Here is a 71,936-nt window from a genome sequence, read left to right on the forward strand (position 1 = left end):
TAAGCAAAGATTAATTTAATGATATGGTGGAGCATTAACGTAGTGGACATTTATATATAAGAGATGCTAGCAGATTTTACATCTTTTCTTATAAAAAAACTTTAGTAAGCGTTATAAATAAACACTATGGTTGTAGCGTGAAAATGAATCCTCTCTGAGCCCACCGGGAGGTTTCCACACAGAAGAGTTAGCTCTAAGTATCCTCCGATCACCCACAACAAGGGAAATAAAACACTGAGTACTTGATTGTACTTAGCAAGACTTACCCGATAGGAGGAAAATAAAAGACTCCAAGGATATGGAAGGCTTATTTGGCTTGTGGGTTATTGCATCTGCGGAAGCATTACTAAACATGCATCCTTATATTCAATTTTATAGCAGCCATCATTAGTTCATTAACTAACCATTCTATGTAGGCACCTATTCTACTTTCAAGCAGGTAGTAAGCAATCAGAACCATTTTATCACCTTTCAAGTTTTAGTTCTTACTACGGTGCTAGACCATAGCCAAGTCATACCGTCTCACAGAAATGGTGATTCACGAACTAATGTATCCTAGCTGGGTACTCTGAAATACATGCCCTGTTTGTACCCTAGGCACAAACAAGACCAACCTATTCCACTCCTGTCACGGGGTCCAGGTCTCCGTCCAAACTTGGACTCCAAGCCCCCACACTTGAGATCCGGTCTTAATATGGTGCTTAGACCTCCACCTTTCCCTACCTCCAATCAGTCGGTCTAGAAAGAGTCGGAACCCACGACAAGAGCATAACGAGCCTTCCTGCTCCCATAAGAAAGTATGTGTTCAGGATAATAAGTTTGTGACCTGACTACCATCCACAGCAACGGACGGTCCTCAATCAACACAGGCGGAACAAGTGCAATCCGAGCCTCGCTCGAATGCCTAACCAAGTCCAGATCTAAAGTACCGTTCCGCCTGGTCTCCAATTATCATTCATATATATTCCATGTGATAGTAATATAATAACAACAATAATATATTTTTTATCTCTCGCGAGTGACAGGTAATCACTCGACTTCTACCAGATCCTATAGTATAGCAATCTACACGATCCTGATATACTAGTATGACTCATAGGATAAGGATATATATATATATATATATATATATATATATATAGTGATGGACCTAGGTTTTTACCTCTGGGTATGCGTAGCAAAAAAAATTCTTATGCAATTCGATGAAAATTTCCTTTTTTTATTTTTTTATATTAAAAATTTCTACCTATCTCTATGACTGGCGGACCCCAGGGTATGCGATGGCCCACCCTGCATACCCTATGGGTCTATCCCTGTATATATATATATGCAATTGGATTTCATTCAACTCCTCAAAACTTAATGCACAAGCATAAAATAAAGTACAGAATATTAGAGGTTATGCATTGTGGCTTGCCTAGGCAAGATATAACCAAAGATTAGCATTCCACTAGTGACATGATCATCAAGACACCAACTTTTCTGCTATTCGACTATATAATCCATCGTTATTCCTAATATGATATACGTGGATGCAACGCAGAGACGCAATTAATCAATGGTAACCGCAACTCTTAAATATACGATTACGCTCTACAAGCTAACGAGTTAGATTTAATGACTAATATACTAGTCTACGTATCCACATCGTCAAGTATGGCGACGTCTCTGGAAAAATGTTTTAGTTCTAAAATCCCAAGGTGTTTCGGCATTTTATCGATTAAACATATATTTTTGAACTAGGGCTCATTTAGCTACCCTAGCAAACTAATTATTATGGGGCTACAAAAATTACAATGAGCACCTAATAATGTTAGCAATTTACTTTGAAAGTTTTAGAGCCAACACTATCACCAATTTATCACAATAATTCCTACAAGTTTATATCTTACAATATTAAGCATCTCAAATTAATTAGATAACCCTAGAAAATATTACAAAACTATGTGAACAAAATATACTACCAGATAGATTATGATTTTAGGAACCTAACAAAATTGGTTTCACAATTTTTGATTAACTACACAATTTTATATTGAATTTACAAATCTACCTTAGAAACTAAATTAAAAAATGCTTTAGAAAACAAAAAGGGCCGGTGGCAAGCATTCGGTCCAGCAGACCCGGCAGCCCAGCGTGGGCGTGGTTACGTGCGCGTCATAGCGGCCCAGTACGGCCCAAGGCTGGGGGCGCTCGCTCGTGATGACGGCTTTGCAGAAAAGCCCCCGAGCTTTTAGAGATTAATACTACTACTATGCACACTATTCCTACCGTCAGTAATCTTGCATCCACACCCTCGGATGTTTTCACCTTTACCATGGGGAGATCCCCAGAAACCCCATGCGCGCCAGCATGGCGGCCGATGGCATAAGGCGGTTACATCGGGCAACCTAGGCATGCTATGATGGAAGTAAGGGGCCGACCACCATCTACAGCTAAACGTGCCAGGATGGGTGGCGATTAGGGACTCGGAGGCGCACTGTCGCGGGCTGCAGCGGTGAGCGGCTATCCATGACGACGGTGCGACTGTTCCGATGACCTAAGGCTCTATCAAGGTGGTAGGGATAGCGGGTAAGCACCAGTAGCTCACTGGAATTCATGCTACGGTGATGGTTGAGGTGGGAGAGTGCCGAGGTGGCATGGCCACGTGCGAGCCATTGGGGCGGCAGTGCTCTAGGATGGACACCCATGCATCACCATGTCTTCGGTAAGCACCCTGACCAAATGGTAGGAGCATCAGATAGAGGAGGTCAAGGCGAGCTCATGGATACAAACAATTAAACTAATTCAGACCTTACCCCAATTTCACTGGCACAGCGACACACCTAGTCGACGGTGAGAAAAACCAGAAATTGGCGTCCAGTAGTGCTCGGTTGTGCCAAGGTGAGGGTCAGGCTACTAGCTGGCTTTCCTGTCTAAGTACTAGAACACCGAATTGAGGTGTGGTGTCCCAAACCACACATATTTGTCGTGCGAAGTGAGCGATTCTATCGGTGACAAGGGCAGGCGAGAACGACAGCTCTTCAAGGCTATGCCTGCTTTAGTCGAGGCTGTGTTAATGAAGCGAGGCGTCCGTACAAGGAAGACTTAGGGAGAGAGCATCGTGAAGCGCCATGATGGGACTCTCGGCCATGGTAGGACACGAGCAGAGGCAGTGAAGTAGCGATCGTGTGTGGGGCCGTCTCATAGGGCTAGTGTAGCCAGATGATGCGAAGGATGGTAGTGACACTACAACATGAGCATTAGTGCAATGTGACTACAAAGGTAAACAGTGGCTCGACGAGTAGGTAATTCGAGCCACAGAAAGAGTGACACGTCGGCAAGACGAAGGCCTCCACAACATTTGCGTGGCCCCACGCATGGCCTGGCCAGCAGCGCACATGCGGTAGAGATAGTGCCATCAGATAGGGCCAGGCAGTGGTGCAGGATTGTAGAGAGCGCAGACGCGATGTTGACGCAATGGCACCGGTAGCAGGGACAATCCTACGCATGCGATGGCGATAAGGGCAACAGTCACACCGTAGCGCGAGGCGGGAAGGGCGGCAGTGGGGCAGGAGCTCGATGGCCAGCAGCTATAGGGCGATGATAGCGGGCTGCTGGAGCCGGCCACAACCAACCCACGGCCAGACAGACCGATCGGGGTCGGCACCGAGGCATGCAGAATGCGGCTAGCCGCCCAACGCTGAGTGGCCACATGAGGTGACCGTGCGCCTGAGCCAAGCATATGGCGTGCATGAATCTTAAAGTGCGTCTAAAAACTATCCTAACACAGTTGAAGCTAACCTACCTCGACCATGCTAATGAGGGCACATCAATCTACTATAAGGAGCAAAAACACGGGATTCACCTTTAGCTAGATTTTTTAAAATTAATTCACCAACATGGCATTGTTACACTGTTTTCAAACTTAAAATTTCTTCCAAGTCTTGAGCTGAATTTGACTTCAAGTTCTATTTCCAAGCCATTAGAAATACTAGCTAGTCATATTATTTTTCTACAGCAAGAGTTGCATTGTCATCTACAAAGTTTATACTTCAAACCTTATTTAGGTGTCACACACATGTTCTATAATACTTTTGCTCAATAAAAATTGGTTTTCCACCCTACTTTACATAACATGAGTTATCGAATAAATTTCCATTTAACATTCTTATTGGTTATTTTAGGCTACAAGAAATTTATAAACACCTTCTATCACATGCATTACAACATAAACATGATGCTCATGACATGATTTAGTAGTTTGTTTAGGGCGTAACACCGAGGGTGTTACAGTATCGGACTTGTCGGCTTCCTTCTCTACACTTGTACCTCTAAGTTCATCTTGCTACTTGGAGTAAGACATTCGTGTTCATCTTTTGATTTTGAGTTCTTAAGGAAGTTATCTTTGTTCTTACAAGCTTGCGGGTTCGTTGTTCGTCCCTTGGGAGAATACTCTAGTAGAGGACTCTTGATAAAGATGGAAGTTCCTGGCCAATGCTAGAGTAGTGATCGATAGCGTAGACATGGTGTTTAAGCTAGAAGTCACCTTTGTTTGCCTCGTATGCTCCGGTTGAGGGGTAGGCGACAGGTGGTGATAGCCCTGTTCGTCCTTTGTAATCCCCTACATTTGGATATGGCGTAGAGCCATAGGCTGGTATCACTTGGTAGACCAAGTGTAAGCCGGTGCCCGAAGTAAGCTTGTAGTAGCAAAGTTACCTTCTCTTAGGTTCTCTAATCTTTAGTAGAACCTCACTACCCGAGTTATCCTTCCTCTTGTTCTTTTGGGCAAACTAGCTAAAAGACTACTTACACCTCCGTTCCTCGTGGAAATATGATACCCTGAATATCACTAGGTGAAGTGCTACAATGGTACTTCCATACGCTTATAGACTTTTTTGCTTACGCTAAGAAGCACCAACAGTGATCGGATTATGTATATGTACCTATACACTGTCAATGAATGAACTTGAGCATTCTCCTCTCTTACATGGTATCTTCAGTCTAGTCTTGATCCAATTCTCCACCTTTCGCTGCTCCTAGCCATGGCGAGTCCTCCTGGCTCCAACTCTTTCGTTGGCACCAATCCCTTTGTCGTGGCCAATGATCCTACTCCTCCCTCAGCCTCCACCCTTGTGTTGCTCAACATCCTTAGCCACGTTCCAGTCACCCTCTCCTCCGATGATGGCAACTTCTGGCAATGGCATTCATTCTTCGAGCTCATGTTCAAGAAATTTGGCCTCGTCAACCACAATGACGGCATGGTTGATGCCGCCACCATGAATGATGATCCGGAGTGGCTCTAGGTTGACGCCCGCATTGTCTCCTGGCTCTACTCCACTATGTCCAAGGAGATCTAGAATGACGTCAACAGGCTGTGTGCCACCGCCTACTCTACGTGGACAATAATCACGAGATAATTCCTCCGCAATAGTCTCCAGTGTGCCATCTATGCTCAGCAGGAGTTCCACAGCCTGTTCTAGGGTGACATGAACATCAGTGAGTATTGTGGCCATCTCAAGTGCCTCGCCGACACTCTTTTCGACTACGGCACCGCCATCGCTGACCCGACGCTCGCCATCAACACCTTGCGTGGCTTGAATAACAAGTTTAGATAGGACATTGCTGTTTCTATCCACCATGTCCTCGCCGCCCACCTTCCTCTACACCAAATCCTATTTGCTACAAGAGGAACATCGCATTCGACACTCTCTCTAGATGGAGGCGCAAATGGTGCTCCTTGCGGTCGCCACCACATCCACTATGACCAGGCCCTTGGTGCCATCCCTACCTCCACCTCAGGTGCACAACATTGGTGCCAATGATCGTCATAAGAAGCGCAAGGCTTCAAACGGTCGCAATCGCTAGAACAACTCCGGCGGCCAGAGTGCACCAGCCGGCGGCCACCCTACACCACACGTCGACGTGCTGCCACCACCATGGGCCACGGCCTACAACCCTTGGCAGGGTGTCATTTAGGCGTGGCCCATGAATGCCTGGCGGCCCAGTTGAAAGCTATAATTTGGTTTTGGTAAATTGATGAAACCCTAGGTACTAATCCTTTGCTCTAAGTGATCATGAGTTAGGTTAGCACTATTCCAAGTGCTGGAGCAAACAATGAAGATCATGGTGATGGTGGAGAGACCATGGTGATCAAGTGCTCGGGCTTGAAAAAGAAGAAAGAGAAAAACAAAAAGCTCAAGGCAAAGGTGATATCTATAGGAGCTATTGTTTTTGGTGATCGAGTCACCTAGTGGGTGTGATCACATTTAGTATAGATAGCCATACTATTAAGAGGGGTGAAACTCATCAAGAAATGTGGTTATCAAAGTGCCACTAGATGCTCTCACTCATTGCATATGCATTTAGATCTAGTGGAGTGCTAACACCCTTGAAAATGTTTGTGAAAATATACTAACACCCGTGCACAAGGTGAAATACTTGGTGGTTAGCACATTTGTTCAAGGGTGGCCAAGTTGGAGAAGAGTTGGTGTTGTTTTGCACTGACCAAACGCTAGTCATGAAGTGACCGGACTCGGTGGTGGTGCGTCCGGTCAGTGGCACTGAGGGGCACAACTCGGTCTTCACGATCGGACTTTGCATAGTGTTTATGACTAGACACGCAGGGGCTACGTTCGGTCAATGCTGATGTACGCTGACATTGGGCTAACTCGCGGGGCAGACAGGAATGGACGCTGAGGCACGTTCGATCACACACAATCAGACGCATCCGGTCAGTAAAATCCCTCTCTAGACCCTAACTAGAATCGATCTAACACGAGGTGATGCGGCATCTGGTGAAGTGAGCAGCGTGTCTCATCAGCGTTTGGTGGCTTGGGCATGCGTGTGAGCATTTTGTGCACTGGCGTGTCCAGTCTGGTTGATCGCCACGTCCGGTCACCACTTAAGCGCTCGCGTGGCTAAAATCAACCGTTGGAGATCGATGGGTGCAATTCAAATCATGGGACATGTGGCTATCATCCGATGACCGAACACTGGTGAGCACGTGTCTGGTCAGTTCAACCAGCGCATCCGGTCGCCCTGATTTTAGTGCTAACAGAGAGCTAACAACTTTATTCGTTTGGGGGCTCTATAAAAGGTGTGTGGTCGGCTCTAGCTCTCTTGACATTTTCATTGACATAGCAACCTAGTGAGCTAAGCTAAAGCCCTTCCACTCTTCTCCATCATTGATTCATCATCTTTGTGAGGTTAATCCAAGTGCGTTGCTTGAGTGATTACATCTAGAGGCACTTGGTGATTGTGTTTCGCTGTGGAATTCGCTTGTTTCTCTTGGTGGTTGCCGCCACCTAGACGGCTTGGTGCAGTGAGGATCGTCATGCAGAGGAAGGTGATTGTCTCCGCCTCTGGTCGTGGTGATTGTGAGGGGTTCTTGACCTTTCTCTAGTGGAGAGCCAAAAGGTACTCTAGTGGATTGCTCATGGCTTGTGTGATCCTCATCTTGTGTTAGTTGTGCGGCACCCGACTGTGGGTTAGGCGTGTGATGCCTATTAGCGCATGAATCTCCAAGTGAGTGAATCGCCACAACAGGGACTAGCTTGCCGACAAGCAAGTGAACCTCAGTGAAAAATCTTGTGTCATCTTGTCCTGAGGATTTCTTGGTATTCATTGTGATTGATTATCTCTTGCCACGGCGGTATAACTTCACTACCTCACTCTTGCACTTACTTTCCTAGTGCAGCTAAGCTCTTTAGTGTAATTAGTTTTGAGAACTAGCTTGTGTCGTGTCTAGTGGTTAGTGAGGCTCTTTAGTTAGTCTTTGAGAGCTTACTAACTTAGTGGTAGTGACATAGCCTCTTGTGTGTGAAATAGAGATTATAGCAACTAGAATTGTGGATAGGAGGCTTACATTTTGAGTAGGCTAGCGCAACACTCACTTTGCTTCATAATTATCTAACCAACTTGCTTAAGTGTTGTTGTAGAAATTTTTATAGGCTATTCACCCCTCCTCTAGTTATTAGGACCTTTTAAGTGGTATCAGAGCCGTGGTCACCATGATTTGAGTCTTAACAATCTTCAGTGTCAAAATGGCTCAAATCAACAATATCAAGAAGCCACCCTAATTTAATGGCTCTAATTATCCTTATTGGAAGGCTAAGATGACAACATACATCAAGTTAATTAATAGAAAGTTATGGAAGGTGGTGGAGACCAAGATTGAGGTTGCCAATGCTGAAGCTCCCACCACCACCAAAGAGGTGCTACTCCAAAACAATGACATTTCTCTTAGTGCCATTCTGTCGACACGAAATTTCGTCCCGTGCCGAGGACACATGAGCAAGCTAGAAGGGTCCGCTCAATGGAGCTGGAGATCCACCTAGCTTCAGCGTAGGGGTGGTCAATCATGCGTGCTCCTACTGAGATGTGCCAGTTAATTTGACCCTACAATTGATAAGGAGAGAAAGTTTATCAGTAATTTAGGGCGAAATATGTCGGTGTTGCCAGATAGTCCTGAATGTGCGGCTCTAAGAGCTGATATGAAAGGAGATCGACTAAATAGTTGATTCCAGCATATTCATAAGAATAAATCGGTTAAAGCTCATGGGGTTGTGTAAGAAGAATCGGTTATCATTTAGGATGAATATCATTATTTAGACAAATATTGGTCAATGGCAATAAGATATTAACAATAATTAGCTTATACTGAGCCAATGACTGCAAATAACCGAACCTCTTTATAAAAGAAACAATTCATCATCATTCAACCATTTAATAGAGATAAATCTAATGAACATATTAGATCTCATCTATCGCTATGACCAGTGGGGCATGAGGCAGAATCATGCAGGCCATAGAAACAACAATAAACTCGATGACACTAACTTATTACCAATATCAGTGGGGCATGAGGCGGAATCATGCAGGCCGTAATACAATAATAAGATCATGGGGCTAACACATCTTTCAACCCATTGCTACTTCAACGGTCTCGTGACGTGAACTATTCATGAAAGCACTCGATATCGGCTAAAACAACCGATTCAGGCATAGCGCACAGTTAAGGTCATGCCCTCTCAGAAACAGATCTACCAAATAACGATCCCCACTCCATAGTACTAACAGTGGGATGTGAGGCAGAATCACACAGGTCGTGATAACGAGCCATGAAACGGTTTTCGCTAGCCAATAGATCTACTTAAGATCAGACACGTCTTAACCGCACGCTATGCGCGATCAAGATTGATATAAAACATCTGATAAAACATAACTAATCGTTTAAAGTGCAGATTAGATTAGTTTAGATTAACAAACGATGGGTTAAAAAGGATATAAGGCCGATCTAGATCAATCCCAATCGGGCGAAGTGATATTGCTGTAATTAAATAAACAATGAAAGCAATAAGCAATATCGATAACTTAATGAATCTATCCGAAGAAACGCCGCTCTTAGATAGAGCCGATAACTTGACCTTAATCTAGTTCGAGCAGTGGAGGTCGACCGGATCGATGCAACCATACTTGAACTAGACAAGAGTCAATAACTAACTTATACTAGAGTCACAGTGGAGGTCAACCGGATCGATGCAGTCGTACGAACAGAGGTATAAGCTATGACGGTACTTACAGACAAGCAGTGGAGGTCGACTGAATCGATGCAGCCGTACTTGCTAAAGAACTCACCAGTATCTACTCTACTCCTACTCCTAAGGGGTGGCCAGAGCCAAAAAAAAGTAAATAACTTGTATTGGATTGATTGTGTGTCCTTTACAATAGTCGGGCTTTGATATTTATACCCGAGGCCTACGCATGACTCCTATCTAAGCACGACTCATCACGATCTTTGACCGTAGAGAAAACATTCCTAATTTAAGATAACTTAGACTCTAATCTTTCCCTTTTTATAGAGTCCAACATGTCTCGTCCTGGCGCTGATCGTAGCCTTTGTCGTTATCTACTAGCGCTATCTGAAGAAAGCCGATCCTAGTTTTTTGCATTCGAATCAGCTAATACCATCCTATACGCGATTGATTCCTTGATGACATGATCTTGGGAGCTTTTAAGTCCCTGAGACTCTTCTTCCAAAATTTTGGTGTAAACACATTCATGATGCATTGGATGGGAGGACATTTGAGCAAATCAAGAACATTGAGATGGCTCATGAGGTATGGAAGAAGTTGGAGGAATCCTTTGAGGGCACTCAAGCGATGAAGGGTGCAAAGGCATACATTCTCAAGGAGAAGTTTGCAAGTTTCAAGATGAAGGAGGATGAGAGTGTACCGGAGATGTTCCATAGGCTTTAAGTACTTGTCAATGATCTCAAAGCACTTAGAGAAGAGGTGAAGGACAAGGACTTCTTCCACAAGTTCTTGAGATACTTACCATCAAGATTTGGCACATTGGTCATTATTCTAGTGAGGAGTGGTTTGGATACCATGACACCAAACCAAGTGTTGGGAGATATGATGACCGATGATACATATAGAGATGATGATGAGAAGGAAAAAAAGAAGGAGAAGAAATATGAGAAGAAGGATGAGAAGAAGAGTGTGGCATTCAAAGCCACATCATCCAAGGGCAAGGCTAAGCAAGACTCATTAAGTGAAGATGAAGATTTATTCTCTTGGGATGATGATGATGATGATGAAAAGATGACTCTCTTTATGAAGAGATTTTGGCAAGTTCATGGTGAAGAAGGGCTATCGTGCTAGAAGGAAGAATTCTTCATCCAAGAATAAGGAAGAATAAAGAAGGTGCTTCAAGTGTGGAAGCAAGGATCATCTTGTTGCTTAATGCCCATACAATAGCAACAATGATGATGATGACAAGAAGAATAAAAAGAAGGACAAGAAAGATATGAAGAGAAGAAGGACAAGATGACCTTCAAGAAGAAGAAGAAGGGTGGTTTATATGTGGTCACTTGGGATAGTGATGCTTTCTCAAGTGACGATGATGATAGTGATGATGATAAGATCACCAAGAAAAAGGTTCTTGCAAGCATTGCCATACATGAGAAGCCTTCTCTCTTCGACACTCCATCGACATGCTTCATGGCTAAGTCCACTAAGGTACAATCCGATGATGAGTGCAATTATGAGGAACATGATAAAAATAAAAATGATAGTGATGATGATGATGAACCAACTAAGGATGAACTACTTGACATGTTAGATGATACTAAAGAATATTTTGACATTAAGAGAAGGGAATGCAAAAGCTTGCTTAAGGAACTAAAAGCCCTTAAGCAAGCCTTTGATGAACTCAATGCATCTTATGAGAGTCTAAAGGAAGACCATGAGGATCTTTGCAAGGCTCACAAGAAGCTTTAAAAGCCTCATTCCTCTCTACTTAATGAGCAAAATGAGTAGGAGCATGTTGTAACATGTGAAGTAGGCTTAACTTGTGATATAATTGATGAATCTTTCTATAAGCCTATCATTGTTGCTCTGACTAACCCCTCTTGTAGCACTTCCACTTCTAGCTCATCTAGTAGTGATGGTTTCACTTATGATGCCTCACTAATGGTTGAGAATGAGACCCTCAAGATGGAGGTAAATGAGCTCACTCGCGCCTTAGGCAATGCCTATGGTGGTGAGGCCTGCTTGCTAAAGTGCTTGGGTAGCCAAAGGTTTTCTCTCAATAAAGAGATATTAGGCTATACCCCCAAGAAAAGTAAGGCAGCCTTTGCTCCTCACCAAGACTAGTTTTGTGAAGAACAATGGCCGGTTTTATAATAGATGCAAGCAAGTTGGGCATGTAGAGCAATATTGCAAGAACAAGAACAAGAACACTAATGTATCCTCAATTAAGTTAGATTCTTGTTATTTGCTTACTAAGGGTGTGAATGAAGTGAATGCTAAATTTGTTGGTACACCAATTATGGGCTCAAAGAAGAAAGCCATTTGGGTGCCAACGAGCTTAGTAACTAACCTTCAAGGACCCAAGCAAGTTTGGGTACCTAAAAAGAATTGATCTTCTTTTGTAGGTCAATTACAAAGCCAGAGAAAGACATTGGGTCCTTGATAGTGGGTGCACTCAACACATGACAGGTGATGCAAGAATGTTTAACTCAATCAATACCAATGTCAATTATGGTTATAATAGTATCACATTTGGTGACAATGGCAAAGGCAAGGTCAAAGGGCTTGGTAAGATTGCAATATCCAATGACTTAGCATATTCAATGTGCTGCTAGTTGAAAGCTTGAACTTCAATTTGCTATATGTGGCTCAATTGTGTGATCTTGGATTCAAATGCATATTTGGGGTAGATGATGTCGAGATCATAAGTGTAAATGGCTCTAATTTGATCTTCAAAGGATTTAGATATGAGAATCTACACTTTGTTAATTTTAATGCCAGTGAAGCTCAATTGTCAACATGCTTGTTCATTAAGTCTAGTATGGGTTGGTTATGGTATAGAAGGCTTGGTCATGTTGGAATGAAACAATTAAATAGATTGGTTAAGCATGATTAAGTTAGAGGCTTGAAAGATGTGGTATTTGAGAAGGACAAACTTTATAGCTCTTGTTAAGCTGGCAAACAAGTTGGTAATACCCATCCTAAGAAAAGCATAATGAGCACTAGCAAAGCATTTGGGTTATTGCACATGGACTTGTTTGGGCCAACACAATACACTAGCATCGGTGGAAACAAATATGGCTTTGTGATAGTAGATGACTACACTAGATATACTTGGACATTCTTTCTAGTGGACAAGAGTGATGTGTTTGTAACATTTAAATCATTTGTTAAGGGCATTCACAATGAGTTTGAAACAACTATCAAGAGGGTTAAAAGTGACAATAGTAGTGAGTTCAAGAACACAAGAATTGATGAATTATATGATGAATTTAGAATTAGACATCAATTCTTGGCCAAGTACTCTCCACAATCAAATGGCCTTGTTGAGTGGAAGAATAAAACACTTATTGACATGGCAATGTCTATGCTTAGTGAGTACAATGTGAGTCAATCCTTTTGGGCCAAAGTAATCAACACGGCATGCTATTGTAGCAACCGTCTCTATTGTCACCGGATGTTAGAGAAGACACCTTATGAGCTCTTGAATGGTAGAAAGCCTAATATTACATATTTTTGGGTCTTTGGTTGCAAATGCTACATATTGAAGAAAGGTACTAGATTGAGTAAGTTTGACAAGAAATGTGATGAATGATTCTTGCTTGGATACTCAACCACTAGCAAAGCATATAGAGTTTGGAATTTAGCAAGTGGTACTCTTAAAGAAGTTCATGATATTGAATTTGATGAAACCAAGGGTTCTCAAGATGAGAATGAGAATCTTGTTGATGTTAGAGACATTCAACTTTCAAATACCATGAAGAACATGGATATTGGTGAATTGAGGCCTAGGCAAATGATCGATGATGAAGATGATCAAGTGCAAGTGCTCTCTAACTCAAATGTGCAAGATACAAATCAAACAAGTACAAGTGACTCTCATGACAATAAAGAAGATCAAGTGGATAGTACATCATCTCAATCCAAAAATCAAGCAAGTGCAAGCAATCAACTTTCAATACTCCAACCAACCAATATTGCAAGAGATCATCCATTGGATACTATAATTGGTGATATCTCAAGAGGTGTACAAATAAGATCAATATTAGCATCATTTTGTGAGTACTTCTTATTTGTGTCATCCATTGAACCAAAGAAGATAGATGAAGCATTGTTGGATGTTGATTGGGTGAATACTATGCATGAAGAATTGAACAATTTCACAAGAAATCAAGTATGGGAATTAGTTGAAAGACCAAAGAACCATAATGTGATTGGAACCAAACGGGTCTATAGAAACAAGTAAGATCAAGATGGGATAGTAGTAAGGAACAAAGCAAGATTGGTAGCACAAGATTGCACACAAGTTTAAGGTCTTGACTTTAGAGAAACATATGCCCCGGTTGTTAGATTGGAAGCAATTAGAATCTTACTAGCCCATGCTTGTGTCCACAACATTAAGCTATATCAAATGAATGTCAAGAGTGCATTTCTCAATGGCTATATCAATGAAGAAGTTTATGTTGAACAACCTCTTGGTTTTGAAGATGATAAGAAGCCCAACCATGTGTACAAGTTGAAGAAGGCATTACATGGATTGAAACAAGCACCTAGAGCATGGTATAAGAGGTTGAGGGACTTCCTACTCTTTAAAGGGTTCATAATGGGCAAGGTTGACACCACTCTTTTTACCAAAAAGATTGGCAAGGACTTGTTTGTGTTGCAAATCTATGTTGATGACATCATATTTGGATCAACCAATCAAGACTTTTGTGAAGAGTTTAAAGAGATGATGGCTAATGAGTTTGAGATGTCAATGATTGGAGAGTTGAGTTACTTCCTTAGTCTTCAAATTAAGCAATTGAAGAATGATACATTTGTGAGTCAAGGCAAGTATATCAAAGACATGCTCAAGAAGTTTGGCATGAATGAAGCAAAGGTCATAAGTACACCAATGGGAACAAATAGCAATTTGGATAGTGATGCAAGTGGCAACATGGTGGATCAAAAATTGTATCGCTCTATAATTGGAAGCCTACTCTATGTGACCGCATCAAGGCCGGTTGTCATGTTTAGTGTATGCATGTGTGCAAGATTCCAAGCCTCATCAAGAGAAAGTCATTTGAAAGCTATAAAGAGAATATTAAGGTATTTAAAGCATACATAAAATGTTGGTTTGTGGTATCCTAAAGGAGCAAATTTTGAGCTAGTTGGATATTCTGACTTGGATTATGCGGGATGTAAGGTTGAAAGAAAGAGCACCTCGGACACTTGTCAACTATTGAAAAGATCACTTGTTTCGTGGTCATCAAAGAAGTAAAATAGTATTGTGTTATCAACCGCCAAAGCCGAATACATATCCATCGGTAGTTGTTGTACACAAATTTTTTGGATGAAGACCACCTTGAATGACTTTGGAATCAAGTTAAAAAAAAGTGCCTTTGCTATGTGATAATGAGAGCGCAATCAAGCTAACCAACAATCTAGTTCAACATGCAAGAACAAAGCACATTGATGTCCGCCACCATTTTATAAGAGATCATCAGCAAAAAGGAGACATTTTAATTAAGAGTGTAGGCACCGAAGATCAACTTGTCAAAATATTCACCGAGCCACTAGATGAGAAAAGGTTTTGCAAGCTAAGGAATGAGTTGAACATATTGATTTCTCAAATATATGTTGATGCACCCCCACTTATATAACATGCCTCTCCTTTGAGCAAATCAAGGTAAAAATGTTTGGCATAGCATACATCCCTAGCTATGGACTTGTTTAGTGCATCTAGTCATTCCCCACATTTTATAGGCTCATTCATGAAAATCAAATGAATTTGATGCTTGTATGGTACCACTATTACTTGTATGCTTGACTTGATCTAGTGGTAGCATATAACATGTTTATGGGCTTGTGAACCTAGTGTTTGATCTAGAAAATAAGTTATAAGTGTTTAACTCAACATGGTCAAGATAACCCTTGAAATGAGGTGTGAAAAAGCTTGTCCTTGGATCAAACCGAGTTAAATATCTTTTGTAAGTGATCTAGATTGAACCAAATTTGAGAAAATGATCCTCACCCCATTGATTGATATTGATAATCCTAACCTATCTAAAATTAAAGCTTTATGGTCATCGATGACAAAGGAGGAGAAGTAATTCACAAAGATAGGGGGAGAGAAACAAAGATAAGAAAAATATGACAAAGGGGGAGAAAATAAGGGGGTCAATTAAAATTTGAGCACATAAGTAGAGGGAGCAAGCTCATGAACTTATTTGATGCATTTGAATGTGCATTTCATATGTATGCTTGCATTGCACAGGTTTTTAAATTAAAATTCCATGCTTGTGTGGTGTATGCTAGTTGTAGGATTGAATGATGAAATGAAGAACTATCATGCATAGGTGGTAGTTAGATGTGCCTTGCTTACTTGCTTTGCTTTCACAAGTGATGCTAGAGCCTTGCTTCTAATATTGATCTCACGAGGTATCTAGTGTTTGTGTTTTGCAAGTAATTTCAAGTGGCATCTAACTAACCACGGTGCTAAGGATGGTATATTTGGTGCACTTCGATTGGTATCACGCTTCAAAAGTCCATCTCTTATACCTTAGCATCATTTGGAGATCTTGCCGAACGTGTTTATTGTCATCAACCTGCAGTTTCGTTGACCCAGGCTGTCCCGATCACGTCTGCTTGCTCATCAAGTCCCTCTATGGACTCAAGCAGGGGTTGCGGGCGTGTTTCCAGCGGCTTGGGAACCACCTTCGTAGCATGGGCTCCACCGCATCCAGCTCCGACTGCTCCTTGTTCATCTACAAGCGTGGCGACCAAGCGGTGTATCTCCTTGTGTACGTTGACGACATTATTCTCACCGCCTCAACGAACACCGTCCTACGCCATGTCATCGACCAACTGTGACAAGCTTTTGCGATCAAGGATCTCGGTGAGCTCCATTTCTTCCTCGGTGTCCAGGTGCGTCGCGATGCGACTGGGTTCTTCTTGAACCAGGCCCAGTACACCGAGGACATCTTAGAACGCGTAGGAATGGCGAACTGCAAACCTACATCGACTCCTGTGGAGGCCAAGCCAAAGTTGTCCGCCAACGACGGCGAGCCTGCGTCTGACAGCACGTTCTATTCTACCGTAGCATCACCGGCGCGCTCCAGTACCTCACCCTCACACGTCTGGACATTGCCTATGGTGTGAACCAAGCGTGCCTCCACATGCACGCCCGCGCGATGTGCACTGGAACCTTGTCAAGCGCATCCTTAGATACCTCCGTGCGGCTCCATCAACCACGACATCAAGATCTCAGCTGCTCCATCGACTGCCCTCAAGGTCTACTCCGACGCCGATTGGGCCGGTTGCCCGGACACTCGGCGATCGACGTCCGGCTACTATGTCTTCCTTGGTGACTCCCTCATGTCATGGTCGTCCAAGCGACAGACTACGGTGTCATGGTCGAGCGCCGAGGCTGAGTACCGAGCGGTAGCCAACGCTGGCGCGGAGTGCTGCTAGCTCCGAAATCTTCTTCGAGAGCTTCATGTCGTCGGCGACAAAGCAACGGTGATTTACTGTGACAACGTATCTGCGGTATACCTATCTAAAAATCGGGTGCATCATCGATGGACAAAGCATGTGGAGCTTGACATACATTTTGTGCGGGAGAAGGTCGCCCTAGGCCAATTCAAGGCGCTGCAAATACCTACAAAGCATCATTTTGCAGACATAATGACCAAGGGGCTACCGACACCATTGTTCAATGAATTCAGAGATAGTTTATGCATTCGATCAACCGAAGCTGCAACTGCGGGAGGGGGGTCAGCGGCCGATTCTACATGCGTCAGTTAGATAGCATTAGGATCAGCTCCTTCAGTTAGTTAGTTGTAAGCCAAACTACTAGTGTTTGCGCCCTATTCTCTAGCTGATCCTGGCTTGTAGGTTGGCTTGCAGGAAGCAGTTAGCATCACTTGGCTAGCGGTGATCGGATCATGTATATGTACCTGTACATTGTCAATGAATGAACTCGAGCATTCTCCTCTCTTACATTTATGCTTATGCTGATTTATTATAAGAGAAAAATACTCTTTATTCGTTAAAAAGTACTGCTGAAATAATACAGCAGAACAATTATCTCGTCGGCAGTGCGCATGCGGATGTAGGGCTCCGGCGTGTCCATCGACAGGTCGTTTTGCCAGTGTGCCGAGAGCACGATGTTCGGACGTTCCACGACACGTTGGAGCCGAGCATGCAACGCGAGCTGCGAAGGTATCGAGCCGTGGTTGACCCGAGCATTGTGAACACAGGTGTGGGAGCGGAACGACCGGCCGGCGAGCGTCGGATGGCAGCGGCATCCACATGGCAGCAATCTGAAGCTGGTTCGCACAGCTACACCTCTGCGAATCGGATGCACAGAAGCCCCCAAGAAAAACAAAAGAGGAACCGAATCACATCATTTTTTCCCCGATTTAACCTAGCACGATGAAGGCCACAAAGAAAATGGAATGTGGCATATAGATATGGCCGAATCCAGCAGTGGAACGGAGGTGCCAATAATTCAATTTATGCTTGTTCCAGAACCATCTCGAATAACTCGGCTGTTACAAGACAAGAATAGATTAGTATTAGGAGAGTGTCCGGTTGGTATTATTTTTACTGTAGCAGCTGGAAACCACTGTTCATACTAGAATTTTGTGAGAGAAAAATACTGTTCCGGCTAAGAAAAAAAACCCAGCTAGCCAGCCGAACACGCTCTAGGCCTCGGGTTCTGACTACAAAGCGAAGGTATACGTAAACTCAGCTTTGCTGCTATAAATAGAGCCCCTCCATTTCTCTCATCCTCCACCCTAGAGTAAAGAGCTGAAGACCTAAGAACAACCCCGGTGCAAATTGAGGTGCATATACATGGCTCGCTCTCTCCATCTCCCCCTTCTCTCTTTGATCTACGAGTCCCTTCTCTTGTTCTGTGCTTTTTCGCTTTCCTCGTCTAATAAAAATTGCTGCCTAAAAGTAAAGTCTAATAAAAATTACAGCATTTTTTTTTGCTATCCTTTCAAAAAAAAAAAACCCGAACCACTCAAGGTTAACTTGTTGCTCAGTTAAGAGTTTGGTTCCTTAAGGCCACATTTCTTGGCTTGACTTTCTTCCTCGCAGATTTGAATTTTCTTCCTTCATCGTAATCTTATTTGATTCTTGTAACAAGTTTGACCACATATATTTTACCATTTTAAAACTTAGTCTGTCACCAGGAAACTTACTTATATAAAAGCAAGGTCAACATTTAATTTAACTGTGACGCAATTGTTTTGCAGCCGTACATATCTAGCAACAACAGAGGTGCGAAATGCCAAGGCAGTTATGGGTCAGAAAAGTTCCATACCGACTAGGGGGCATGTTCAAGGAAGCTATAAAAGCAGGTGTTAGTTTATCTCCAACAACAACATATAAAATACAAGACATATTCGTCCTTTGGGGAACGCTACAGGTAAAATGTTTAATACTTATTCGACATCTTCTCCAATAACAAGACCCAAAAGAGAATCATTTCTGCAAATGGATTTCTGGAGAGAGAATGCCCATATTTGGGTTGTGCCTCTCAGGGAACCTAAAATAGGTCTCCTGTATAGGTACTCTGTTGGAGGCTGATTTTGGGTCTCTTGCTATCAATTTTGGGTTTAGGTGCCCATATAGGTTCCTTGTCGGAGACAGTCTTATATCTATTGTAGCTCAGCATGTTGAAGATGTTCTTGTGAATGTCTACACTCATTACTTAGAACATCCCTTGAAAGAATTATTCTGACAATCTTCCAAACATGGCAGAACAAGGTTATCACAGCGCAGTGAGCTTAGCTGAAGAAGCTTTTAATGAAGTTCAAAATTTTGTGGTTCACACAGTTGGTGATCCTGTTGTTCATGGACTTGAAGAGTTCGGAAACACAGTTACGAAGCTGGAAACTTGTGTGGCATGACGTTGGAGACACTGCTGAGCATCTGTGGCATGATGTTGGAGACACTGTTGAGCATGTGTGGCAAGATGTTGGAGGGTATTTCTCCAAAATATTTTAGGTTCATATCCCTGAAAGTAAGGCTTAAAAGTCAAAAGGAGGGGATAAATAATAGTGTAAGAATTAATTACTTCCTCAATCCCATTAATCAGCCCCTTATAGTGACCTATTGTGAGGGAAAATGTCACTCTCAAGGTAATTCATGGGAACAGAGGAGTAGTTTAAAGAACCAAGGGAGTAACTTGGAAGCAGTGTATGGGATAAGTAGGTTTTAGTCACTTTTTCCTGCCGAGGCCAAAAAAGTGACCTAGAATAAGGCAAACTTAGCTTGCAACTTCAAATAGTAAGGCTTTATACGTTATGAAACCAAAAAGAAGAGGAACTAGGAAGACTCTGGAAAGCCTAGTCCTAGTCCTACGCCGTGTGGGCTACTTTATTAATACAAAGAATCTTACCATGAATAGGATCGATCCTACCACCCCTGTATACACGGAGTGCCCCGTGTTGAACACAAGTTAATTATATTGAGTATAAAGAGAAGTGATCCACATACATTTATGTCTCTTATTTACTTTATCTTCTGTGATTGTTCTTCCTCATCGGCTCTACTCAGAATCTCTAGTTTCACAACACGTCGTTACACGATCATTTATCATTTTGCTTATTCTTCTATGATTGTTCTTCCTCAATGATTCTAGGTCACGCTTTGACATTAGCTAGCAAGATTGTATAATACTCCGACATACATGTATATGGTCCTGTGCACGGCCAAGCACTGCGCTCAGTAGTCGTAGCTGCTGCTGTGCTGCAGCTGATCTCTCGTCACATGACTAGACGCCATGTTCGCATGGCTTATAAGTCGTACTTTTTCAACCAACGAATAGTATTTTTCTCTCACAGCAAATCAGCCAAAAGTACTTTCAGCCATGGCTTATCAGCCAAACGAATATGACAAGAATCAGCGAAAAAAGTCCTTCCAGTGTCATCCTCACAAAAGTTGAATAAAATATTTCTAACAAAACCGACTCCAAACCATCTCCTAAGAACATATCCAAAAGACTATTTATATCTTTCTTAATTTATATAGGAATAGAGATTTTAGTAAAGAAAAATACACCCTTTAACAACCTCTTCAACTGGATATCCACAAATAGATATCCTCTATTCTAGATTTTTCGCTAGCCAAAGATGAAGAGCAAAAATTGTTCTCTAGACTACGCACAAAATATAGCAAAACTGTTGGAGAGTATAAAGATATATAAAAAAGATTTTTACTCAATGAATAATTTAAAGAGTAGATTTAGAAAGACTCTCAGAGCTAGTCTAACAGTGCCATTGTGTGCCTTCGTTTTCACAAATTTCACCTCTTACTCATTGCTGAGGAGGTACACGAGATCACCCAAGTGTTGCACTTCCAGGCCTGCCTTCTCACACCCGTTGAAGAAAAGTGATTGATCCTTGCCGATTCTTTTGCGCTAGCTCATCAGAAACACTAGGTTGTTTACATAGTATACACATGATGTTCTATCATATATTCTCCACGGTTCTCGTACTATCCATGATATGTTCTACAATATATTTTAAGTTGTTCGTATATTATCTTCTGAAATTCCTTGATATATTTTCAGTTATTCACACGTATATCGGTACCCTTAAGATGTTTCATGATATGTTTTATTTTTCCTTTACTTTTGATTATTATTTTTTATTGCATTATTTTTTTATATTTTTTATTTTATTTTATGTACTACGGTTTTTTTTTTCATTATTGCATGAGATATATTATGATATATTTTGATCTAGAATATTATTCTCTTGAAGGTGGAATACTTTTTTATTTAAATGGTCCGATACGGTTTATAACAGTAATAATAGTATAAATATTTCATAATCAATGCAAATCATCTAGATGTTGTAGTGGTGGAAAATTATTTTCTTAGCCATCAGATCTCCTCTCTAGGACACTAGTTTTGCTGCTCCTATCGATCTATCATTTCACGAGTCACGAGCGGAGCGGAGTTCGTGCCACGAGATATGCGGAGCGGCATCTCGCGAGCGAGTTGCAGAGCGGGCCGGAGCGAGGCGAGCGAGTGCGCGAGCTGCGGAACGGGCCGGCCCATACGCAGGAGAGGAGCGAAGGAATTCGTCGGCCCATGCGCGGGAGCAAAGCCCCGGGCCAGGATAATTTGGTGGTCGGCGAGGTGCACAGTGCCACCCGGTCGAACCTAAGCGCCGCCCCGCTCTCCCGCACCAGCCTCCGCAACTCTCCGTCTCGCGCCGCCGTCGCCTCGCCCCACGTCGTCGCGCCTCCTCTCTCTCTCTCTCCGCCGGCTTCCTTGACTGCCCCGCGCCGGACTCTCCTATCTCGGCCTCTCTGCTGCTCATGGCGCCGCCGCCACAACCAAAGCAGCTGGTGCTCGCCGCGTCATCTGCGGACGCGGGCGTGGCCGCCTGGGACCTCCGCACCGGCGCGGAGGACATCCGCCTCCGCCCCTGCGCCTCCCGCCCTTGGTCGCTCGCCTCGGTCGCCGACCGCTTCCTCGCCGCCGCTCAGGCTCTTCCCGCTGGCGGCAACTCCGGGACCATCCACTTCTACTACTGGGACAAGGTAAGCACGCTCTACATAAAACCCCGAACGGCGCTCTTGAACTCCGAACCCATGACCCCGAGTCGTTTCTTGGTTTCGGTTGCAGCCGCAAGTGGCCGTCAAGAGCTTTCCTGCTGAGCCGATCCGCGCACTTATCGCCGATCAGGAGGGGAGCTACCTCATCGGCGGTGGCAGCAATGGCAATATGTTCCTTTGGGAGGTGAGGGCATTGTGCTTTCTTTGAGATGGGTTGAAACTGTTAGTATGTGCTGTTGGATGCTTGGTGTGCTGTCGTTTGAGGTTGATGTGGAATGTTTCCAGTGTTTTTGCTTGTTATTACTTATTAGCGTGCTCAAGGTGGTGTGAAGTGGATGCCCCTGGCGGTGACTAATCAAAATTGGACCAGGGCCTTCATTTCTTTCCAGTTGGTTTGGAAAAGAATAGTTGGGGTTATTTAGTTCTGAAATGAAATTTGTGTACAATAAACTTTGTTAGACTTCTTGCAGTAGAACATTTTTTTTTTCTGTAGCTTGTGCGCTGCACTGTATGGGGTGGTGAACGAATGTGTGTTTTAGGTGCTAAAACTTTTAAGGCGGTGCTTATTTTGCGTTAGTGTTCTCTTTAGCGCTTAATAACCTGGCAGTTTTAGAAGCTAATTACTATGCCATAGGTTAACAATTTGTGCGTTTCGCGCAAGAAGCTCACTGTGACCATTAGAAAACTATGCTGTCGGCATTCGTGTATACACCAGTCTAAAGTTCCATGATCAAATGCCACCGGGTGTCTTTTACTTTTTACTCATATGTCCATTTAGCACCTGAAGACATTTTCCGTAACGTCATGATGTGTTTTTTTCCCCCCTTCCGTTTTTCTACTTGAGCATTGGTGTTTTACTGTTACTTAAGCAGAAACACATTGTAATCCTCAGTTTTCTCTCAAAGTTGTGTCAATATTTGACATGTTTACTCGGTGTATTTTCACAGGTACAGTATTAGGTAACTAATTATGTCTTTCCTCTGTTTGCTGGTGTCTTATGTGCCTATGAGTTTGGTTTCTGTCTGCAGTTTATGCTATATATCTGGATCTGATCCATCCAGCACTTTTCTGGTTAAATTTGAACACTGTCTAAGCTATTTGAACACTTTTCTAGCCTACCCCAACTTGTTTGGGACTTAAAGGCTTTGTTGTTGTTGTTGTTGACTGTCTAAGCTATTTATCTGACCCATCGGATTTTATGATGGTTTATAGGTGTCTAGTGGAGAGCTTCTCCACACATGGCATGCGCACTATCGTGCTGTTAGGTGCCTCGCGCTGTATGACTATTTGCTTGTCTCAGGGTCAGAGGATGGGAGTATCAAAGTTTGGGAACTCATCACGTATGTTTGTTTTGTGTAGTAAAATCGGTCAAACTATTTTTGTATAGTACTATAGTGTTCATTGGGTTTGGTTGTATTGGTTGCAGGGTGCTTGATGAGCAGTCAAGGCTGGAGGCCCAGACACCATACATGTATAGTTTCAGTTAGCATGCACTGCCTGTAACTGATATTGCTTGTTTTCTTGGAGCAATTGCTATATCTTCTTCAGAGGATCGAACCTGCAAAGTGTGTGTGCAACTCAACTCTTGTTCTTTTTTTAATTGAATGTTTTATATGCAGTTATTTATTTGTTCTAGTTCTTGTTAGCCACTCTTATTTATAACTTAACTAGTACTACCACCGATTCCAAATGTAGGTCTTAGGATCGTATCTAGTCAAACTTTATTAACTTGGATCATAAGCATGAAAAGTTACATAGATTGACAATATATTGATGTTACTATATTTATCATGGAAAAATACTTCCATAATATATATTTCGCTATATAAATGGTATATTTTAACGAACATTACAAGGCAAAGTGTCATATTGGAGATTGTCAGTGTCCTAAACGACCTACATTTGGAATCGAAGGGAGTAGCATCTTGGGCTACATATTGTAATGGCATTTGTTCTTATCTGCAGATTTGGAGTTTATCTGAGGGTAGGATGCTAAGAAGCATTTCATTTCCTACTAGCATTGGTTCTGTAGCACTAGACCCAAGAAGTCATATTTTCTATGCTGGTGGTAGAGATGGAAAGATATATGTTACTGCTATGGGTGTTGATCTCAGTTTTCATGGTAGTGATGAATCATCTATTCTGGGCGCATTGGATGACCACAGGTTTGCCTGACCTAGCTTTTTGTCTTGTTCTTGAAAATTACTGCTGTGAATTACTAGTATCTCGTAACATGAAATTCCATGAGATAATTGTTCATCACTTAAAAGAGCATGACCCGCTATATTTACCCATAGGAAGTGCATACAATATGGGCATGGTTTTCAGCTTTGACAAAGCTCCATATCTTCAACCTTTACTTTAGACTTGAATGAATAAAAATTGAATTGCTAGGACATCCATGTTGCATCTACTCCGATTGATGGGCAGAGGGATAGAGTAAGTTGCAAAAAGGAATAACGGAAATCATAGATCTTATCTAGTGGCATTACCTTAAAATAATAATGATAATCCACTTTGGAATTTAGTTGGCAACATGGAAATTCTTTTCTTCCTCAACACATTAGGAATGTAGCCGGGGATTGAACAGGCAACATGTACATTCTGCACAGCCTTAGGGTAACTGCATTTGCAAGGATATTATTTGCAGTGGTTCATGAAAGGAAAGGGGTGGTTCGAATTAGAGTTTTCAGACATTTTTTTTACTGGAAATTGAATACGATTTAAAGAATTATTATATCCTGACAATATAACTAATGATGAAATTAAATAATTAATAAATATTAATACATTTCCTAACACTTAAGTGTTCCATAATAAATGTACAAGTATATAACACTTTAAGGTCCTATATGTTTGGCAGAGCTCCACTCCTTGATTCTCCAGCCCCACTTCCTGATTCTTTGGAACTTGGAATTTATTCTGTCTGATAGAATCGTTTGGCAAGCTGTGACTGTGAAGTGATTCTTGAAAGAGCGGATTAAGCTGTAATTTTCCATAGTACCCCTGACTGTCTGAACAAAAGTCTGTAATACATATCTTGAATAGGCATGCATTGTTTGATACATGCTGGTTAAATTTGTGTAACGACAAATTGACTAGAAATTCTTCACCCAACACGCCAATAATTAATTGCATTGTACAATCATCATATTCTAAAGTCCAAACCGATGGGGTCCAATAGATTACAAAGTCCCCAAAAGAGAACAAAATAATCAGACATTTTCTTACAGGGTCCAGGCGTCTAGCTTGCCCCTGTCAATCTTCCCAATTGTTTAATAAACTACGAAAGCTATTGTTGTTCATCCTATGGCAAAAGTAGTATATAACCACCAACAAATAAATGAATACCTGATTTACATGCCGATTGAACAAATCAAAATTAACTAGGGCTCATCCTATGCTTTGATAAACAGAACATTAAACAAAGTTGTGTTGCCAGGACCTTCGGTCTGGATGAGGGACGACCAGAGGCAGCCTGGACATCGGTGGTTCTGACCTAGAGGAAGACAACGAAAGCTATGGTAGGGTTGCCCCCTGTGGAAGGTGGACATCTATGGAGACCGCAGCCTGTGGAAGGTGGACACCGGAGCTCGATCTGCTGGGAGTGGGTGCGCCTGTACAGGGGTATGGTAGGGTTGCCCCCTGGGGTCGACTGATACCAACTGTACCGAATCTTAATTTCTAGCTAGGAGAGAGGGGGGGGGGGGGGGGGGTGCGTATGTGGGTGTCCTGGGGATGGACCTGGGTGCAGAGCTCCCCTGTTTGGACGGCTGGCGTCGGGCCAGTCATGTTGGCAGCGCTGCAGTTGCCCACACATGGAGAGAAAAGCTCGGACCCCTCCGAGCGGTGCTTGGGACAAACGGGTGCAGGATGGGGAACTGCGGACCTTTTATACCCGTGGCAATTGTGAATCAATAACCTTTTAACTTGTTGAGGGTGTCTATAATCAGAAGGGTGGGGAGCAGGCGTGAATCTGTGGGAGCAGTTTTTTTGACTTCGTGGTTGGTATAGAAAAATGAGGGAGCGATTCACTAGATTCCCCTAAGAAGCTGTGCCAAATTTTGGCGTTTGGCAGAGCTGGAGTGATTCTCATGAAGAAGCTGCTCCAAGTTGTGCTGCCAAATGCACCCTAATTAACTTCAATCTAAAGGAATTCTCATCCTCTTTTTTATTTGTTTTTCTGTTATTCGCTGCTTAGAAACTATAGATAGGCTGGATGATAGGCTTTTTTTTTTGTAATGATTGGCCTGGTGCAAGCGGTAGAGTCTTACCGCCTGTGACCGGAAGGTTCCGGGTTCGAGTCGCGGTCTCCTCGCATTGCATAGGCGAGGGTAAGGCTTGCCACTAACACCCTTACCCAGACCCCGCACAGAGCGGGAGCTCTCTGCACTGGGTACGCCCTTTAATGATTATTCATTGATCTGCATTGTTGTTAGCAGTGCAGGTTATTCAATGCCATTATCTAAATAAATTTATTTGCATCTACTATCTCTTGGTGGTGGAACGAGGAAGTCCAAAGGGCTATTAAGGAGAAGAAAGAGTGTTATAGACGCTTGTACCATGACAGGAGTGTGGACAACATAGAGAAGTATAAGGTGGCAAAGAAGACTGCAAAGCGAGCTGTAAGTGTGGCAAATGGTAGAGCGTACGAGGATCTTTACCAACGTTTGAGTACGAAGGAAGGAGAGAAGAACATTTATAGGATGGCTAGAGTTCGTGAGAGAAAGACAAGGGACTTCAACCAAGTTAAGTGCATTAAGGATGAAAGGGAGCATCTCTTAGTGAAGGAGGATGAGATACGACATCGATGGCAAGAGTATTTTGACAAATTGTTCAATGGTGAGAATACGGACACAACCTTTCAGTTGGATGACCCTTTTGATGACACCAATAGACACTTTGTGCGGAGAATCCAAGAATCTGAGGTCAGAGAGGCGTTGAAAAGGATAAAAGGAGGTAAGACGATGGGACCGGATGGTATCCCAATCGAGGTGTGGAGATATCTCGGGGACATAGCTATAGTATGGCTAACCAAGCTGTTCAACCATATTTTTCGATCGAACAAGATGCCTGATGAGTGCAGGAGAAATATATTGGTACCGATCTACAAAAATAAAGGGGATATTCAAAGTTGTACTAATTACCGGGGAATTAAGTTGATGAGTCATACTATAAGCTATGGGAGAGAGTTATCGAGCATCGCTTGGGAGCAATAACACGGGTCTCTATGAACCAATTTGGTTTCATGCCCGGAAGGTCAACCATGGAAGCCATTTTCTTAATAAGACAAGTTATGTAGCGGTATAGGGAGAAGAAGAAGGACATACACATGGTTTTTATTGACTTGGAGAAGGCTTATGATAAAATACCAAGGAATGCTATGTGGTGGGCTTTGGACAAACATAAAGTCCCAACGAAGTACGTCGGGCTCATTAAGGACATGTACAACAATGTTGTGACTAGAGTTCGAACAAGTGATGAAGACACGGATGTCTTCCCGATTAGGATAGGACTACATCAAGGGTCAGCTTTGAGCCCTTATTTGTTTGTCTTAGTAATGGATGAGGTCACAAGGGACATACAAGGAGACATCCCTTGGTGTATGCTTTTCACGGACGATGTAGTGCTAGTTGATGAAAGCCGAACAGGAGTGAATCAGAAACTGGAGTTATGGTGGGAGACTTTGGAGTTCAAAGGTTTTAGACTCAGCAGAACTAAAACTGAGTATATGAGATGTGACTTCGGCACTACTATCCGGGAGGAGGAAGATATTAGTTTGGAAGGTCAAGTAGTGCCTAGGAAGGATACCTTTCGATATTTAGGATCAATGCTACAGAGAGACAGGGATATTGATGAAGATGTTAGCCATAGAATCAAAGCAGGATGGATGAAGTGGCGGCAAGCATCTGGTGTCCTATGTGACAAAAGGGTACCACAGAAGCTAAAAGGCAAGTTTTATAGGACGGCGATTAGACCTGTTATGTTGTATGGTGCAGAATGTTGACCTACCAAAAGACGACATGTTCAACAGATAAGTGTCGCGGAAATACGTATGTTGCGTTGGATTTGCGGTCATACAAGAAGGGATCGAGTTCGGAACGATGATATACGTGATAGATTAGGGGTAGCACCAATTGAAGAGAAGCTTGTCCAACACCGGTTGAGATGGTTTGGATATGTCCAACGGAGACCTCCAGAGGCACCGGTGCGTAGTGGAATCCTAGGCCAGGATAGTAACGTGAAGAGGGACAGAGGAAGACCGAAGTTGACTTGGGTAGAGGCAATAAAAGGAGACTTGAAAGGATGGAATATACCCAAAGACTTAGTCTTAGATAGGAGTGCTTGGAAGACAACTATTCACGTGCCTGAACCTTGATTGCTTCTGCCGGATTTCAACTCTAGCCTACCACAACTTGTTTGGGATTTAAAGGCTTTGTTGTTGTTGTTGCTGCTGCAGCATCTACTATCTCTGTTTAATATAGGCTGCTTCAGTGTCAAATTCCTAACATTTATGTGGTGAGATCTATTAAGTTGATTCTGGTTTTTTTTTTGACTGATCCAGCAAGGCAGTAACAAGCTTAGCATCAAGCACAGATGGACTTCTACTTGTCTCTGGATCTGAGGATGGTAATGTTCGTGTGTGGGATACTAGATGTCAGCAGGTGACCCGAAAATTCAAACACTCCCAAGGTTATACTCTTATTTTATATTAAAAAGGCTATATTCGTACTGAAAACCTACCTTGACTTTACAAACTTAGTGCAATATTTGAAAACTTAATTCTTACGTTGGACACTCTTATGCGTTGAATATGTGGTTGGGTTGCGAGCCTGCTCCATTGACTAGTAGAACTTTCTTCCTAGAGAAACCTAAGGATCACATATTTTCCTGAGACACTTAATAGGCAAAAGATGTTTCTTTTTGTTTTTTACTGTCATTAAAGGTATTATTAAATACATTTCCTTATGTTAGGTGAATGGTGATAATTTACCTAGGCTGAGTTCCGTCAATCAATCCTAAATCACTCTTTTACTTCTATGGGAATTCTTTTTTTGAGGGAAGTTCTATGGGATGTCTTGATTATAACTGAAACATGAACTCTGGACTGTTAAGGTCTCCGCAAGTTTACACAGTCAACTTTCATGACTCATGGTACGTATTATTCTTCGCTAGAAGCTTACGTATCTCTAAAGCTGAGGCTAAGGCCTTTGGTTGGGCTTTTGGCTTTGGCTTTTGGCCCCAAAAGCCAAAAGCCTAACCAAAGGGGTTGTTTTTGGAGGCTGCTTTTTCAGAAGCAGCTGTTTTTTCGTAGTACATTTTTGAAAGCTGGTTTGACCCTGCTTTTGGCTTTTGGCTTTCTGCTTTTCAAAATTGGTGGAATAAAAAGCTCTTCCATAGTTGTTTCAGGAGAGATAAAGATAGAAGGTATATTTTATACTTGTTTAACCAAACAGCTTTCAGCTTTTCTACAGCTCACAGCCCACAGCAGCTTTTCCACAGCTCACAGCCCACAGCAGCTTTTTCCCACAGTCACAGCTCAACCAAACAGGGCCTAAGACTATTCTATGGCCATGCTTTTTTTTTAATATACAATGCACCTTTTGTATATAGTTTATGAATCATGTTCTTGTTTCCTTTTTTTCCCGAATCTGTAGTACCACTGAGCTTTGATAATGTAATTGTTTGTCAGGTCCAGTAACCAATGTTCTGATAGTAACGCCACAATGAGTAAATCTGCCACCACTACAACCATTACGCAAAGTTTGCTCAGCAAATGGGGAGGCTGAACGACGGGCAGTAGTTCTTCCTCGGCCTGAAAATGATCCAATTCCTGGAAATAAAACCTCCATTTTTATGGAGCGCTACTTGGATGAGCTTCAGGTTGGGTGATTTTGCTTTGTCTTTCATTTGGTGCCATACATCTTACAAGTTTCATTTCCATATTTCTTTCTGTTGCATCTTATGTTTTTTTATGGGGTCCAGAAGCATGGTGGTTCTTCCAGGTTATTTGATTTTGGGCTGAATGCTCAGAATGGCACTCCAAACCAACAGGGAACATAATGGAGAGACAGTACTTGGAGTTGCAGGATCTCTTTGTACATGAGGTCCTCCATCAGATGCCATCCTCGAGGAACCCATGATGCGCATGCTTTGGATATCATAAGTTGCTATTGTCAATTAAGTAAGTGAATTTTATTTTCTCCTGCTGGTTAATAATAGAGATCATGAAGAAATGGCAGAGATTTTTGTCAACAAAATAACATAACCTGGAAAATCCTTTTTTTTTCATTTCAATTATTCTAGTCTCAATAGTTTATGGTAGCATAATCAAGTTAGCGGCAGAAGCATATTGCACTTCTATGTGTGCTGTGTTTTTGTTTCAGCCATGAGACTTATGTTTTTCAACACGTTGTGTAGGATCATTTGTGGTATCGAAACAGTGATGGTTGCCATTCGGGCCACAAACGATGTAGATGGGCTCTTTGGAGTAATTCAACTGGTGGCTGTGGGGTGTAATTGAGGGTGCCTTTGGCTGCGAGGAACTTTTCAGATTCTCAGTAAAATCACTAGAATCGCTGCCAAAGTTCACTTGGAACTGATTCTCGTTTTTGTACTAGTCTCGATAAACACCAAAAACCTGGTTTCTCTTGATTCTAGTTCTAATTTGGGGTGTAATTGAGGGTGCCTTTGGCTGCGAGGTGTAATTGAGGGTGCCTTTGGCTGCGAGGAACTTTTCAGATCAGTAAAATCACTAGAATCGCTGCCAAAGTTCACTTGGAACTGATTCTCGTTTTTGTACTAGTCTCGATAAACACCAAAAACCTGGTTTCTCTTGATTCTAGTTCTAATTTGAAGAGTCCAGCGAGCTAGGTAATTAATAAAGTGATTTTGATTTATTAGAGAAATGTTTCTTAAGGGAATCTGGATTTTAAATCTTTTCTATGAGAATCTAGATTTAAAACGTTTCCACGAGAGTTTAGAACCCTGCATAAGTATAAAATGCTGAGGCATAGTATAAACTGGAACAGTGAAATGGTGCAGCTATTGGCTAATTCTGAAGCAACCTGTTAATTTTAAAAAAAAAACCTCAAGTGCCGAGCACCGCCCAGGGATATATAGATAGGAGAGTACGGCGCGGCGCAGTCAAGGAAACCTGTGGAGGGAGAGAGGCGAACAGGCAATCCCACGTAACATGAGAGACGAAAGCAAAGATATTCTTACTTTTCTGTGTGTTATTGGATCTATATATTTCTCTATTAGATTTTTAAATCATGTAAAATAGATCAGTTATTTATTCGTCGCTAGTGACTATTATATTCTATTTTTTTTTTATGTTCACATCAGAATAGCTAGCCAAATAGCTAATGGTTGAGGATGTCATAAGGAATGAGCTTGAAAGCTGAAACTCGTGTGGTCGGGTGCCTGAAATAAATTTGACTTCGACATATTAGAGAAGACAAAAAAAAAACCTGCAATGCACACGTATGGCGGCTTAGACGTTCCTCCTCCAAAAATTTACTCTCTATTCCATCAAATATTTAGACACATGCATGGATTTCATTAAATGTTTGGACACATGTATGGAGTATTAAATATAGACTAAAAAAATAACTAATTATACAGTTTGCGACTAATTTGCAAGACGAATCTTTTAAGCCTAATTAGTCTATGATTTGACAATGTGGTGCTACAGTATGCGTGTGCTAATGACGGATTAATTATGCTTAATAAATTCGTCTCGCGGATTACTAACGAATTCTGTAATTTATTTTTTTATTAGTATCCGAACATCACATGCGATATCTTTATGTGATATCCGATGTGATGTCTCGAAATTTTATACCCTGAATTTAAACAAACCTTAATTTGGAACTCCCTATTCAATAGGACGAGCGCATATATATGCCCTGTTCGTTTGGGCTTGTTTGGCTGATAAGCCATGGCTGAAAATACTGTTTTGCTAGTTTGGTGAAAGAAAAATACTGTTCATTGGTTAATAAGCCATGACTTATAAGCCAAATACGATCAAGCGAACATGCCGATATTCAGTCAGTCAGTCGGCCCACGTGTCATGTGGTCTGTGGAGAGTTTTTTTTTTTTTTTTTTTTTTTTTTTTTTTTTTTTTTTTTTTACAGAGAGAGAAGTCGAGAGTTGAGACCGAGGTAGCCAAGTCAATGCTGCGTCAGATCTGACCTGCATGCTCCATGGACCATTGTGTCTCATCGTCAGTCGGTCTGCGGCGGCGGCTCCAACCAGGTGTGCTCGCTTTGCCGCACCGTATCCACAGCGGGCGCCGCAGGGCACACGGCGCGCCACCGCCTTGACCCACCGCGACGGCGGCGGGGTAACGCCCACGCGGCAACACCGAGCACAGAGGCCCCGTTGGCTTGTGTTATAATCCGTATTTTTAAATTTATTTGTTTTAATCGAAATAATATTTTTTTCTCTGTGGAAATAATATTTTAGTTTTTTTTTTCAGCAAAGAGAACGGACCAAATTGGAAAGAGCGACTTGTACTACATGCACTTGTCTCGGCTGTCTGAGACCCTCTCTCCCATGATTTAATACAGACTTCTACAGAGAGCGCAACCATGCTCACTTCTCTGCAGCAAAATCAGTTCCACAGACAAAACAACAGGATCAGAGCACAGAACTTGTTGAGAGGAGGGCCTCACTAATAACTGAGCTGATAGTTGGGTGCGACACTCGGTTAACTGCTATACTCACTCGCATCGCCAACAACAGAAGAGAAGAAATGGAAAGGAAAAGTGAAGTCATTCTATGCTCGTGGTAGCTAACTAGCCTGTTTGCTGGTTGGTTTCAGCTAGAGCTTATCAGCCAGCCAACAATGTTTTCTTCTCACAACAAACCAGCACCAGCCGAGTTTATCAGCCCAGAAACCAACCAGCGAACAGGCCGAACAGTGATAGCGCATCCTCCTGGGGTCGAAGTCACAGTGCTTGGATCTCGCCGCCATAGCCATACCGCTTCAGAAGCCGCTCGTCTTGCCGCCAGTTTTCCTTCACTTTGACCTCTATCTGTACAAGGAAGGAGTCGTGCATTACTTGTTGGATAGAAACTTCTCCACGATGGTAGCATTGCAGCAGGAGATGGCAAGTCCACAGCGACCACGTAATATAAGTGAATAAGATGTATGTAAACCTCAAGGTAGACTTTCTTTTGTAGGAAATCCTCGATGTCAAGCCTTGACGCGGTTGCCAACATCTTTATGGCTTTGCCATCCTGCATCAATCGGACAACACAACCCGGGAATTCATGGCCTAATTCCTTTCTTTATAATAGATTGAATCTTAGATTTTAAAAAAGTCTAATTTCTTGTCTCATGTATTTCAAATATCCAGGAAAAACAGCCCACATCATGTATAATTATGGTATTGTTAACTCTTTTTTTTACCTTCCCTAGTATAATGCTTCTTTGTGATTCTTTCTCAACAAGTATGTCAACTTGAATGAAGTCCTTGGCACTAGGCCTACTTTTGTAACTGACAACATTAACCTGTCATGAAAAAAAATGATTATATTAGAAATAAAGAATATCAAGATGGAGAATATGCTGCATCAAACTCATAGGGAAAACACCTGAAGATATACCTGGCATGAATAAGGAATTTCCTGCCTGTATTGAACAAAAATCTTTTCCCTCACAATTTCACCAACAAAAAATCTCTCGGGGTGTTCACTAGCTATATCCTGAAACATGATGAACCACATGGCTAAATACATGAACAGAATACGCCTATTAATCTCAAATCATCCCATGTAGTACAACATCTAACAAAAAAATAGATGGTTCAGTTCAACTGAGGAATCATATTACAGAGCATATGCTTGTTTAAGAGATAAACCACAGACCAACAAAGAGGGTGGTAACAATGTACTAAAAGGGTGTAAGCCTATTATTTAGCATCCTCTAGACGAAGTAAAAATATGTCATGGCTTTTGAGAAAATATTTCTTCACAACTGATTTGTAGCAACCTAGCAGGGCACATAGTAATCATTTCGTACTAATTCATACATTAGCGGTTTCAAGTTCACATTGCTCAGTTCACGAATAATGGAAAAAAGCAAACTCCCATGCCATCTGCAGAAAGATGATTTGCCAATGCCTCCATCCATCAAACTAAGATTAACACAAGATTTGTCGGGAGTCAACATTGGAATGGGCACATCAAGTTCAACTATAATGATATTCAGGAGCACACTCTTGACCACACAGACAAAAATATTTACTAAAATGTTCTGAGCGCCATAACCTGACTCTCTCTGTTTATAATATATGAGGACAGTCCATGACATTTAAAGGTAAACAAAGCATAGGGAGATGCCATTAGAAAAATATGAATGATCTTTGCTAATACCTTGGGGTAGTAAGCAGGACCCAGAGGGAGCTTTGACAATATCCACTCCTTGATATCATCCACCCCATTACCAAATTTAGCACTTATTGGTATAACATCATCAACATTAGTAAATTTTTGGTACCACTGTCAAAAGAGTTGTCCGGAAATCAATACCAACTGCATGCAGAGAAAAGCACAAAAGAAACAGGGAAACACCTTTCAACAATTGTATCAGGTTCATACCTCAAGTTTCTTTGCGATTTCTCCGGGTTTTATGAGATCTTTCTTGTTCAATACCAGCAGTACAGGAAGTCCAATATCTTTGTTTCCCACACCTTCTTCAAGCATTTCATCAATCTAAAAGCTCAAAGCTTGCAAGATGTAAGGTAAAATGGTTGAATGTCAGGATGGATTACTTTCTTTCTTACTGCTGGCAATACCTTTTCAGGCGCTTTGCAAGCATCAGCAACAACAAGCACACAGTCCGCACTGCCGATAGCGCTCCTGACATTCTTCATCATCATACTGTCCAGCTTATGCATCTCCTTTTTAATAACACCAGGAGTGTCATAAAGTATAATCTGCAAACTAAATGATAACTCAGATTAGCAGTGAAAAGCAACATGATCCCCTTGATGGTAATGGGACCAGAAACTTCCGAGGACCTTAATTTGTATTGAACTGAATTAAATTCTGATACCTGGTATTCTGGTTCAGAACATATACCAAGAATGCGATGTCTTGTCGTTTGCGGTTTATCTGTTACAATTGAAAGTTTCTGACCAACCATTTGGTTTATAAGGGTGCTCTTGCCAACATTTGGCTTCCCCAATACAGCAACATAGCCTGCGGAGACACCGTATCAGTATGCCAATCATTCAATATGGATCAATTTCCAATTTGCAATTTTGACGAAAATGCTCTGCGCATTGCAACTTTGCAAGCTCCTTAATTTTACTTTACGAACTAGGACGAAATTTGGCTAATAAAGTTTAGAACTAAGTGCATGACCTCAATTCCTAAGCTTAATCAATACTAAACCCGACTAATTTCAAACTCAGAAAGCACAGAAGTGAGAAGCCTAACCGCTGCGGTGATTGGCGCAAAGAGAGGAGCCAAGTTCCTCCGAATCGTACTCATCCAGCAGCGCCAGGCTCCGGTCCGGCTTCTCGATGAGCTCCAGGCGCGGCCTCGTGCTCACCGCCGGTTCAGCTTTGTCCTCCTCCATTTCTTCTTCCACCATCTCATCCTCTTCCACTCCTGAATAGGTCATAATCGCATTGCCCACAGCCCCAGCTCCATGCTTCAGTCTCGAGGCTAGGACGCGTCTTCCTTGCAGCACACACGGGGAAATAAAATCCGGTGGAAGAGCAAGAGCTCTATGGGAGAGACACGGCGGCAGCAACGGCGGCGGCGCGAGGAACCGGAGAGCGAGGCCAAGCTCCATCGTGGCGAGTGCAGACTGCAGAGTGCGCGCAATGTGTTCGCGAGCATCCGCAATTGGGGATAAGAAAGAGAAGGCAGGCGACGGGATGTTTTCGGCCCATTTTTTTTAAAGAGTTTTACCTCAGCTTTTATTGAAAGCCAGTTGTCGGCCCATTTTCAGAGGCCCATAAAAGGAGAAGGCCCAGGCCCATGAACTGGTCACGGCCTACCCGCCACGGAGCCCTCCCGACAAAAACGACCAGAGCAGCAAGCTCCCAACCGCCGCCGGAGCGCGGAGCAAAAACATCTCCAAAACCCTAGCCCCCATCCCCTCGCTGGGAAGTCTCGTCGGCGGCGGCGGAGATGGGCAAGGCGAAGGGGAAGCAGCGCCAGGACAAGTTCTACCACCTCGCCAAGGAGCAAGGGTACCGGAGTCGCGCGGCCTTCAAGCTGCTCCAGCTCGACGCGCGGTTCCGCTTCCTCCCGACGGCGCGCTCGGTGCTCGACCTCTGCGCCGCGCCGGGAGGGTGGGTTCAGGTGGCCGTCAACCATGCCCCCGTGGGAGCCTTCGTCGTCGGGGTCGACCTCGTCCCCATCCGCCCCATCCGCGGTGCCCACTCGCTCACCGAGGATATCACCACCACCAAGTGCCGCGCCGCGGTGCGGAGGCTCATGGACTCCAACGGCGTCTCCGCCTTCGACGTCGTGCTCCACGACGGGTCTCCCAACGTCGGTGGTGCCTGGGCGCAGGAGGCCACATCGCAGTCGGCGCTCGTCATCGACGCACTGCGCCTTGCTACCATGTTCCTCGCTCCCAAGGGCGCCTTCATCACGAAGGTAAAGGATTCTACAGAAGAAGAATGCTCAATGTTGCAGCCATTGGCTTCCCTTTGTAATTAAGCATGATGCTTATTTTCCTTGTAATATGTGAATACAAAATATCTTTGTTGAAAATACACTATAAAAATCTGTTCTAAATAAGTGGCAGCATGATATCTTGACATTTTCATCCCTAGTCAGGTGTTATGTTTATGTATATATATGTGCTCCTTGGTTCACAGTAAAGTATTATCCATTCTTCTGACATGTTGAGTGGTTTTGACAGTTTATACCTTGCAGAGTTGTCATGTGTTTTGTTATCAACTCATCTCCTTCAGTTGTTGAATCAGCTTTATTTTCGTTGTTCTCATTGTCTCACATTTCAATCCATGTTTAATCAACTGTTCTTTTTCTTCAACAGGTTTTTAGGTCTCAAGATTACAACGCTATTATGTACTGTCTTAAACAGGTGTGTATTCATTAAATGTTTTGTATTTTTTTATTTTTCCTATTTGGTTAATTGAAACATCAAATATCATCTTGGTTTGCAGTTGTTTGAGAAGGTTGAGGCGACTAAACCTTCGGCAAGTCGGTCTACATCTGCTGAAATTTATATCATCTGCCTGAAATACAAGGCTCCCGCAAAGATTCAGCCAGAATTTCTTGATATAAAGCACTTGTTCAGTGTGGTTCCAGAACAGACCAAAGTATGTTGAGCCACTTGTCTGAATCATCTGTCTAGTTTCTTTTCTTTTTTCTGCTAGCGTACCTTAATTTTGGAAATTTTGGTGCTCTGCAGTCTAGGGATGTCATGGATGGTAGGAAAAAGAGACACCGTGATGGGTAGGCCCTCTTTTCACATCAAGTTTGCCTGCTTCTTTTCCTTTTCCCCTTCTGAAAGTATGTATCTTTTTTATATATGTATATAATTGTTAGCACGATTAACAGTGTTCACATCATAGTGGACTATAATGTTCTACCTATATCTGTTCTCAGTTCTCACATTAAATATCCACTTCTTACGTTCATTATAAGTTTATAACAGCCTGTTTTCCAATATCCTTGTTCTGCTCACATGTAAATAATTGCATTGCTCTTGGTATCGTGAAAGTTTACAAGTTGCTCTGTTATTTCGTGCAAGCAATTGAGATGTTTATTCTCACCAATTCGGCATTTTTTAAAGTCACATAATCAGTTAGGCATTTCTAGTTTGAGCCAGAAAACTGTGCTTTTCTGCTCTTTGGGTAAGCAACAATGAACAAGAATTAATAGTTTGTAGAATTTGTTCAACAAAAACACCAGTACTCGGGTTCATGTATGGTGCATCACTAAGAGCGTTTATGTCGATAAGAGTGGGTGGGTGTTTATGTTGGCTCACTGCACTTAAGGTTATGTTGTTGTTGTTGTTGTTATTTTCATAAGAGTGAGTGGGTGTTTATGTTGGCTCACCAAGCCTATCACCTGTAGAAGTTTATTAAAAAGGCATACGCTGTTCTTTCTATGTTGAAAAACTTTGGTGGAATCCACCTGTAGAAGTTGTAGCTTTAAGTTTTTGTTACACAAAGCCCTCGTTGGTGAACAATATGGCACAATAGATTGTTATACACTGATATCAATAACTTGTATGTAGGTATGAAGAAGGGAATACGACATTGCGGAAAGTCGGTTTGGCATCAGACTTTATATGGTCTGACGCCCAGGCACCACTGGAGTTTTTGGGTTCTTACAATGCAATTTCATTTGATAATCCAGAATCCCTGCCCATAAAGAATCATGAGCTTACAACAGATGATGTAAGGAACTGATGCCATTGCTAAGCATACTGCACAGCTTATGTTTCCATCTATTTTTGTATAGGTACTTACGGCTGATTATTTGGTTTGTGCCAGATAAAAAATTTCTGTGAGGACTTACTTCTGTTGGATAAGAATAGTTTCAAGCATATCTTGAAGTGAGTACCTTATCTACCATTCTATTTTCCCATATGGTTTATTTCTGTTCATTTAAATAGTTATGATAACCCAAACAAGTCTATAAGTAGAGGTGTGCAGAGTATATAAATCTTATATCTATTGCATGACCATGTTAGATGGCGAATTCGCTTACGAAAAGCACTTTCAGCGTCTTCACAAGTCACCCCAAAGGTCAGTGATGCTGTGGAGAACACAAAGGTCACGTATGATGATGTACTTCTACAGGAAATGGAAGAATTGACCAGTGTCATTGATAGAAAGAAAAAAAGAGAGAAAAAGCGTTTGTCAAAGCGTCGGGCAAAGGTATTATGAAATACATATGCATTTTTTGCAATATGATGTTGATTTGAGATTTATGCTGACATATGTCTCTCTTCATTCCAGGATAAAGCACGCAAGGCCACAGGAATGCAGATTGATGCTACAGGAGATGATTATGGAGATCCTGACTTGTTTTCTATTAGTGTTATCAAGGTATAATGCTTGTTTCTGTGGACATGTTACGTGCTATCTTTTACTTAGTGGCATTACCTGTCCTCAGAATTTATACTGATAGCTCACTGGAAGAGATTTAGTTTTACATGAAACTTGTTTTTCCCCCATTTGTTACACTTAAAGAAGTAAACAGCAATACTCATTTTCCTCTCTTGAGTTTCCTCTATGACCCGCATGCAATAATTTCTAAATACAGCAGGCTCCATTTTTGCTAAAACACACCAACAAATTTTATTCACTCTATTTGGATTTCTGTAAAGTAACCTTCTAATGAGCTGTGTATGTTCTATCTTTACCTGTGGTTTGTTCTTGGAAAAGCATCTAAAAGAGCATGCTCGTTCATGATCATCTAATTCTTAAGTTTTTATATTCATTTTCCTTTTTTTTAGGGTGGAAAAGAACTTGAAGCTGTTGAATCAGCAGAGCTTGATGTGGAAGATGAAATTGGAGACAGTGAGAATGAGGATACTCAAGCTCGTGAAGACTCTGATGAGGAAATGGATTCTGACGAGGAACAGCAGAGGTAATTTTTTTTGAACATCCGCACCATCTGAACACATAATTAAGTGATCAAATATCCTTATATTTCTAAAAAAGAAAACTGTCATGTCAAAAGTTTGTAAGTAATCATTGTTCACATCAGGTATGATGCCCAGCTTGAGGAGATGCTTGATGAAGCTTATGAGCGCTTTGTAACTAAAAAGGGTGGTGAAATAAAACAAGAACGCAAGCGTGCGAAACGAATCAATCCTGATGCTGATGCAGACCTCTTAGAGGTAATACTTTGCCAAAGGGCAGGACTTGTACAATGCTATGCAATTCTTTTTTCTTTGTTACAATTTACAATAATAGAGGGTGTAAAGTTTAAGATCTCAATTTCTTTTGTCTTGGTTACAATAATAGAGGTTGTAAAGTTTTAAGGTGATATAGATGTTTATTATCTTTTAATCTTACTAGGGAGGTGAAGATGATGGTGATGTTGAAATGGATCAAGATTTTGACGAAGATCAAGATCAGGAGACCAATCCCCTTCTGTTATCTCTAGATGAACAGAGGCCAACTAAAGAGCAGATTGTAAAGCAATGGTATAGTCAGGATGTGTTCACAGAAGCCACAACCGGCGTTACTGAGCAGAGTGACACTGAAGATGAAAGGGATAGTTTGCAGAGGAATAAGAAGATGGATAGTGGCAAAAAGGAAAAGGTGGCTAAAGCACAGTGTTTGCAACAAGAAGATTTTGAGATTGTACCAGCAGAACCTGTCCGAAACGAAGATGATTCATCTTCATCTTCATCTTCTGATGAATCGGAGGATGATCTCGATGATTACAGAAAGGCTGAAGTACTAGCCTATGCTAAGAAGATGCTGAGGAAGAAACGGAGAGAACAGATACTTGATGATGCTTACAACAAGCACATGTTTGATGACGAAGGGTTACCCAACTGGTTTGTTGAGGATGAAAAGAGGCATAGGCAGCCCATGAAGCCTGTTACGCGTGAGGAAGTAGCTGCGATGAGGGCTCAGTTTAAGGAGATTGATGCCCGCCCATCCAAGAAGGTTGCAGAGGCCAAGGCTCGGAAGAAGCGTGTTGTCATGAAGAAACTTGACAAGGCACGCCAAAAGGCAGATGCTATAGCGGACCAGAATGACATAAACGAGCGATCAAAGAGGAAGATGATTGACCAGATTTACAGGAAGGCGATGCCAAAGAAGCCTCAGAAGGAGTATGTTGTTGCAAAGAAGGGGGTTCAGATGAGGGCTGGCAAAGGGAAGGTGTTGGTGGATCCACGGATGAAGAAGGACAAGCGGGCTGGTGGAACTGGGAAGAAAGGGAAGAAGGGCGGCAAAGGCGCAAAGGGGAAGGGTGGCCCGAAAGGCATGAGAGGGAAAGCTGGGAAGAAGGCTGGGAAAGCCCCGCGGTAAAGAAGCTGAGGAGCTAAGCATGGTTGGAATGCTGGATGCCCGCCTCCCTGCTAAATTTTTGTCTCGTCCGACTACAGCTACTCAGTAGGCAGTAGGCAGATGTTTTGAAGTTGTGTGATGATAAAAGTTTATGTGTTCAAAGTTTTGTAGCGTGAGTTATCAGTGGGTATAATTTGTTTCAAAACTAGTGTTCACTTTGAGTGTCACTAAGCATAATTTTGCACATTTCACAATCAATTATCAAAACTTTTAGCCCCCTTGGGGACTCCAGAACACAGGACATACAGATGCCTGCATCTCTACTAATATTTGTGTGACGAACGCCGGTGGAGACTTCTTTTTTTACAACTGAGGAACTGAAGAGTTCTCCTTTGTGTGTCGAGATGGACGTGGTCTGTCTGGCTGCTTTGGACTAGATAGGCGACTTTGGCTATGAAGTTCCCTCTGGAATCCGCTTGCATTTCCTTATCAGATGAAAAGAATGCAGACTTTGAATCCCAAACATTGAGATGCAAACGAAAATGATAATCTCCGATTTTCGAAAATCGTTTTGAGTTTTTTTTCCCTGATTTTAGACCTAAACGGAAACGGTAGCGGTAATCGAAAAAACAAAAACGATTATGGTAAAAAAATCGAAAAAAGAAAGCGAAAATGATTTTGCCCTCTTTCAATCGTTTTCGAACATTCTCGTATTTAACCGGTAATTTATCGTCGGTAATTACTGATTCAAAGGCCTTTAATTAATGAATCCTAATTTATTTATAGACTATACAACGCATTACGATCTGTACACGCAAGCACATAAGGTAATTTTTTTTTTGGAAAGGAACCCAACTGCACACATAAGCACATAAGGCAAATATTTTTTTTGGAAAGGAACTATCTATACGGAAGTATTTCATTTGTATAACAAGAAGGCAATCAGCCAATCACCCAATCACTTGCTGCACCCGTAACTCTAGCCACGAACGCGAACGGACTCGGGCGGCGTGCACCTGCACCTAAGATGGTGTGAACTGTGTGCTTTCGCTCGTGATCTTGTCAACTGTGGTTTTATTTATCATTGTCATTAAGTTATATGGATCTTTTCATGTTCTACGGTTTGACGTGTTTATTGTTTTTGAGGATATCGTTCTCATGGATTCCGATCATTATCGATGTATTTTCCGATTGACTATTTTCAGGTATCGATATTAGGGATACCTAAAGTGAGAAAGTTAGCGTCCACGTTGACTTTCCCGAACAGAGCAAGACGTATTAACATGTCTCGCTCGACCCCTTGGGTATGGGCTCCGTCTCGCCCGACCCCAAGGACATAGTTTCCGTCTCGCCCGACCCCGAGGCTGTGGGGGTCTCGCCCAAGGTGGCGGGCTCCGTCTTGCCCGACCCCGAGGCCGCGGGCTCTGTCTCGCCCGACCCTTGGATGCGCGCTCCGTGTCGTTCGACCCCCAAGGGTCGCGGGCTCCGTCTCGCTAGACCCCGAGGCCGCGGGCTCCGTCTCGGCCGACCCTTGGGTGCGTGCTCCGTCTCGTTCGACCCCAAGAGTCGCGGGCTCCGTCTCGTCCGACCTCGAGGCCGCGGGGGTCTCGTCCAAGGCCGCGGGCTTCGTCTCGTCCGACCCCGAGCTGCGGGCTCTGTCTCGCCCGACCCTTGGGTGCGTGCTCCGTCTCATCCGACCCCGAAGGGTCGCGGGCTTGAAAGCATCTAGGCCCCTAGTTGGATTTCGGTGATTAATGTCAATACAAGATTACTATGACTAGCGTGTGTTTTGCAGAGGCAATTAAGTTAGGTCATGGTAATGGAGATCGATTGGGCAATCGAGGTTGTCATGCCCCTACGATGGAAATCGTTTCGGTTTTCAGAGGATGGACGACAAGGTTAAGGATAACTAGTTCTAAGTGTCGATTGGAGTTGGAGAGACACTTAGAGTAGTTTAGGACTTTGTTTTTTCCTTTGGCCGTACTATGAAGGGGGGTATGAACGGGTAGCTTGACCTAGTTGAGTCTAGTGAGTTAGGTGTGGTGCACACTTGTTAAAACTAGCTCTAGGTAGCTCCTATGAATGCCTAAGATCCTTTGGAGCAAACTTCATTCACATATGTTCGAAAGTTGAAAGTGAATGGAGGGTCAAACACTGACCGGACGCTGGCTCCGGTGCGACCGGACGCTGGCCGCAGGGTCCGGTCAGTTCGTTTGACTGAGGTGGTTAAGTCTGTTGTGACCGGACGCTGGAGAGTCGTGTGACCGGACGCTGAGAGCTAGCGTCCGGTCGACTCCAGTAAGGGTCCAGACTTGGAAAAGTGTGACCGGACGCGTCCGGTCAGTGCGACCGGACCCTGAGGGTTCAGCGTCCGGTCGAGTCCAGTAAGGTTCCAGTAAGGGTTTTATGCGACCGGACGCGTCCGGTCAGTGCTGACCGGACCCTGCCAGCGTCCGGTCGACTCTTTAAATACTGGTTCGCGGGTAGAACTGACCGGAGCGTCCGGTCATCACGACCGGAGCGTCCGGTCACCCCGCAGAAGCTCATAACGGATAGTTTTTCAGGCTGCCTTATAAATAGAAGCTCCTCTCGTGAGTGGAGTCACTTTTGCTCATTCCAACAGCTGAGAAACACGTCTGTGAGTGCCAAGAAGAGCAAGGTCCTAGTGAGGTGTTTGTGATTTGAGAATCCAAGAGAGTAGCCTCACTAGCAAATCAAGAGTAGCAAAGTGTGCATCCATCGTCTCATTAGGCTTCGCGTGGTCAAGTGAGAGTTCGTGCTTGTTACTCTTGGTGATCGCCATCACCTAGACGGCTTGGTGGTGATTGGGAGTTTGGTGTTCACCCGGCGGAGCTTGTGGGTGACCCAACTCAAAGTTGTGAGCGGCTTTGGGTGATTCGCCGCGACGGAGTGTCGAAGAATCAACCCGTAAAGAGCACTTGATCCTTGCGCGGATCAAGGGGGAGCTACACCCTTGCGCGGGTGCTCCAACGAGGACTAGTGGAGAGTGGCGACTCTTCGATACCTCGGCAAAACATCGCCGCGTTCCTTTCTCTCCCTATTTACTTTGAGCACTTACTTTGAGTATTTACTTTGAGCAATTCAATACTTGCTTTTCATCCATAGAATTGCTTGCTAGAGTAAGGTTGAAATATAGGTTGTGAGTTCGTTGTGCATTAGTTTGATAGAAACACTTTTCTAGGCACAAGGGGTTAATTGGGCCATCCGTAGGATTTGTTTATTGCAAGAGAATTTCGAATTAGCCCAATTCACCCCCCCTCTTGGGCATCTTGATCCTTTCAATTGGTATCAGAGCCTCGTGCTCACGTTTTTAAGCTTAATCGCTTAGAGCAAGATGTCTCACGGGGATGGTCCTCCTCCTATCTTTGAGGGAGATGATTTTCCATATTGGAAAATCCGCATGGAGGCATACTTAGAAGCTCTAGATGTTGGAATTCTTAGAGCCGCCTCCCAAGGGTTCCCCGCACCTAGGAATGCCGCCCAACTTCAAGGCGATGAAGTAAATTATGAAAAATGGAATGCAAAGGCTCGCAACACCATTTTTAGAGGCCTTTGCAAAGAGGTGTTCAATCGTGTAAGGAACCACAAAGACGCCCATGCTCTATGGTCGGACGTTTGTGCGCTCCATGAGGGAACCAAGAGTGAGCGTGAGGAACGCTATCATCTTGTGATTAAAAAGCTAAATTCTTTTGAGATGTTTCCCAAAGAAAGTGCTAATGAGATGTATTCTCGACTAAATGTTCTTGTAGAGGAAGTCAATGGGCTTGGACTTACTCAAATGTCACCATCCGACGTTGTGAGAAGAATCTTGAGTGTCCTCCCCATTGACAAATATGGGCACATTGTGACCGTGCTACATCAAGGTGATCTTTCCACCGCTACACCGACACAAATCTTGGGAAAGATCAATGCTCATGAGATGTACATGCACATCACACCACAAGACGGCTCATCCTCTACAAAGAAGAAAGAGAAGGACTTAGCATTCAAAGCTAGCCAAGACAAGGGCAAAGCAAAACTTGAGTATGAGAGCTCAAGTGATGAAGATGATGAAGAAAGTCTTGCCCTCATGGTGAAGAAGACCACCAAGATGCTAAAAAGGCTAAATAAGAGTGGCATCAAGTTTGATGGCAAGAAGAAGAAGTTCTTCACAAGCTCAAGAAGAAAGCCAATCTCCGAGATGGATTGCTACAATTGTGGCGAACTTGGCCATCTAGCTCATCAATGCACAAAGCCCAAGAAAGACAAGTTCAAGAACAAGGGCAAGAAAGATGATTCAAGTGATGAAGATGAAAAGAAGAAGAACAAGCCATACAAGAAGAGAGATGGCAAAAAGAGGGACTTCTACAAGAAGAAGAAGAGTGGCAAGGCCTACATTGTCGGTGATTGGCTCACGGACATTGATTCATCAAGTGGATCATCCGATGATGAGAGTGACGATGAAAAGGTGGCCGCCATTGCTATTGATCTTGCATCTTCACCACCACCATCGCCATCATCCTCTACACACCTATGCCTTATGGCCAAAGGTGAACGCAAGGTGAACTACAAGACCGGTGGAAGTCATTGGGTTATTGATAGTGGTTGCACTCAACATATGACCGGTGATCCTCGTATGTTCACCTCACTAGATGAAAAGGTAGATGGACAAGAGAAAATAACATTTGGAGATAATTCAAAGGGCAAGGTTAAAGGATTGGGCAAAGTGGCAATATCAAATGATCATTCCATTTCCAATGTACTCTATGTTGCTTCATTGAGCTTCAACTTGCTATCCGTTGGGCAATTGTGTGATCTTGGATTTCAATGCTTATTCACCGAAAAGGAGGTTGTTGTATCCAAAGTAGATGACAATCAAGTGATATTCAATGGATTTAGATACAACAACTTATATCTAGTTGACTTCACCTCCGAAGATGCAAACTTGAAAACTTGCCTATTCACCAAAACAACACTTGGGTGGCTATGGCATAGAAGACTTGCTCATGTTGGGATGAGCTCACTCAAGAAGCTTATGAAGAATGATTTGGTAAGAGGATTGAAGGATGTGAAGTTTGAGAAGGACAAGCTTTGTAGTGCATGTCAAGCCGGCAAGCAAGTTGCAAACACTCATCCAACCAAAGCTTTCATGTCAACCACAAGAGTGCTAGAACTCCTACACATGGATTTATTTGGACCAACAACATACAAGAGTTTGGGAGGAAATCTCTATTGTCTTGTGATTGTGGATGACTATTCAAGATATACATGGGTGTTCTTCCTTCATGACAAATCCGAAGTTGCATCTTGTTTCAAGAAGTTTGCCAAGAGAGCTCAAAATGAATTTGAAGTGAAGCTCAAGAAGATAAGGAGTGACAACGGCAAAGAGTTTGACAACACAAACATAGAAGCTTATTGTGATGAAGTTGGAATCAAACATGAAGTCTCCGCAACCTATACTCCTCAACAAAATGGTGTAGTTGAGAGGAAGAACCGGACTTTGATCACTCTTGCAAGAACAATGCTAGATGAGTACAACACTCCCGAAGCTCTATGGGCGGAAGCAATCAACACCGCATGTTATGCATCCAACCGCCTATTTCTTCAAAAGTTCCTTGTCAAGACACCATATGAGTTGCTCAATGGGAAGAAGCCGGACGTTTCCTTCTTTAGGGTGTTTGGTTGCAAGTGCTACATCTACAAGAAGCGGCAACACCTAGGGAAGTTTCAAAGGCGTTGTGATATAGGTTTTCTTGTTGGTTACTCATTGAAGTCCAAAGCATATAGAGTATTTAATCATGCCACCGGCTTGGTTGAAGAAACATATGATGTGGAATTTGATGAATCTAACGGCTCCCAAGGAGCACATGAGAATCTTGATGATGTAGGTGATGAACCATTGAGGGAGGCTATGAAGAACATTCCGGTGGGAGACATCAAGCCAAAAGATGATGAAGATGATGTACAAGTCATTAACCAACCTTCTTCATCAAATGTACCACAAGATGGTGAAAAAGTTGGGAGAGTAGAAAATGAAGATACTCATATCTCCCATGAGCAAATGGTGGTACAAGCACAAGATGTTGATGCTCCACAACCTCCTCCTCAAGTGGTCAATAGAAGAAATACACCTCTCCTACAAGATCATCCACAAGATCTCATCATAGGGAGTCCAACAAAGGGGGTGATGACTCGATCTCAAAAACTTACTTCATTTATTGCTCATCACTCTTTTGTCTCTTGCTATGAGCCTACCAAGGTAGAAGATGCTCTTAAAGATCCGGATTGGATAAATGCCATGCATGAAGAGTTGAACAACTTCACTCGCAATGAAGTTTGGAATCTTGAAGAACGACCAAAAGATGCAAGAGTCATTGGAACGAAGTGGGTGTTCCGCAACAAGCAAGATGATCAAGGTGTTGTTGTGAGGAACAAGGCAAGACTAGTAGCAAAGGGGTTCTCTCAAGTTGAAGGTTTAGATTTTGGAGAAACCTTTGCACCGGTTGCAAGATTAGAAGCCATCCGTATCCTTCTTGCATATGCATCACATCATGAAATGAAACTATATCAAATGGATGTGAAAAGTGCATTCTTAAATGGCTTTATTAATGAACTAGTCTATGTTGATCAACCTCCCGGGTTTGAAGACCCTAGATATCCTAATCATGTTTATAGGTTGTCCAAGGCACTATATGGGCTTAAGCAAGCCCCAAGAGCTTGGTATGAGCGCCTTCGGGACTTCCTCATTGAGAAGGGCTTCACCATTGGGAAGGTCGACACCACACTATTCACCAAGAAGCTTGATGGGCATATCTTCATTTGTCAAGTATATGTTGATGATATCATCTTTGGATCATCAAATGAAGACTCATGCAAAGAATTTGGTGAATTGATGTCTAAGGAGTTCGAGATGTCAATGATTGGTGAGCTTACATTCTTTCTTGGTTTTCAAGTCAAGCAAATGAAGGAAGGCATCTTCATCTCTCAAGAGAAATACACAAAAGATCTTCTCAAGAGATTCAAGATGGATGAATGTAAGCCAATCAAGACCCCAATGCCTACCAATGGACATCTCGACCTAGATGAGGGAGGTAACTCGGTTGATCAAACTCTCTACCGTTCTATGATTGGTAGCTTGTTATATTTAACCGCATCTAGGCCCGACATCATGTTTAGTGTGTGTATGTGTGCTAGATTTCAAGCAAGTCCTAAGGAAACACATTTAATTGCCGTAAAAAGAATCCTTAGGTATCTTAAGCACACACCAAGCATTGGCCTTTGGTATCCCAAAGGAGCTTTATTCGAATTAATTGGCTATTCCGATTCGGATTACGCCGGATGCAAAGTTGATAGAAAGAGCACATCCGGAGGGTGCCATTTGCTTGGTAGATCACTTGTGTCTTGGTCCTCCAAGAAACAAAATAGTGTGGCTTTGTCCACCGCCGAAGCGGAATACATTGCCGCGGGTGCTTGTTGTGCACAAATTTTATACATGAAACAAACTTTACTAGACTATGGAGTAGTTCTAGAGAAAGTACCTCTTTTGTGCGACAATGAAAGTGCGGTAAAACTTGCAAATAATCCGGTTCAACACTCTCGCACCAAGCATATAGATATCCGCCATCACTTTCTAAGAGATCATGTAGCCAAAAATGATATATCACTAGAAGGTGTAAGATCCGAAGATCAATTAGCGGATATCTTCACTAAACCGCTAGATGAAGCTACATTTTGTAGATTGCGGAACGAGCTCAATGTACTTGATTTTAGTAACTTCACAAAAAATTGAGCTTGTGTTGTCCCTTGCATTCATTGTAAAATACAACATGTTTAATTTGTGGCAAAGCATATAGGGCTTGTCTAACATGGTTAAGATAACCGCCGAAAAGCGTGTGAAGAAGCTTAACCTTGGATCAAACTTGACAAGCAACTAGATTTACTTACAAGCATTACATATGCATGAATGTTGTTTTGTCGTTTTGTTCCATTTGCCCTCTTGTTGCCTACTTTCTTAAAAAGAATTATAGCCTAAGGCAAAATATTTTGAAAAATATGAGGGTTTGAGAGAGGTCACTCACATCAGTCCCAATTGGTGTTTATTTGGATCTTATTCGAGTTGGGACTTGATTGGGAACAGGTAGCGCGAAGGTATGTTGAAGGATTGCTGAAAAAGGTGCACCGGACGCTGCACCGGACGCTTCTGTCCAGCGTCCGGTCAGTTCACAGGAGGTGAACTGCTGTTGAAGGAGTGACCGGACGCTGCGTCTGTGCGTCCGGTCAGAAAGGGCTCAGCGTCCGGTCGATCGGAGGATGACAAAGTTGTACTGACCGGACCCTGCCAGCGTCCGGTCAAGGACCACCGGACGCGTCCGGTCGCGATTCCAGAGGATTTGGACCTCTCTGGAATCGACCGGACGCTGGGTGGTAGCGTCCGGTCGCTACCACCGGAGCGTCCGGTCAGTGGATCCCGCGCGACTTCAAGCCTCTTTTCCCGTTTCCTTCTCTGTCACGTTCTTGGGGGATTATATTAACGGGCCTTCAAGTCTTTCTCCTCTGACCTAACCAGCGCCGCCACCTCCTCGCGCCCTATCACGCGCACGCGCCGCCGCTGCCTCGCCAAGTCGCCGCCGTACCTCGCGCCCGCGCAGCCGTGCCCTAGCCCGAGCCACCGTCGCAGCCTTGCCGCGCCACGCCTGCCCAGCCGCGCGCCACCACGCCGTGCCCTAGCCACGCGCCGCCGCAGCCCAGCCGCGCGCTACCGAGCCCCGCGCCAGCTCATCTCGGAGCACCGCCCGCGCCACCTCGCCTGCTCAGCTCCTCGCCGGTTTCCTCTCGACCAACCTCGCCGGTCACCTCGCTGCCCAATCGTTGCCCAGGGCTATCCTCCCATTTGATTGGTATGGCAATCTTTGTATTTCAATCTTGATCTCAAATTGTGATCTCGATCAATTCTAAATACATTGATTCCCCATTGCATTCAGGGCGTTTGACCTAACCCTAGCCGGTTCTGAGATCCCCCGCGTGACAACTTACCTCTTCTCGGTTCGCGGTTCGTCAGGTAGAAAGCCATACGATTCAATTTCGCATCTACATTGCTTTCTCTATTAGGATTTCGCAACTATTAGATATATGGTATTTATTTGTATATCCATCTATTCTATCGTGCAGCGAGTCGGTTCCGTTGTGTTTCGTCTGGCAGTTGGCAGTAAACTCGGAGCCAAGCTCGCGAGTAAGGATCGAGGCCAAGCCTCGAAAGCAGCAGTATTGACAGTTGATCTTCATCAGCGGCAGTTCACCATCTTGTCAGCTCAGATGGCTCGCACCAAGAATGTTGGTGGTGGCCCAGGCGATGATGATCGGAGGCCCCCGCCTCGTCAGCCAGCCGGATCCAAGGGCAAGTCAACCAAGCAAGTAACATCCAAGAAGCGCAAGTACCCCGACGCCGAGACAGCGAGAGCAGCAGCTGTTGCAGAGGCCGCAGAGCGTGCCGAAAGAGGTGGTACCCGCAGCGGAGTTGTTATTGCAGATCAGCCAGTTTCACCCGCAGTCCGAGCTGCGATTGAGGAGGCTGAGCGTCGTCATGGTAGTCCAGCTGGGACTGCCACGTTGGCAGGACGACGGGTTGCCATTGAGGAGGGTCCGTCAGCACAGCAGCAGCCCCCACCAGCAGAGCCTCAGCCAGCCCAGGAGACTCAGGAGAGTCAGGAGACCGAGCCGGCACCTCAGCTACGCCGCTCGAGTCGTACCAGTGCTACAGTTCCACCGAGGCCAGTTACACGGCGCAGGGGTTCACGTCCCCTGCCCAGACCAGAGGGTCCGCCTCCAGTGGTACACCTCGACTTGAGGGCCGCTACAGCCAGGCAGGTTCAGCAGCTGCGGTTTGTTGAGTTCGAGATCTGGTTTCCTCCGAGGAGGGATGAGAGAGCAGCTGAGGGGTTCTACACGCCACTGCATGAGGATTTCTACAATGCATATCTTAACAGTGGGGCAGTGTTCAGATCACAGAGGGTCTGTCAGATAGAGTCCATTGTGGCAGCAGCCGGAGAGGGCATTCGGCAATACTTGTCATATTTGCCAGGACTGTCAGATCTGATTGGACGGACGGGGATATATGTACCATCTTGGGTCCGTCAGTTTTATGCCTCGCTCTATGTTGATCCTCATCACAGATTCATTCACTTTGCCTTCAACGGCAAAGACCATAGAGTGACTAGTGGCAGAGCCAGGGAGATACTGAGACTACAGGAGCAACCCATAAAGATGCATGAGGTTTGCTATGGACAGCAGGGACCTCCCAGGCGTCCCCATGGAGGGTTGGTGCCCCCTACAGACTTAGTGCGGCATTGCTTCAAGGAGCCGTTTGGTGAGGGGTCGAGCAGGAACCCCAGTGACTTGACTCCTACAGCGAGGATACTAGAGGCCATCATCAGGAGGACACTGCTTCCCAGGTTGGGATACAGGGAGGGCCTGACTCGCTTACAGCTCTGGCTTCTCAATGCCATCATGCAGATGACAGTGTTTGACATCTGGGACCTCCTTCTTTCTGAGATGGAGGATACTATAGCTGAGGGATTCAAGGGTCGCAGGCAGCTTCCCTATGCTCACTGGATCACCTTCCTTATTCGCAGAGTTGTGATGGATAAGCCCCCTGGCATGATGGATGAGTATACAGGTGCCACCACAGAGTTCCCAGCGTACAACCTGTCACAGCGGATCAGACACGCCACTCCTCAGGCACCCAGTCAGCCTAGCCGTCGCCCCGACGTGCCAGAGTCTGCAGCTCAGCAGGATGAGATCATCAGAGGGATTGCAGCTACTGAGGAGGCGGAGCTAGAGGCACAGCAGGAGGTGAGCGAGTACAGTGATAGCTCCGACGACGACTACCAGCCTATACCTCAGATGCCTCCACGCAGACACGATGCAGAGGCCGGTAGCTCCAGTTCTGCTCCACCTGCTCCACAGACAGACCCCGCTCTCATTGCTATCCTTGAGCGGATGCAGCAGGATCAGACACGACAGGCACAGGAGACAGCTGCCAACTTCGCACAGTTTCAGGCTCGTCAGGACGAGTTCCAGCGGCAGCAGCAGCTCCTTCAGCACCAGCAGCTACTAATGCAGCAGCAGCTCATGGGATTCATGCAGCATGTAGTGACAGCTATTGGGGTCCCAATGCCACAGCCTTCGCCCCAGCTTGCACAGCCTCCTACCACTTCGACGACTCCAGCAGTACAGCCCATCGGGCTTCAGAGTCAGGGACAGCCTCCAGTTCAGTTCACGTCACCTCCAGTACAGGTGTCCCAGTGGTTAGCCTCACCGGGTGTTGCCCCGCAGTTCACGCCCTTTCAGACGGGCTTTACACCAGAGCAGTCTTCCTCGCTGTTCGTGCCTGAGTCGTCAGTCTCCAGGAGTCTTGGAGCATCATTCAGCGAGTTGACCGGCATGCCTACTCCACCTCACATGCATACTGCCGGTCCGTCTACAGCAGCTCCAGCTATCATGACCACTCAGAGGCTCCCCTCGTCTGTCGCCTCGTCAGATCCTACGACAGACTTACTTGCAGCGTCACAGGCAGCACCAGCCCCAGCTCAGACCCAGACCGCTTCAGCGACACTTCCTGCTTCAGAGGGTCAGTCAGTTCAGAGCTCAGGATCTGATGATGATGGCGCCCAGTTCCATCTTGCTCCACGTACTTCAGCGCCCGACTCGTCCGCTGCAGCCCCGCCGTCCGACCCTTAGGTTTTGGTGTTTGACGCCAAAGGGGGAGAGGGTTTGAGTATGTAGACTTAGGGGGAGCGAGTTTTAGGGGGAGCTAGTTATCTAGTATTAGCTTTTTATATACATTTGGAGTTTTATTTGTGTGATACACTATTACTTATGCATTCGTGTGTTTACTTTCATGCATACTATTATATATATGTGATAGTGCTATCTACGTGGTTGTGATATTTGACATGTGTGATTTCTACTTCGCTTTTCTATATGTCATATCACTTGTGATTATGCTCATTTGCGTTTGCTTCCGCGTTTATACTTCGAAGCAAATGAGCTTTGTTATTTGTACTCATACTTAATTCATATCCTTTGAGTACATTGTGTTGGCTTGGGTCATATAAGCTTGACTAACTCTTTGTTCTTATTGACAAAAGCTTATATGAACCAAGCCCGTCAAAAACCTCACTCCATAACATACTCGAGGTAGTATTGTCATCAATCACCAAAAAGGGGGAGATTGAAAGCATCTAGGCCCCTAGTTGGATTTCGGTGATTAATGTCAATACAAGATTACTATGACTAACGTGTGTTTTGCAGAGGCAATTAAGTTAGGTCATGGTAATGGAGATCGATTGGGCAATCGAGGTTGTCATGCCCCTACGATGGAAATCGTTTCGGTTTTCAGAGGATGGACGACAAGGTTAAGGATAACTAGTTCTAAGTGTCGATTGGAGTTGGAGAGACACTTAGAGTAGTTTAGGACTTTGTTTTTTCCTTTGGCCGTACTATGAAGGGGGGTATGAACGGGTAGCTTGACCTAGTTGAGTCTAGTGAGTTAGGTGTGGTGCACACTTGTTAAAACTAGCTCTAGGTAGCTCCTATGAATGCCTAAGATCCTTTGGAGCAAACTTCATTCACATATGTTCGAAAGTTGAAAGTGAATGGAGGGTCAAACACTGACCGGACGCTGGCTCCGGTGCGACCGGACGCTGGCCGCAGGGTCCGGTCAGTTCGTTTGACTGAGGTGGTTAAGTCTGTTGTGACCGGACGCTGGAGAGTCGTGTGACCGGACGCTGAGAGCTAGCGTCCGGTCGACTCCAGTAAGGGTCCAGACTTGGAAAAGTGTGACCGGACGCGTCCGGTCAGTGCGACCGGACCCTGAGGGTTCAGCGTCCGGTCGAGTCCAGTAAGGTTCCAGTAAGGGTTTTATGCGACCGGACGCGTCCGGTCAGTGCTGACCGGACCCTGCCAGCGTCCGGTCGACTCTTTAAATACTGGTTCGCGGGTAGAACTGACCGGAGCGTCCGGTCATCACGACCGGAGCGTCCGGTCACCCCGCAGAAGCTCATAACGGATAGTTTTTCAGGCTGCCTTATAAATAGAAGCTCCTCTCGTGAGTGGAGTCACTTTTGCTCATTCCAACAGCTGAGAAACACGTCTGTGAGTGCCAAGAAGAGCAAGGTCCTAGTGAGGTGTTTGTGATTTGAGAATCCAAGAGAGTAGCCTCACTAGCAAATCAAGAGTAGCAAAGTGTGCATCCATCGTCTCATTAGGCTTCGCGTGGTCAAGTGAGAGTTCGTGCTTGTTACTCTTGGTGATCGCCATCACCTAGACGGCTTGGTGGTGATTGGGAGTTTGGTGTTCACCCGGCGGAGCTTGTGGGTGACCCAACTCAAAGTTGTGAGCGGCTTTGGGTGATTCGCCGCGACGGAGTGTCGAAGAATCAACCCGTAAAGAGCACTTGATCCTTGCGCGGATCAAGGGGGAGCTACACCCTTGCGCGGGTGCTCCAACGAGGACTAGTGGAGAGTGGCGACTCTTCGATACCTCGGCAAAACATCGCCGCGTTCCTTTCTCTCCCTATTTACTTTGAGCACTTACTTTGAGTATTTACTTTGAGCAATTCAATACTTGCTTTTCATCCATAGAATTGCTTGCTAGAGTAAGGTTGAAATATAGGTTGTGAGTTCGTTGTGCATTAGTTTGATAGAAACACTTTTCTAGGCACAAGGGGTTAATTGGGCCATCCGTAGGATTTGTTTATTGCAAGAGAATTTCGAATTAGCCCAATTCACCCCCCCTCTTGGGCATCTTGATCCTTTCAGGGCTCCGTCACGCCCAACCCCTAAGGGTCGCAGGCTCCGTCTCGCCCGACGGGGACCCATATCGCCGCCAACCACTCAAGGTCCGGGCGTATGTGCCTGGGTCAAAACTCTGACACTAGGGAAGAGACGGGCATGACTCAATGTAACTCGAGGCCATGATGGGCCATACATGAGGATTCACATCAAGAACAGCGTCGAGCGTACCGATGCTATTCTGCCTAACCCTCGTACGAGCGCTGACAGACGTGTCAGATCACCACGACGTCCGTCGGGACGGGATGGAACGCCATGACCGGCAGATGACGCCTGCGCATGGCGCCAGTGACGGACAAGGCCACGACGTGGAGACATCCCTGTTGACATTTTGCCCGAACCAGCATAAACCTCGTGTCCTCTAAGCACACCATCCGAGATAGACGCGCAATACTAGAAATTTACTCGTCGGTGGTTACTCGAAACACCTACAGTTGGCGCGCCAGGTAGGGGCCTTTTGCGCGTCTCGACACCCACACCAGGCCTCGGATGGCTAGTCACAACGTCAGCTGGGTCCTGCGAACGCACGTGCGCTTTGGGGACCTGTACTTCATCGTCACGACGGAGAGAGAGTTGGCGCAGGCTTCCGCCGCCGTCCAACCTCTCCACTCCACCGGCCTCGACGTGATCATCGAGGCGCTTGAGGAGCTGCGGCCGCACGCACTGGAGGCCCATGCCCTCGGGAGCGACCAGCTCGTTGGCTTCGAGTACGGGAGGTTAGAGCGCCAGCTCGGCGCCTTCCTAGGACCCGATCGTCCCGGGAGGATTTACGCCACCTCACCTTCTCGTTCGCCAATGTCATGACGCAGCTTGTCGAAGGAGAGCCGCTCTCTCCGGAATACCTCATCCGGAGCGCTCCGATGGTGCTCCCACTCGGTCTGCGCAATGCCGCAGAGACCGTTGGCCACCTTGTGGCGCAATGCACTCCTTGGTCCCCTACGAACGACGAGTTCTGTAACACCCTCGGTGTTACATTGTACTATTTTTGCTGAAACACTGCATGAGCATCCTATTTATGTGCAAATGTGTGTAACATAAAGTATAAATCAATGTAAGGTACTGGAAACGTTTATCCGAAACAAGAAACAAATATTACGTTTCATGTCGCTTTACATCGTTTAGTATTATAAGCGAATTTTTATCGAATAAAAATGCGGTAGAATGTTTATGCAAACTTTAATAAAGTTTGTAGTACGTACTTCGTAGGCGATGATGAAGTATGTGCGGTGGAGGACGAGGTTCGCTAGCGAGTATATCAAGTAGGTCGGAATTGGAATTCGACGCGAAACCGTTCGAAGTCTAAGGCCCTGTTTGGTTGGGCTTTTGGCTTTGGCTTTTGGCCCCAAAAGCCAAAAGCCCAACCAAAGGGGCTGCTTTTGGAGGATGCTTTTTCAGAAGCAGCTGCTTTTCCGTAGTTTATTTTTGAAAGCTGGTTTGACCCTGCTTTTGGCTTTTGGCTTTCTGCTTTTCGAAATTGGTGGAATAAAAAGCTCTTCCATAGTTGTTTCAAGAGAGATAAAGATAAAAGGTATATTTTATACTTGTTTAACCAAATAGCTTTCAGCTTTTCTACAGCTCACAGCCCACAGCAGCTTTTCCACAGCTCACAGCCCACAACAGCTTTTTCCCACAGCCACAGCCCAACCAAACAGGGCCTAAGTCATTTCGCGTAAGTTGAAAATAGGTCGACGAAGCCACGTTCGACAATTTTTGTAGAGAGATCGACTTAAGAAGTAGGTGATGTCGTGGCATAGGTCGATAACTCTATGTACCCTCTGGAGTATAGAAGAAGTGGTTTGGCGTTTGGACCTTCGGGTAGGTTTTTTCGACAGCTTTAAAAAGCGTGCATTTCACCTATTTTGAACATAGCCAACGCTGGCCGCGGTCACCGCCGCTGCTCGGCCTAGAGCCGCTGCTCGCTCGCCCAGCACGCGTCGAAGCGCCAGCCGCGTCCTCACTGCTGCCCTGTGCAAGCACATCGCACGCATGGTCCTTGCGCTGCTGCCTCGGCTGCCTGCTACCACGCGCTGGCGCGCAGTTCACTTGTACTTTGCGTTGACGGCCACGACTGTGCCGAGCAAAGCCGTGCCAAACCCCCCTATCTCCGCTGTCGCCATGGCCGGCGGGACCGTTTCCTTCGATTCATCATGGTGACAGTATCGTGATTCAATTAGTCATGTCCTCAGCTCTGCTAGGTAGCCATCCACCCAACCGACCCCACCGCGCTGCTTGTGCCGCCGCACAGTGTCCCAATTTGGGGTTACCACTCCGCCAGGTCCTTAAGACCGGACGGGTCTGCGTTGTTGGCAACCCATGGACCCTAAGCACCTTGTAGCAATTACTTGCACCACCGACCTCGTCTTCCCCTCCTAAGCACCCTACGCACCTCAGCGTAGCGTTACTGTAGCCCAGCCTTCCCCGACGCGGTTGTGCCATCATCGTGCGCCGCCGCATCGCCAGTGTGCATGCGACCAGCTCAGCTCGGGCCGTCTCCGACCGAACCGACGCCTCGACTATCTCCGTGGGTAGTCCCTTGAGCTCACTAGCTAACTCGTTTGCTCCGTTTTCGCTATCGCTCACCGGAATGCCCCGCCGTGGCTATAGGCTACTTGCCATCGTGGTCCGACCTCGCTGCAGCGTCCTGGTTCATGTTTCCACCGCCCGGTGCTTCGTGTTCGCTCCTAGGTAAGGGTCAGCTCTGTAGTTAGGCCGGGGAAGGGCTGATGCGGCCGACACAGCCACCGGTGCCAGCGCCACCGCGCCAGTGCACGCGCGGTTGCCGTGGGGGTGTTGCTGATGTAAAGATAGAATATTCCAAGGGCGTAACCATAAAACCGTAGACTAGCGGAATAGTGCCTTTGAGCTCATGGGGAATACAGAGTAGTCCGAGGGGGTTTCTACATTTTGACCGACGCACGCGGGTCCTTCCCGCCGTAGGCCGTCGTTCGGCTGAGCCGCGTGCGCGCGTGTCGCGCCGTTGTGGGCCGAGCCGCGTGAGTTGGGCCGCGAGTTAGAAATTGGTTTCTTCAATTTTCAGTAAAGTAGAAATACTTATTTAATTTAGTTATGAGCTGAACTTTGATAAATTGTAGTAAATTCTGTAGATGTCCAAAAATAGTGAAACCAAGTTTGTTAGGTTCTCAAAATAACCATCTACCTGTTAGTGCAGTTAGATTACAGTTAGCCGTAACAATGGTAGGTTCATAAATTCAAACTAGATGGCTTAGTATTATGTAGATTAATAATTGTAGAAATTTTTGTTGTAGATTGGGGATGGATATAGCTATAAAAATTTTACAGTAGGCTCGCTAGGTTATTATATACTTGCTGTAAATTTTGTAGCCTTAGAATGTGTTGCAAAATAGAATAGCTATTACCCTTGTTTTATCGTTTATAGCATAGATCAGCGTTAGGAGTAAGAATACATGTAGTTGTTATAATATTGTATGCCATACGTCAAATTGGTTATCGACAACGATAGATAGCTTAATACTGTGGTCAGTAGCACTATCTTAGCGGTTAAACAGATGTACCTTTATTTTAAGAGTTATTGTTGCTATATTAGTAAGTATTGCATCATTATTTCATGCATGTAGATCACGAGCTGGTAGATTTTGTGCTCGTCGACGAGCAGGTGTACGATGAGGTGATTGAGGAATACGAGGAGGAGATCCTCATGCAGGAGGGAGCCTCGGAGCCTGTTGGTGCTGACCTTACTGACCCATCGCCTACCCAAGGCAAGCCTCGGTGCATAACTTCTATTTTAATGATCTATGAATATATATATGTGATGTGCATTCAAGCTATAGGCATTTTATGACAACTACATGCATAAATATATCTACCCATGAGTCCTACTAGTACAGGTCGAGTAGCTGCTATGCTCAGGATATCGGTAGTGTGAGTAATCTGCCGTTATTCACAAATAGGTGATAAAATATGGTCACTCATGATAATATGGTGGAAAAGAAAATGGTGAGTAGGCAGGAATATGGTTTGGGTACTGGTGGGTGTAAGGGGTTGTGTCCTGCGGTCAACAGGGCATGACTTGGTGACACTTTTTCTCTGTCTGTGTCGATTAAGGATCGGTCGTTGCAATGGATGCTAGGCAAGTCACAGATCTATTGTCCCGAGCGCATACTTGGGTATGGGCGCAGGGAAGACTTATTGCTCTCTTGTCGTGGATCCGGCTCTTTTCGGACCGATTGATGGGAGGAGGAGATGGTGGAGGTCCTTGAACCACACTGAGTTCGGGACTCAGGAGTGGGGGCTTGGAGTCCAAGTTTGGACGGGGACCTAGACATCAGGGACAGGAGAGTGATGGGTTGGTCCTACTTATGCCTGGGGTACAAGCAGGCGTGTGTTTTTGGGGCACTCAGCTGGGCACATTGGTTTCACGAATCGCCGCCGAGTCGGTATGACTTGTCTTAACTCTAGCATCGTAGTAAGAACTAAAAGACGGAAGATGATGAAATGGAATTGATTGCTCAACTCTTGCTTGAAAGTAGAACTGGTGCTTATATAGATTGGATAGATAATAACTTAATGCGGCCAATAATAATAACCTAAATAAGGATTCACTATTAGTATTGCTTTCTACTAAAATAAACCAGCAAACCATAAAGCTTCTCATATTCCTTAGAGTCGGGAAATTATTCCTACTAGTCGGAGAAGTCTTACGAGTACATTGTGTACTCATTGTTTATTTACCCCTGTTGCAGGTGATGCTTGAGAAGTACCTTTGTGTGGAGGATTCTTCTAGTGGGCTCAGACGGATCCTCATTCTTATCGCCAGATGTTTATCTTAAATTCCGTTGTTTATCATTTCCGCACTCTGATATTTGGTATTGTAATAATGTACTTTTTAAGAAACTCTGATGTATGAAATGGACAAGTATTGTAACTCGTTCTCATTATTATATTCTTAGAAAAAACATGGATCTTTTGGGTCCTCCCTTGGGGTGTTCCCAACGGATACCGCTCGTTGTAGCTTGCTTTCGGGGTGTTTAGTGTCTGGTGAAAGACGAGCGCCTCCATAAATGTGTTATTTCGGGCGATTCTACCACAGATGGTATCAGAGCCAATAATGGTTATGAGTCTCATTACTTTTTTAAAAAACTTAAAAATTTGACCAACAAAAGTTTTGCGAAAAGTAGGATACGATTATATTAGGTAAATAAGTATAAGCCCTAACAATATGGTCTATCTAGGATAGCGGCACTGGTTTTATCTAATCAATTTTCTACAGGTATACTAACTTACGTTGCATAAGAAATCGCTTAGTATACAGAAAGCGAGTGTGCGATGTGCCAAAAATTTTATGAATGCCGCTATATTCTGACTTGAGGGGACGTATAGGATGAAGCATGCATCATAATAATAGCATCTTACTCAAACTGAAATCCCCCTTCACGTATAATTGAGTTAGTAAATTGATAGGACTAACTAAAGGAATGCTTTAATAAATGTGCTGTCATTTCTCTAATCCCTTGATTCTGATTGGGAGGGTGTTCTAATGGATGGTTCATATCTCTTATAGATGAATCTAAGGTCCGGACGTGGGAGCACCAGTTCTGGGGTGGCTCACGGTCTTGGCGAAGGCCAAGGCGACAGTGGTCGGGCCATTGAGCATGACAGCGGCGGCGGGGGGGGGGGGGGTTAGGAGGTTCCACCTCTGGCTCCTCATCCTTTCCTGCCACCGCCAATGACTCACATTGAGATGATGGCAGAGCTGTTGGCTGCTCATCGAGAGTCAGCCCGTGCCATGGAGATAAAGGCACAAGTTGTCGCGGGTTTCGCCCGCAGAGGCCACGGGGGCAACGATGGGAATGGGGGTGGTGCCCGTCATCCTAAGGGACCGTTCTCTTACCAGGACTTCCTCAAGACTCACCTACCCACTTTTAGACCATCGGATGAGCCCCTAGATGCAGAGCACTGGCTTCTCATTCTAGAGTAGAAGTTTCTGCTTCTCAACGTGGCCGGTGAGCAGAAGGTGCGCTTTGTAGCGCAGCAGCTTTTGGGCTCCGCAAGTGCATGGTGGGATACCTTCCATGCCATGGAGTAGCCTGATCATCTGGCAACTTGGCAGGAGTTCACTACATCATTCTAAGAGTTCTATATTGCTGCTGGTGTCATCAACCAGAAGGTGACTGAATTCCTGGAGCTACGCCAGAGGAATATAACAGTGATGGACTATGTGAATAAGTTCAATCACTTGGCCTAGTATGCTGGCATTCATGTGGACACTAATGACAAGAAGAAGGACCACTTCTTTCGTGGTCTCTCTTCCATCCTTCAGGAGAATCTGTACATGGCAAACTATCAGACCTTTGGGGCACTGATGAACGCCGCCATTGCCATGGAGGGCTTTCAATGGGAGTCCTAGGTAGAGTGGAAGAGGAAGCGGGTGGCAGCTAGATCTTCTAGCCACCCTCACACTCAGAAGGTATAGGTTGTCCGACGGGGGCCCTATCAGTCATTAGGCGGGCCTTCGTTCTGATAGCCCCAGCAGACTTCTCAAACTTCCTCCACACAGTACCGTGCACCCCCGCAGCAGGTGTAGCCCTAGTAGTCTTAGGGACAACAGGTCCCACCTTGTCAGGGGTTTGGGAATAAGCCTGGTGCTTGCTTCATGTGTGGCAAAGATGGCCACTATGCCCGAGAGTGTCCCTAGAACCAGCCAGCTCAGTTCGCTCAACCGTCGGTGAACTCTAGGCTTGTCAGGAGGACCATAATCAAGAAGAAAGTGCCCATCAGATCTAGCCAGGTGCATTTCATAGATGCTGAGTAGATTTTGCAGCAGGAGCCGGTGATGGCTGGTATGTTCACCATCGACTCCCATCTAGCTTATGTGTTGTTCGATTCTGGTGCATCACATTCCTTTATGAGCATAGGGTTTGTAGAGCGGCACAACTTACTACTTATGGCTATATCATATGCCTATAAGATCCATACTGTGGGTTCACAAATGTTCATCAATACCCGCATAGATATAGTAAGTTTGGTATTAGTCACTCACACTTACCGCCTACAGTTCATGGTAATGCCTGGGCAAGGCATTGATGCTATTCTTGGAATGAACTAGTTGCGGGTGTATGGGGTAGTCTTGGATATGAAGAGAAGTGTGGAGTTATGGCTTCCTTCTTCTGAGGATAGGATGTCTCTTATTGTACCCTCAGATCTAGTCTTATCTGTTACTGCCCATGCTGAAGCCTCTCCTGATCTTACCTCCATTCCGGTAGTATGTGAGTTCCCAGATGTTTTCCCTGAAGATCTTCCTGGGTTGCCACCGGACAGAGAGGTTGAATTCTTCATTGAGCTAGAGCCTGGTACTGCCTCTATCTCCAGACGCTCGTACCGCACGGCTCCAAGGGAACTAGCAGAAATGAAGAAGTAGCTGGAAGAGTTGATGGACAAAGGTTTCATCCGTCCTAGTTCTTCACCATGGGGTTACCTAGCCATTTTTGTGAAGAAGGATGGTACTCTGTGGATGTGTGTGGATTACCGCCCCCTTAATGCTGTAACAGTTAAGAACAAGTATCCTTTGCCCTGCATTGATACTTTGTTCGACCAACTGGCCGGTGCCAAGGTGTTCTCAAAGATTGATCTCCGATCAGGCTATCATCAGATTAAGATCAAGCCACATGATATACCAAAGACAGCTTTCTCTACTAGGTATGGACTGTATGAGTACCTAGTGATGTCTTTTGGTCTTACCAACGCTCTTACATTCTTCATGTACCTGATGAATTCAGTTTTCATGCCGGAGCTGGATAAGTTTGTGGTGGTTTTCATTGATGACATCCTGATATATTCTCATAATGATGAAGAGCATGCCCAACACCTTCAGATAGTACTAGCTCGACTAAGGGAGCATAAGTTGTATGCTAAATTCAGCAAGTGCGAACTTTGGTTAGATCGAGTGTAGTTTTTGGGGCATGTGTTGACACCTGACGGCGTTTCAGTGGATCCTAGCAAGGTGCAAGATGTATTGGATTGGAAGTCTCCCAAGTTTGTGCACTAGATTCATTAGTTTCTTGGTCTAGCTGGATACTAATGGCGTTTCATTCTTGATTTCTCCAAGATAGCCCAGCCAATGACCAAGCTGCTCCAAAAAGAAGCTAAGTTTGATTGGAGCCCAGCTTATGAAGAAGCCTTCCAAACTCTAAAGACATTTCTAACCACTGCTCCTGTGTTGGCCCAACCAGATATTGATAGACCCTTTGATATATACTGTGATGCCTCAAAGACGGGATTGGGATGTGTGCTTATGCAAGATGGCGTGTGATAGCCTATGTTTCGCGCCAACTGAAAAGCATGAGGTGAATTACCCCACTCATGACTTAGAGCTTGCTGCTGTTGTCCATGCTCTAAAGATTTGGAGGCACTATCTGTTGGGCAGCAAAGTGCATATCTTTATAGATCACAAGAGCCTCAAGTATATTTTCACTTAGTCTGAGCTGAATATGAGGCAAAGGAGATGGTTAGAATTGATAAAAGATTATAACTTGGAAGTACATTATCACCCAAGAAAGGCCAATGTTGTAGCTGATGCTTTGAGCCGAAAGTCACATCAGGATGAGGAAACACCTTTGTCTCTCAACCATGCAGAGGTATTGGCTCACATTGCATTGACCTCAGAATTGCTGGAGCAGATTATTTGGGAGCAAAAGGAAGACCTCGAATAGATTCCTCATATCAGGAAGTTGATGGCTGAAGGGCGTGGCCCTCACTTTAGTGTTGATGAACATGGAGTAGTGAGATATAAGGATAGGCTGGTGGTTCCATCCAATGAGGAGCTGAAAAGGAAGATTTTGAATGAAACCCATCATTCAAAGCTGTCTATCCATCCTGGCAGCAACAAGATGTATCATGATCTGCGCCACTTGTACTGGTGGTCCAACATGAAGTAGGACATCACCCGGCATGTCGTGGAGTGCAACACTTGTGGTAGAGTTAAGGCAGATCATATGCATACTCCAGGATATCTGCAGCCCTTGCCCATTCCTGTTTGGAAGTGGGAAAATATTTCCATGGATTTCATTGTGGGTTTACCCCGCACAACCAAGGGCTATAACTCTATCTGGGTTATTATGGATCGCCTCACCAAGTCAGCTCATTTCCTCCCTGTGAATGCTAAATATTTTGCCAGATAATATGCCGAGTTGTACTTGGACCAAATTGTGACTCTACATGGAGTTCCCCTCACTATCATCTCTGACCGGGCAGGGATATGGTTTGAGTACTGGTGGGTGTAAGGGGTTGTGTCCTGCAGCCAACAGGGCATGACTTGGTTACACTTTTTCCCTGTCCGTGTCGATTAAGGACCGGTTGTTGCAATGGACGCTAGGCAAGTCACAGATCTATTGTCCTGAGCGCATACTTGGGTATGGGTGCAGGGAAGACTTGTTGCTCTCTTGTCGTGGATCCGGCTCTTTCCGGACCGACTAATGGGAGGCGGAGATGGTGGAGGTCCTTGCAACACACTGAGTCTGGGACTCAGGAGTGGGGGTTTGTAGTCCAAGTTTGGACGGGGACCTAGACACCCGGGACAGCAGAGTGATGGGGTTGGTCCTACTTGTGCCTAGGGTACAAACGGGGCGTATGTTTTTAGGGCACCCAGCTGGGCACATTGGTTCGCAAATCGCCGCCTAGTCAGTACGACTTGTCTTAACTCTAGCATCGTAGTAAGAACTGAAAGACAGAAGATGATGAAATAGAACTGATTGCTCAACTCTTGCTTGAAAGTAGAACATGTGCTTATATAGATTGGATAGATAATAACTTAATGCGGCCAATAATAATAACCTAAATAAGAATTCACTATTAGTATTGCTTTCTACTAAAATAAACCAGCAAACCATAAAGCTTCTCATATTCCTTAGAGTCGGGAAATTATTCCCACTAGTCGGATAAGTCTTGCGAGTACATTGTGTACTCTAGGTTTATTTACTCCTGTTGCAGGTGATGCTTGAGAAGTACCTTTGTGTGGAGGATTCTTCTAGTGGGCTCAGACGGATCCTCGTTCTTATCGCTAGATGTTTATCTTAAATTCCGTTGTTTATCATTTCCGCACTCTGACATTTGGTATTGTAATAATGTACTTTTTAAGAAACTCTGATGTATGAAATGGACAAGTATTGTAACTCGTTCTCATTATTGGATCCTTGGCAAAAACATGGATCTTTTGGGTCCTCTCTTAGGGTGTTCCCGACGGATACCGCTCGCTGTAGCTTGCTTTCGTGGTGTTTAGTGTCTGGTGGAAGACGAGCGCCTCGGTAAGCGTGTTATTTCGGGCGGTTCTGCCACAAGTTCGTGGGGATGACCGAGTATGTCGTGAAATCTTTTCACGACCTCCTCGCAGGAGAGTCGGAGTTGCCCTCCGGCTCTATCTCCAGCAGGAGGAGCCATCACCCCTCTCGTGAATGTTTCCTGAGGCCAGGGAAGAGACGGGCACGACTTAATGTAACCCGAGGCCATGACAGGCCATACCCGAGGATTCACATCAAGAACAGCGTTCGGTGTACCGGTGTTGTTCTGCCTAACCCTCGTACGAGCGCTGACAGGTACGTCAGTTCACCACGACGTCCGTCGGGATGGGATGGAACGCCATGACCGACAGATGACGCCTGCGCATGGGGCTAGTGATGGACATGGCCGCGACGTGGAGCCGTCCCTGTTGACATCTATGGGATCGGCGGGACCCGCATGAAGGAGAAGAAGGACCCGGCGATCCTAAAAGCCTTTCTCTCTCTTGTTCTTCTCCTTTTCCTCCGCTGTAACCCGCACTTTTCCTTGGCCTATAAAAGAGAAAGCGGGGCGCCCCATGAAGGGGATCGATCCAGATCCGCACAAGAGCGAACCACGAGATAAAAACACAAGAGCACGAGACGAGCACATGGCTGAGCAGCGATCGAGCTCTCAGCACCTGTTCATTCCTTTCACCAGAGACTTAGGATCATTTTCCTCTCTCGCATGTTTGTAACCCCTACTGTAAACCAAGTGCCGGTAACATGAGTAACATCAAACTGGATGTAGAGACGTTCCGCCCGAACCAGTATAAACCCTTGTGTCCTCCGAGCACACCATCCGAGTAAAACGCGCAAATACAAATTTCTTTGTCGATGGTCCGAAAACACCGACAACTATTATCGTTTTCGAAATTATCGGAATATCGATGCCGTATTTGTTTCCGACAATATCATATTGATTTTGTTTTTGAGAAAAAAAACTGTGAAAATAAAGATGATTTGGCCTCCTCGGTCGTTTCATCCCTACCAGAGACCGCCTGGATTCACATTCGTCAACTTGTCGATCAGAGTAGAATCTGATCCAAGCTTTTCTGCGTTCAAGATTTGGAATCAGGCTGATGCAGAGGCGGCCACTGAATCCGAGCTACTTGGTGATAGCATCAAGCAGCTGGCAGATACCAACTAATGATGGCTCAGCTCTAAGAGAATATAAGCAGTGAGCGATGGCTCACAGTCACTGCAAAAGCCGTTATTGTTGCAGTGCTTAAACAATTGTTTTAACTTTTAAGTAGGAGACAAGTTGACCGTATAACTCACAGGTGGTGCGTACCCTGAACTTGAACGTCAGTAGAATTGCAAGAACCAATCAAGACATCTCTGTACACAAAAAGCTACAGAATAATATATTCTTCTTTTAAAACCCAACAAGGCAATAATATTACTAATTTCAACACAATATATACTCCCTTTCCAGTTGAAAACAACACAGAATACTCAATCCAGAATCTCCTATTTCACAGGGCAAGAGGCAAACACAAATAAAGCTGCAGGCTCAAACACTACCCTAAAATATATTCAGAAACGCTAGCAAAGCGCTTGAAAGAAGTCTCCATTTCACTACCTAGCATCTTCCTGAAGCCTTGCCTGGATGGTTCAAAATATCAGTGGGAATCCTTCATCTTTCCGACGGCTTTGTGCAGATATGACTCCGAGGTAGAGATCTCCTGATGGCTCGATGCACGCTGCACGAATCAAAACTGCAACTTGCTGCTCCAACACATCCGGTGGATGCAAACCTTCCACGCCCATTCATCTGAACGAAGAAATGGTAGCCTTTGGACAGATCAAGTGGCAGTAAATCAAATCTTATTGTGTGGGACAGTGCGAATTCCATGAACAAGCCGGGAACAAGATTGGAATGTAGTCAATTCCCTTTCCAGGATCATTGGAGATGAAAAGTTACATATACCCACATATATATATTCCTTTGGTCCCCAAGGGGCGTGCACCGGCTGCTTATCTCCTTTGGAATATGTTGTATGGATTGTACATCGGATGGCTGAGATTGCAAAGAGATACACGGTGAAAAGGATGGATGTTCTTAGGCCAAATCCTGTTATCCTTCGTTCTCCAGTGAATTATGCATCAAGTAATATATAAATTAAAATTTCAAATTACACGTGAATCTGTGTTTGAAGTGACAGCATTTTGATAACTAGTTTTTGAACCATGCATGAAGTTGATATGACAATGGTGCAGAGGGGAGACGGCGGACTAGAGGGGGTGAATAGTCCTTTCTAAAAATAATCGCGCCGGCTAACCGAGATAAATAAGGAATTATAAGTATCGGTCTAGACAAGACTACACCCCTCCATCTAAGTTCTCAAGCACCTTATAAAGATCCTAAATAGGCAACAAATGTGTCGAGATAGCTAGTGCTCACCTAACCAATTCTAGCTTACAAGGTCACACAAACCTATGCAACTAGTATTTCAATCAAACCAGAGAGCACCTACACAATCTAGTGATGTAAAGTGCATAAAGCCTAAGCTCACTAGCAATGCTCAATAACAAGGCTACACAAGCCAAATTAGAGAGCTTAAATTACTTAGCTACACATACTAAGCAATGCGACTAATAAGGTTACTCAAACCAATTTAATCACGCAAGGAAGCCACTTCTATGCTACACAAGCAAGAAGGTAATTAGCAAGCTACACAAGCTAACTGTCGGGGACCAATACTAGGGTATCCGAAGAGGAGGAGCTAATGCTCATCAATATTGATTCATCCGAGCAGTCAAGAGCGCGACTACGACTCCAACCGACCCCCAGACACGCAAGCTCCTCCTCACGACCTCACCCGGCCTCTGGGGGCGGACTCCACCTCGCCTGACCTCTGGGGTAGGGCTCTGCCTCGCCCGACACCGAGGCCATGGGCTCCGCCTCGTCTGACCCTTGGGTTTGCGCTCCGCCTCGCCCGGCCCCGAGATCGCGGGCTCCGCCTCACCCGACGGGGTTCCATACCGCCGCCAACCACTCCAGGTCCAGGCATATGGGCCTAGGTCAAAATTCTGACACCAAAGAAGAGACTGACATGCGTCGATGTAACCCGCAGCCACGACGATCCATATCTGAGGATTCACATCAGGAACAGCGTTGGGCGTACCGGTGCTGTTCTGCCTAACCCCCGTACGAACACTAACAAGCACGTCAGTTCACCACGACGATCGCTAGGACGAAGTGGTGCGCCATGACTAGTAGGCGACGCCTGCGTATGGTGCCAGTAACGGACAGGACCGTGACGTGGAGCTGTCCCTGTTGACGTCTACAGGGTCGGCGGGACCCGCATGAAGGAGAAGAAGGACCCAGTGATCCTGAAGGACTTCTCCTCCCTCTCGTTCTCCTCTTTCCCTCCGCCATAACCCATGCTTTCCCTTGGCCTATAAAAGGAAAAGCAGGGCGCCCCATGAAGAGGATCGATTTAGGCCAGACCCGATCGAACCATCACAAACCCATCAAACCTCGAACCGATCAGAACACAACAAAAGCACACGGTTGAGCAGCAACCGAGCTCTCGGCACCCATTCATCCCTTCCATCAGAGACTTGGGATATGTCCCTCTCTCACCCGTTTGTAACCCCCTACTGCTAACTTTCAGTGCTAGTAATACAAGCAACAGCGGCGAACTGGACGTAGGGATATTCTGTCCGAACCAGTATAAACCTCATATCCTCTAAGCACACCATCCATGCCAGACACGCAATACTAGAAATTTACTCATCGGTGGTTACTCAAAACACCGATAGTTGGCGCATCAGGTAGGGGCCTTTTGCGTGTCTCTACACCCACACCAGACCTTGGATGGCTAGTCACAACGTCAGCTAGGTCTCGGGCATGCACGTGCGCTTCGGGGACCTAGACTTCATCGTCACGATGGAGGGAGAGTTGGCATAGGCTTCCGCTGCTATCCAACCTCTCCACTCTGTCGGCCTCGACACGATCGCCGAGGCGCTTGAGGAGCTATAGCTACACGCACCAGAGGCCCGCACCCTCGGGAGGCCTTTGACTATGGGAGGTTAGAGCGCCAGCTCGACGCCTTCCTAGGACCCCGACTGTCCTAGGAGGACTTGCGCCATCTCACCTTCGTGTTTGCCAACATCATGGCGTAGCTTGCCGGAGGAGAGCCGCTCTCTCTAGAATACCTCATTCGGAGCACTCCGACGACGCTCCCGCTCGGTCTGTGCAATGCCGCAGAGACCGTTGGCCACCTTGTGGTGCAACGCACTCCTCGGTCCCCTACGAATGACAAGTTTATGGGGATGACCGAGTATGTCATGGAATCTTTCCATGACCTCCTCGTAGGAGAGTTGAAGTTGCCCTCTGGCTATGTTTCCAGTAGGGGGAGCCATCACCCCTCTCATGAATGTTTCATGACAGGTACCCCCAAGGGACACGTCAAAAGCATCCACGAGGAAGAGCCTACCCCAACGAACGACCTTGACAACGAGGCCGAGAGGGATGCAGGGGCCCCGCCATGCCTATGGGTGGAGCAGCTAAAGGCCCAACACCAAGAGCTCGAGGAAGCATGACTCCAGCTCGAGCAGAAACATGTAGAGCTCGATCGAGAGATTGAGCGCCACAGAGATGGTGGGTGTGCGTGCGCCATGGCCCACGACATGAACCAGAGGATCATCAAGGACATTGAAGTCCTCCCACACTTCACTTGGGCGAGCCAAAACATCGCCGCTGCGGTGGCCTTGCTCCAGGGGCTTTTGGGGCCCACGACGCTCGAGGACCATTGGGCCCACCACGAGATCCGCACACTACTCGAGCGTGTGGCGGTGTAGCAGGCCGAGAGCTCATTGTCCCGACAATGTGAGCTCAACGCCAGCCGGCGCACGCCCTCAGAGTGACCTGATAAGGATGCATCAGTCCACCAAGCATTGCAAGGCAGTAGGCTATGCACCGCAGTCCTAGTGCATGAGCGTCTCGGCCACCATCGCGATGCGCGTGACACCCTTGATGCCCGCAGGCATGCCCATGGCTATACGAGGGAGGGGGCTAGCTACGGCTACCACCCTCATTGTGGTGGACGCTACGATAGCGGCAAGGACCGAAGCCCGAGCCTCGACTTGTCGGGACCTCAGGCCTTCAATCGACACATCCTCAACGTCGTCTTCCCACCACGGTATCGACCACCAACCAACATCCTAAAATCCTCTGGGAAATGAAACCCCCTAAAATCCTCTGGGGAAATGAAACCCGGACTGTGGCTCAAGGATTATCGGCTTGCTTGCCAAGCCAGTGGAGCAGATAATGACCATTTCATTATCTGCAACCTTCCATTGTTTCTGGCCGATTCGGCATGAACATGGTTGGAACACCTTCCGTCTAACAGAATCCAAAGTTGGGCGAACATAAAAGAGATCTTCGTGGGAAACTTCCAAGGCACATACAAGCATACTAGTAACCCATGGGATCTCAAAAACTACCGATAGAAGGCCAGGGAAACCCTTTGTGGGTACATTCGGTGCTTCTCTCGGCAGTGCAACAAGCTGCCTAATGTCGTCGACGCCGACGTCATAGGAGCCTTCCTGTCTAGGACCACCTATGAGTCTCTAGTCCATAAGCTAGGATGTAAGGGCCCACGAACCACCAAGGAGGTCCTCGGCATCGCCACCAGCCATGCCTTGGGCAAGGAGGTGGTCGGAGCGATCTTCGACCGCCTCAAGGGCAAAGTGAAGCAGGATGAGGACACCGGTGAAGGCGCCTCCAACCGCCCCTATAAGAAGAAGAACAAGCAGTGGCGTGAGGGCTCACTCATGGCCACCGCCGACCACAAGGGGGGTTGGAAGCCCACATAGGGTACCCCGGACCACTTCAAGAAGCTACTCGAAGGGCCATGCCCGAACCATGCTTTCCCCATCAAGCATCTATACAAGGACTGCGACCTCATGAAGCAGTTCTTGTCTGAAAGCTTCAACAGGGGGGAGCATGGGAAGGACCCAAGCCAACTATGGACGACGCCAAGGGGATGGACGGTGGCTTTCCGATGCTAGATGGTTGCCTCATGATCTTTGGATGGTTGGTGGCCTATGACTCCAAGCGTCGCTAGAAGCTCACGCACTATGAGGTCTATACAGCTAAGCCAGCCACGCCTACCTTCCTTCGATGGTCGGAGTCTACCATAACCTTTGATCGGACCTACCACCCAGAGAGCATCCCACAACTGGGGAGATATCAACTCATGGTCGAACCAATCATCGACATGAAGTGGCTCACCAAGGTACTAATGGATGGAGGTAGCGGCCTCAACATCATGTACGCCGAAAACACTCGACGCCATGGGCATCGACTGATCGCGCGTCTGACTGACCGGAGCGCCTTTCCATGGCATCGTGCCTAGAAAGCAGGCCATGCCACTTGGGGAGATCAATCTACCCATCACCTTTGGGGATCCGACCAATTATAGGATGGAGACCCTTACCTTCGATGGTTGGGTTCCACAAAACCTACCATGCCATCCTAGGACATCCATGCTACGTGAAGTTCATGGACGTCCCCAACTACACCTATCTAAAGCTAAAGATGCTAGGACCATGCAACATCATCACCATTTGCACCTCCTTCCAGCATGCCTACGAGTGCGAGGTCGAGTGCTGCAAAAACATCATAGCAATCGTCGCCTCTAAGGAGCTCACGGCCATCATGAAGGAGGTTGCTGAAGAATCACCTGACCTCAAGAGGTTGATTGGGTCTTTTGAGCCTATGGAGGGTGC

The 71,936-nt window shown here is 45.1% G+C and overlaps 3 protein-coding genes and 1 pseudogene across 3 annotated transcripts in view; 3 read left to right on the forward strand and 1 right to left on the reverse strand.

The window, feature by feature from the left end:
* The first annotated feature begins 21,677 nt into the window (after positions 1-21,677).
* LOC136513527 (protein ROOT INITIATION DEFECTIVE 3-like) lies at positions 21,678-30,256 on the forward strand (annotated as a pseudogene).
* Positions 30,257-32,591: 2,335 nt separating this feature from the next.
* Positions 32,592-35,912, reverse strand: LOC136513811 (GTPase ERA1, chloroplastic-like). Its single transcript, XM_066507788.1, has 9 exons — positions 35,529-35,912; positions 35,143-35,288; positions 34,883-35,023; positions 34,686-34,799; positions 34,461-34,586; positions 33,693-33,791; positions 33,496-33,597; positions 33,243-33,323; positions 32,592-33,118 (listed from the first exon to the last, which is right to left on the reverse strand). Exons 1-9 carry the CDS (start codon positions 35,887-35,889, stop codon positions 33,032-33,034), a joined length of 1,257 nt encoding a protein of 418 aa, XP_066363885.1. The 5' UTR covers positions 35,890-35,912; the 3' UTR covers positions 32,592-33,031.
* A 241-nt stretch (positions 35,913-36,153) lies between these two features.
* On the forward strand, positions 36,154-41,345 carry LOC136512061 (uncharacterized). Its single transcript, XM_066506064.1, has 11 exons — positions 36,154-36,704; positions 37,108-37,155; positions 37,238-37,393; positions 37,486-37,529; positions 38,317-38,479; positions 38,576-38,637; positions 38,776-38,962; positions 39,044-39,133; positions 39,544-39,677; positions 39,798-39,930; positions 40,112-41,345. Exons 1-11 carry the CDS (start codon positions 36,231-36,233, stop codon positions 41,075-41,077), a joined length of 2,457 nt encoding a protein of 818 aa, XP_066362161.1. The 5' UTR covers positions 36,154-36,230; the 3' UTR covers positions 41,078-41,345.
* Positions 41,346-71,649: 30,304 nt separating this feature from the next.
* Positions 71,650-71,936, forward strand: part of LOC136511333 (uncharacterized) — a 363-nt gene continuing 76 nt past the window's right edge. The window contains exon 1 of the mRNA XM_066505437.1: positions 71,650-71,936. This exon is cut by the window's right edge and continues 76 nt beyond it. Within this exon, the coding sequence (XP_066361534.1) occupies positions 71,650-71,936 (287 nt within the window).

This window comes from Miscanthus floridulus, chromosome 16 (genome assembly GCF_019320115.1).
Source record: "Miscanthus floridulus cultivar M001 chromosome 16, ASM1932011v1, whole genome shotgun sequence".
Taxonomy (NCBI): domain Eukaryota; kingdom Viridiplantae; phylum Streptophyta; class Magnoliopsida; order Poales; family Poaceae; genus Miscanthus; species Miscanthus floridulus.

Coding starts and splice junctions, on each gene's coding strand:
- LOC136513811 (XM_066507788.1), bottom strand. CDS start 35,889: ATGGAGCTTGGCCTCGCTCTCCGGTTCCTCGCGCCGCCGCCGTTGCTG. Junction 35,289..35,528: donor TTGCGCCAATCACCGCAGCG/GTTAGGCTTCTC, acceptor GTGTCTCCGCAG/GCTATGTTGCTGTATTGGGG. Junction 35,024..35,142: donor GTTCTGAACCAGAATACCAG/GTATCAGAATTT, acceptor TTTAGTTTGCAG/ATTATACTTTATGACACTCC.
- LOC136512061 (XM_066506064.1), top strand. CDS start 36,231: ATGGGCAAGGCGAAGGGGAAGCAGCGCCAGGACAAGTTCTACCACCTC. Junction 37,156..37,237: donor TTATGTACTGTCTTAAACAG/GTGTGTATTCAT, acceptor CTTGGTTTGCAG/TTGTTTGAGAAGGTTGAGGC. Junction 37,394..37,485: donor TGGTTCCAGAACAGACCAAA/GTATGTTGAGCC, acceptor GGTGCTCTGCAG/TCTAGGGATGTCATGGATGG.